Genomic DNA, 61,795 nt, shown 5'->3' with positions numbered 1-61,795 from the left:
GGAGGAGCGACCCCAATAATGGTGAGAACAGAGGCACAGGAGGGGACTGATGAGAGGACGGAGCGGGGAGAGGGGGGGGGGTCTGTGTGTCTGCGATGTGTGTGAGAGAGAGAGGGGAGAGAGAGAGAGAGAGAGAGAGAGAGAGAGAGAGAGAGAGAGAGAGAGAGAGAGAGAGAGAGAGAGAGAGAGAGAGAGAGAGAGAGAGAGAGAGAGAGGGAAAGAATGAGAATGATTGGAGCACAGGCTGAGCTGTTCAGGGAAGCAGTAGACAGTGCTGATGTGGGCTGAGTATTGATTTGAAACTCTGACAAGTTTTACCTGGAAATACTAAAAACAGGATGCTCGAACATCATGCCCAACTAGCCACCAATCAACAACAAGTATTTACCCAAGACCGTTAAGAATAGATAACTAGTAGGCCTACATAAGCTAAACGGTAAAAGGCACATTAAATCACTAGTTGGATTGCAGTGGGTGAAACAAATCAATACAATCCACCAATTTAATGTAATTTGGTAATATGAATATACCCAGGTGTGATATCAGAAGCCGATTTTAAATCACCCGTGTGCAGAATGACCTACACACTAGACCGCATTCTGCACCTTCCTCCTGCAGGAACCTAGCTTGCGCTCCCTTTCCGTTTCTGGAGTGATTAACTAGTTATGCTTGGGCTAACGGATGCATAATGACGTAAGTGAATTAGACTAATTAATCAGCCGTGTGTGTGAATGAGTTATTGACTGCAGGGGTAGGCAGTAAAACATTTCATTCTACTGCTGTAATTTCAGATGGTTGTGAATCACTTTGAAAAAAAGGCTTATGCTTTGGTTGTGACATATGTGACGTATGGTATCATAATAAATACACTACCTACTGTATGATCAATTCGATACTCATGAAACGATCGATCGCTCATAAATAACTGATCACGTAGGATATGGGCCTCGTGCAGGGAGAAATTACTAATGATCGGCCTATAGGCCATGTCTGGTGTAATTGACTTACAACGGTGTAAAAAAACAATTATATTACCATTGAATCACAATTATTTTGTCGATGAGAAAGGACGAGGCTATGAGCGGGCAGTACAATAGAAATGCAATGAGTGTTAATCTATGGCCGATTTGTTCATTTTTACGGGTCATTTGCTCCATAAAAAAATATATTCATCAATGATGCAAACTTTTATTTCAAATATATATATTTTTCGAAAATATTGTTAGAACCTTTCAAAACGATTTGTTATTTCAACTTTTCAAAACATTTTCACACATGAAGTGAAAGGAGAGGATAGGAGAAGAGGTGGATAGGAGGAGAGGGGAGAGGAGAACAGAGAAGCCTAGAGCAGAATACAGTAGAGTATAGCAGATTCCTCATGAAGTACTCATCAATGATGCAAACTTTATTTATTTTTTTCAAAAATAATGTTTTAACCTTTTTTTTTTTTTTTTTTTTTAAACCTTTTTTCGAAATAATTTCAACCTTTCGAAACTTTCGAAAACTTTATTAGAAAATATGTTTTCAACCTTTCAAAAAGGTGGTCTGATAAAGTAATGTTTGTTTTTCTACAGGAATTGTATCAGTTTGAATATACAGCCTATCTGTACAGTGACGTTCTCTAGTGGCGTATCTCTGTAATAACACGGAAGTAGAAAACTCCTACCTTTGAACGCTAAAATTAAATTCGTTAATAAGAAAACTATAAATAACTTTTTAAAATAAAAACCAACGTTAAGCCTACAAAATATTCCTCCCAAATACTATATTTATATAACGTTTGATATAGATTGAAATTGTCAACTTTTCACATCGGTGCTGTGTGGGGGTATAGCTCAGTGGTAGAGCATTTGACTGCAGATCAAGAGGTCCCCGGTTCAAATCCGGGTGCCCCCTCATTTTCCCCCCCATCCGTTGCAGTTTATTTCGGTTTTGATTTTTACATCAAATCCTCTCTATTTACACTACTGTTTAGCCTTCGCTGACATATTTGATAATGCCAACTTCATCAACTCCTTTCCATGTAGCCAACTAAGGCAATGGCTGCTGTTAAGAAGAACACCTTCATATTAAGACCTAGACAGTGATGAATCTGACAGACATCATCAGGATATGCACCTTTTCCAGTTTATTATGAACATCAAGTCTCATGTTTAGTGCTTGTAGCACATGTATTGGTTCTTTAGATTTAATCACTGAGAAAGTAAGTAGCCGGCCAGTTAGTCAGTCAGCCAGTCATCAAAACAGTCAACAAACCAGTCAGTCAGAGAGTGTATTCTTTAAGATGTGTGATTGGCCGAGGCTAACAGGTTCCAATCACAGGTGATGGGCTTGGAGCTCTCTCATTGGATGAGGCTAGAGGCCAGGGGGTGGAGTACGCTGCGGTACGTGCCCATCTGATCGCCCTCATTAGCAGATCCTGAGGATGGGGCCAGTTTAGACTCTGCATCTGTTAAGGTTGGAGGAGGCAAAGAAGCGTGGAGAGAAAGAGGAGAAAGAGAAAACCAATGAGGAAGCAATTGTTATTGCACTACTTGGCCAGTAGGTGGTAGTATTAAACAATGTTCCAGCTGATATGATCTGATGAGTCTGAAGAATGTGATCCACAAAAACATTAGAAATAGTGGTTTACCTTTACTAGAGTATGTACTGGTTCCTTGATCTCTCCACTCTCTTATGTACCTTGAAACATGAACATAGTTTTTAAATGTCAACACATTGCATTTCCAAATATTTCTGGGACAGTATTTAATAATATGTGTTTTGAATCATAAAGTAATTCAACATATATACTCTTAGGGAATACATTTACAGATGCTACTAAATGTCTTCAATTTCTTTAAGCATACTCATCAAAGTTGAGGGCATTGGTCCACTCAATCAGCTCATCCACCTCCCAGTCGACAATGTGATTGGCCCCCAGCGTCTCCATGGCATCCACCATGCCCTGGGCTGAGCATTCCACCAGAGCCGCTGCCTCCGGGTGCTGAGTACGAGCATGGAGGGAGCCCTGCTTGTACCTGGCACACACACAAGTACATGGTTATACACACACATTTAATTAAATGTATGTATATATATATACAAACTGTACAGGTAGAACTAGTCATACCCTGGACACGAGTCAGAAGAAAAGACTCACATCTTTTTGAACCACTCCATCTTCCTCATCCTCCTCTTCCTTTCCACATCCTGTCTCCTCTGCAGCTTGGAGTGGTGGAACTGTATTTTCCTGCTACTGGTCTCTGTCTCAATGATGTCACCCAGGAGCACAATCTGCAGAAAATTTGATTACAGATCTAACATTTAGAGTCAGTTTATTAATTATTTTGTGAAAGTTGGTTAGTTATTAAGCGTTAGTATGGAGACATGACATAGTTTTGGCGCAGCAAACAGCTTCCTCCTGATTTTGGTTCAGACCTTGCCACAAAGAATTCTCCAGCCATTGTTCTCCACCCGGCGGTACCAGCCGCTCTGATCGTCCAGGACCAGGGCCCGGCCATTGTGGACCTGCCGGGGAACGGGCCTCTTGGCGCCTGGATGGGTGTAGTCCTTGGGACTGTTGGCACACATGTCAACAATAGGCCGATGGGTAAAAATCTTGTAGTAGATGCTGGGGGGGAAGGAGATCTGAAGGGGGATACAGAGAGGCTTGTAAAATGAACAATGATTGAGTGATTGGCTGACAATGAGATCTACTGACTTTTTACTAAGAGACATTGATTGACTGACAGTGATATTCATATCAATTGAGCAATTAAGAGTTGTGAGCTGGTATGCCCTCACCCCTCCCAGTCTGAATCTGATGTACGCCCCAGCTGCAGCGTCCAGCATGTTCGCCTACCACAACACAAAACAACAGTCTAAATAAAACCACCCTTTCACACTAATTGGCATGAACAGCCTGTAGGAGTCAGGATCATTCTCACAATGAATAGCATGAACAGCCTTTCTCAAACTCTCAACGGTCATCTTATTTATTGTGTGAACTTTAGAGGATTAGTATTTAAGGAACCAGACGTGTGGTCATTCCAGGATGATGTCTTGGTGTACCATCGGTGTACCTCTCTGGGGTTGATGGACCGGAGCAATAGACGAGGATCGCCTTGGTTACGGAAGCTCACCAGCATCTTAAAGTACTTGAACACTTGTGTGTCCTGCAGACATAGAGAGGACACGTTGAACGATGTTTGCACCCGTGTGTGCGTACAACATACATGTGTGTGTGTGTGTGCCCACCACATGTCTCCTCCAGGTTCTCTGTATGATGCATGCAGAACGCTGGTACAGTTTATCATGACTCTCCAACTCCTCAGAGAAAAAGGGGGATGCTGTGGGAACACTAACAGAGGGGTAGAAAAGAGGATGATGGAAGAGCTGTGGGATATAAACATGGTGTTTGGGGATGAAGAGTTTTTAGATGGACATGAGCAGTTGTGCAAGTTAAAAAGGGGTGCCACATAATTGGGTTAGATTTAATGGGGTTAAGATATGGTAAACATTCATGTATGATATACGTCTTTGAAAATCAATGTCGTAGAATGATGTCAGAAGATGCCTTACGTGTCTATGGTGAACTCTGTTCCTCTTTCCATTTCCTGAAGAAAATCATACAAATTGAACGGTGATAAAGTACGTCGAATAGTATAGTAGTTCCTATTACCATGGACACCACACAACAGTTTGAAAATGCATCAAGGTTTGTTGCGATGAAGGAAATATAGAGTCGTGCCGGTGAGGTCAAGGTCTTGCTCATCCTTGTGTAGGTGATTATAGCTGAACCTGAACTTGACATAAAATTAAAAAGGCTATTTCGATCGTTGAGTCCGGCAGCGCGGAAAACTTACCTGGATTTTCCCACCGGGCATTCATGCGCTAGGGAAATTTCATTTAATCGAAGAATACTAAAATAACAGACGCCTTAAAATCTTTTATTTAATAATGTATCTTTTTTTGTCATCCACAATTAATCTGTAACAATTTATCTTTTGTTACAACAATAGCCCCCTAGCTATAGGCTATCCTAGAGGTGGCTAAGCTACGACATGTTCGGACACAAAACAAAGCAGATCAGTACAGTATCAGGCCACAGGAATGAGGTTACCAGGCAACATGGGGAGATCTAGTGTTTTCAACGCGAGTTGTTCATGTTGATTACATGATGATTACATAACGCTCTTTTGATTACCTTAGATATATGTATATTATGTATAAAAAAGGTTTGGTATCCCATGTGAATTTATTTTTTGTAAGGATCAGAAAACATTTGTTTCATCTTTGCACGCACGCAAGCGCGGGCGCACACACACACACACACACACACACACACATAGTTAGGCACGGAAAGATGAGTTCACCTCGGGGTGTTGTTTCTGAAAGACATCGCCACCACACCCAGCAGACTACAGCCGCTAAATACACATCATTCCTCCCGTAAGTCATGGGAAAACATACAAACGAGGAGTTAGGAGACAGAGAGGGAGGGGTCTCCTTCACTAATTTATTTAGCCTAATTAAAACTTAAAGAAACCTTTCCTCCATCTTGAAAACCACTAATAGGTTCTTAGGCTGTACAATGCCACATAGGCTGATAAGCGTCTTTGTCACCCTCCTATTCATACTATTGTAAGATCGTGAAAACACCCTTTGTATCAGTGCAATGTAAAAAACTGGCCCCACCCAGACTCCCACAGTTTCTACGATCCAGATATTGTCACTAAAGCCTTCTTTATAAAGGCTGGAATGTAGATATGTGGTTCTCTTCAGTGTTGGTAAAGACAGATCATTAGTGAGTTGTGGAGCCAGACTAAACAATAGCTTATTCTGGGTTGTTGTGATGACAAAAGTAATGAACACTTAAGGAGACTTACTGTAGGCTATATGCTTATGTTTATTCTCAAATCGCCTGTAAAACATCCTCAGTAAACCAACTGACTCACTTTTATAAAGCAGTGAAATATGAATTATCACCAATATTGTTTTTCTTTAAGAACAGACATTGCACAATACATATTTCTGGAGCTGCTTCAAAGACAAGAGCTGACAGGAGAAGTGTTTATCCCTGAGAGCCAGAAACCTCAGATCATGTTACCCTACATTAGCATTCAGGGGGAACTACTATTGGATTTTCACTAATATACAGAAACGTTATAGTCAATTACGACATGTCAGCCGATAAAAGTATACTGATGAAGTTGGTGGCACCAAGGTTTTCCATTTAACGTTTAATTTAACCTGTTTAGTAACATTTAACTCACCTAAAGTGTCTCTCAAGAAGGCTCTCTGTATGGATCGGCTAGTTATCATAGTCCCAACTTTTAACCAGTACCACCAGGCATGTTTACTTAAATGGTTGGTTCTGTTACAGTTTTGTGTCGTCTTCCTATTGATATTTTTTCAAGCTTAACAAGCGTGCATCAGTCATTTCTCTTTCTTTACTTTCTAATTTAAGAAAAAGGGACTAGGAAAGGAGACAAGGAGAGCAGTTCACAGTTCTGTCTCCTTCTCAGCGTCCCCGTCTCCTAGGTAGTACTCGTCGTCAGTGGTGGTGTCAGAGCTGGCATCCGAGTCTGCATCCGACTCCTCGAAGGCTGAGAGGCTGGATACATAACCCCTGGAGGGCAGGTGCCCCCTAGAGGCCTGGCTGTCTGGTGACACCCTGCCACCTGCCGAGCAGGGGGGGGAGGAGGGAGAAGTGCTGGGGGAGCGGGACATCCGTCTGGAGGGAGGAGTCAGAGGGGGGGTTGGGGGACCCTCTGAGACCCACAGGAAGTGCGAGGTGTCCAGGCTGGTGGAGCGCACCTGGCCTGGGGAGGTAACCTCTAAGCCCCTGGTGCTGTATCTAGGCAGTGATCGGAACCCACTCCTATTGGACATTAACCAATCCCCTTTGCTGGCGCTGCTGTGATCCACCCAGGCAGCGACCCCTCCAGACGTAGCAGCGGCATCATCAGGGTCAGTGAGGTTGCTGACACTGACCATGCCTGGTCCAGTTGAGATGCGGCCAGGACCGAAGGGTCTGGAGGACAGAACAGAACTCACAGAGATTGAGCGTCCTGCTGCGAGACCGTACTTCAGGTCCGCGTACGACGAGTAGGAGGCCAGAACACCCCCCCGACCCCTGACCTCTAACTCCTGGCCTTTGATCTCCCCGTCCCCTGGCTCACAGAGGGAGGTGGCCTTCTTCCTCCCCCATCTGGGCTGCATTGTGGGGCTGTAGAACACATTGTCACCCCCCCAATCCTTTCTACTGAGGGGGGATGAGGGGGAGTAGAGGGGGCTCCTGTGTGGATCTGGGTGACTGAGGTCTATCATGCTGGACCATTGTCTGTTCTGATCCCCACCCTGACCTCTCAACACACCAACTTGTGGATGTCCAGTCCCGGTTCCCTCTGGGGGAATGTCTGGTCCTGTCCTTTCTCTGTTAGTCTGGACACATTCCCCCCCTCTTCCTCCTTCACCTCCTCCCTCCCCTCTGCTCCCCTGGGCTAAGGAGGGCTGGAGAGAGCTACTGCTGTCTCTCTGTATTTCTCTCCCCTGCCCACGTCCTCTGTTGCTCGTCTCGGAGGCGACCTCGGCGCCAGGGGTAGCGCTGGGGTCAGAGGTCGGAGGGGACGTCCTCTTCCGTCGCGATGGGAGCTCATCGTTTGGCCATTTGATGTTGAACGTCTGTTTGAGTCGCTGGAGGATCAGGTCCATCTTGGTCAGCCCCCTCTTGTCTCTTTCGTTTCCCCTCTCTCCTCTCTCCGCCTCCCCCTCTCTTCTTTGTACATCTCTCTTATCTCTCTCAGTCTGGGCGGTCTCTCTCCCTCTAGCTAGTGTAGCAGCAGGAGTGATACTAGCCGTTCGCTCTCTCTTATTTCTGAACAGTCCTCTTCTGTTGCCCTGGCTGGGGGGCAGGGCTTCAGGGGGACTGTCTCTCTCTCTCCACTCTCTGTCACTCTTCTTCTCAGTAACAGGAATCTCTCTCTCTCTCCATCCTTTGTCAGTATGCTCCAACACGTTACCTTTAATCTGACCAGTGGGAGGGCACTGTTGACCTAATGCATTACTGTCATTTGAAATCTGCTGTGATTGGCAGCTGATTCCTCCAGTCAACTCTCTGCGATGTGCTATCTGTAAGGGGTCAGAGTTGGTGATGACAGTGCATGGAGCCTGCAGACCGGAGTAGGAGTGTTTGAGTTGGACGCCATCTTTGGAGCTGGAGGAACAGGAAGGAATCCTGTAGACCAGTGTCTCCACGACGGTGACACGTGCAGAGGGGGGGAGAGGTTTGTCCACATTGGCAGACAGAAAAGGGGTAGGCGAGGGCCTGGTGATGTCATCAACATGAGTCTCTGTGCGTAATGAGTGGAGAGCCACACAATCTTGGACGGTCTGGGCAGTGTTATTGCTGTGGTTGGCACGATTGTTCTCTGTGACAACGTCCTTTGAAAGGTCCCACAAGCTAGTCCTCTTGTGAGCGAGGATGGGTGAGTAGGGGGAGATTGGGGGAGAGATGGGGAAAGTGTAGTGTGGGGAGGGGGAGAGGGATTTAGAGGGTGATTTAGAGAGGTAAGTGGTTGGTGAGGTTGGGGATGTGCGAGTTGGGGAGTTAGCCTTGAGTGTTTGGTAGGGAGGGGGGCTGAACTTGCTGGACCTGCTGCCAAAGTCTGACTGGAGGGAGAGAGGAGCATTGGAGGGAGAGGAAGAAGTGTTCTCCTTTGAGAACTTTCTCTGTGGTATTGTTCCACTTGCACCATTCCCAGTATGGTCAAACGTGAACTTTAAAGAGCTGCCAGCAGACACTTTCTGTTCCTTCTTCCTCCGCTCTTTCTCTCTTTCCTCCCTTTTTTTCTCTCCCTCCCTCTCTCTCTCCTCTCCCTCCTTCCTCCCTGCTGAGTCAGGAAAGGAGTGGGAGGGGCGCGGTGTTTCTCTGCCCCCCCTCCACACTGGCAGGCTGGAGCTGCGAGCCGCAGGGGGCGACCGAGGAGAAGTGGCCCAAGAGGGACCCCCCGACCGCAGGGAGGCGTAGATGGATGGGCCCTCTACGCTCCGGAGACGTCCGGAGGGGGACAAGGGCCTGGTGAGGCCTGGGGGGCTCCCAGGGGGAAAACGCTGCCCCCTGGTGGTAGTTTCCCCGCCGTGCAGCTCCACTGAGTTCTGCCAGGCGGCCCGCGACGCCACCTCCCTGGGCTCCACTGGGGGGCGCAGTTTCATTCCCTGGGTAAGAGAGCTGTGTGGGGAGAGTGGGAAGCCAGGGGGGCTTGGGGAGTTGGGTGTATGGGAAGTGTTAGGTGAGAGGGAGGGCGTGTGGGAGTTGTTGGGAGAGAAAGGCTGAGAAGTGGTATTAGTGTTTGTGGGCGTGGTGGCAGGTGTTGCTTTTGAGAGCTTGTTAGAGGTGGTATGGTAAGGAAGGAGGGGCTGAGGGGTGGAGGAGGAAGAGTAGCTAGGGGAAGGTGAAGGGTCGGTGGAGCAGAGGGTTGTTGAGACAGGTCCCGAGGAGAAGGGGCTGAAACTGCAGGGTCGGGGGGTGTAGCTGGAGGGGACTGGGGGAGAGGAGGAGGAGGCAGGGGAGGAGGAGAATAAGGATCCAGGGTTGTGTGAGCGGAGCTGAGTGAGATGTTCTCCACTGTGCCCACGGTCCAGGCCTGGTTCTGTTCTGCTCAGGTCCATGGTGGAACTGCTGAATGTGGTGGGTCTCAGAGCACTGCTCATCCTAGTGTTGTAGTAAACACTAGACAGACTGCGAGGCTTCTGGACCTGCGTCTCGCCTGGGTCGTCTGTAGGACTGAGATCCTGGTGACTCTGAAACAGAGTGTGTGTGTGTGAGGGGAGGGTGTCTGTGGGCTGTGTGGGAGAGGTGTGAGTGTGTGAGGCGTGTGTGTGCTGGTCCCCAGGCTCCTGAGGAGTCACAGTTAGGCTGAGCGGTGGGGTGTTAGCACACAAGTCTGGGAACTTACTGAGGTTTCCATGATGACCTAACTGACTCAAGTAGTTGTTGTTTGTGTTGTTGGTGTTTTGAGGTTTCCAGGTTGAGTTGATATTGGCTTGTATTCCTTGCACAGTCTTATTAGAAGAGTCTGAGGAAGGGAACATATTGTTTGTGTTATCTCTTATCTTGTTGTTGAGATTGTTTGTGGGGCGAAGAGGAGAGCTTGAGCTACAAAAACTCTGGTCCTTGGTCACATTCTTGCTCCAGGAAGAGGAGTCAAGCTGGGTGCCCCAGGGAAGGGGTCTCGTCAGGAAGTCTGACACTCTGGAAGAAGTGATGTTATCCTCTTTGGTCAGTTCTAGTTCTGTGGAGGACAGCATCTTCAGGCCGCTGGAAAGAGTGGTGTGTTTAGGGAAGTAGGAAGGGGTGGGGTACACTCTAGAGGTCATGGAGGGGTTGGAGAAGGAGGCAGCCTCAGGTTCCTGGTGATTGGGTGAGGTTGAAAAAAGGTGTGACGTAGATGTGTCTGCTTCTTTCTGATTGGGGGATGTTGATAGATGGTGGGGCCAGGACCTCTCTTTTGTCCTGTAAGGGGTGGAAGATGACGAAAGGAGGGACTTTGACCTCTCTCGTTCGCTGTCATTGGTTGAGGCTGAAGAGGACTGTGGTATAGATGACCCTGCTGCTCTGTCATTGATTGACCTGGACAGAGTGGGAGGGGCTGTCTTTGAGTGGGAGGGGCTAGCAGAATTGACCCTTCTAAGAGAAAGAAGCAGGCTACTAGTTTTCGGTTTAGAGCTCAGAAATGACAGTTGGTCTCCATAACGACCTGCCTGGGATATCCCCTGTTGTGCATGCTGTTCTCGAGAGAGGGGTAAGGCGGCAGTTCGTGATACCATGGAAGAGGAGATGGGAGAGACAGGGCGGGTACTATCACCGTGACCGCTCTGTGTTCCACCGCGACCCAGAGAAGGAGCCCTCCACTGGGATGGGGAACCAGGCGTATCCCCCCTCTCTCCCGCTGGCTCTCTCATAGTTTTAGAGGTTACCTCCCGGGTGTTTCGCAACGACGAAAGCCTTCCCCCCTCAATCACTTCCTGTTGGCTGCCCTGGGCTTCCTGTTCAGCTTTCTTCTGTCGTCGGCGTGTGGCCCAGTTTGGGGCGAGCACCGACACCACGGTGGAGGACAACATGGCTGCCGGGAGGGCTGGAACGCTTGAAGAGTCTAAGTCTGAATAGTTCCGGGTCACAACCCTTACAGATCCTTTACCAAAACACTCATCTACCCCTGGTGAGCTTGTGCATGCGGTCGCTGCTACAGGGGTGTCACTTCCTGTAGGGTCTGGTCTTTCTAAGTTAGTTAGTTCAGAAGAGACACCCAATGTCATTGAGTTGACAGTACTTTTTGTGGCAGTAGGTTGACATCTCTGAGTGTCAGTGGGTTGGAGCTGCTGTGTGTCTGTGGTGGGAGGTTCAAGGCTCTGTGCTTCTACAGCTGCTGGGCCTGTGTCAGTGGTTCCATTGTCTGTAGTCTGTCTCTGCTGTCCGAAGGCAAGGCAAGGAGTGTGTCTCTGGTCTAATGTCAAATATCCACTTCCTGTTGGGGGCGTGGCCACATCGTCTTGGACTGGGTGGGAGGTTTTTTCCAATGATAGTAGGTGGCTCACTGGTTCCACAGAAAGCTCAGGATGAGGGATTCTTCTGTTGACCTGCTGAGAGAGGTTTGAATCAAATTAGTCAAATTTTGACACTAAATAATTGTTCTTGTGTTCTTAAATTTAAACATCACATCAGCAAACGTGATGGTCAAATAAATGAAATTCCAATACCATTGTGTCAGCAGCCATAGCTGCAGTGTATTCAAGCTATTGCTGACTGAGTGAGCCTAATAGTTTCCCTGTGTCAACAAATGGCCTGATCACCTATGTTCGACAGAAAGGTGTCACTTGTAGAGACAGAGATGAGTCCTGAGTTCAGTCTAACTCCAGGGCAGAGGCTGGGGCAGAGGCTGGGGCTGAGGCTAGGGCAGAGGCTGGGGCAGAGGCTGGGGCAGAGGCTGGGGCTGAGTCTAAGGAAGAGGCTGGGGCAGAGGCTGAGGTTGGGACTCAACTCTCCTACCTTCTCACTCCTCCTGATAAACTGGTTATATCAAACGCAAGTACAGTTCCAAAGACAACTACTTCATAACTATAGGAACTGGTGGTAAAAAAATCATTAGAAAATCATTTTGTCTAACGGGGGTTGTCGGGGGTTCAGTCCCCAGCAGGAATTCTCATAACCTGACAGTGATGTCATTTAGTCAGCAGGCATTCTCATAACCTGACAGTGATATCATTTAGTCAGCAGGCATTCTCATAACCTGACAGTGATGTCATTTAGTCAGCAGGCATTCTCATAACCTGACAGTGATGTCATTTAGTCAGCAGGCATTCTCATAACCTGACAGTGATGTCAATTAGTCAGCAGGCATTCTCATAACCTGACAGTGATGTCATTTAGTCAGCAGGCATTCTCATAACCTGACAGTGATGTCATTTAGTCAGCAGGCATTCTCATAACCTGACAGTGATGTCATTTAGTCAGCAGGCATTCTCATAACCTGACAGTGATGTCAATTAGTCAGCAGGCATTCTCATAACCTGACAGTGATGTCATTTAGTCAGCAGGCATTCTCATAACCTGACAGTGATGTCATTTAAATAATGAATGCAGCCTCCAGGTGGTCATGAGGCTACACACAGGTGACTCGTACCTGTGAGACCCCCCTGGGACCTGCTGTGTCTTGGACAGAACACCTGGATGACAGACAGGTGACAGAGAAAGAGGAGGAGGGAGAAAGAGAAAACAGAATATCCTTCTTGTTTAATGTATAATCTAGAATGCAAAACAAACACATACACTAGACAAGCACCTGAAACAACAGTTTCACAACAGCCCTTGTGTAGGAAACGCAAACACAGGTGAAACATACTGAAGGAAATTGGATATACTGACACACACACACCCCTTTAGCTAATGTTTTTCAAGGAAACATTATAGTCCTCAGATGTTCTTCCCCCATCAAGACAACATGGACATACAGGACAAGCAACATTCCTCCACTCTGTTTCTCTCAGTCTGTCTCCATCTACCTTCTCCTCTGTCTGTCTGTCTCTCACTATCTCCTGCCTTTCTCTCACTTTCTCTCTCACTGGCTCCATCTACCTTCTCCTCTGTCTGTCTGTCTGTCACTATCTCCTGCCTTTCTCTCACTTTCTCTCTCACTGTCTCCATCTACCTTCTCCTCTGTCTGCCTGTCTCTCACTGTCTCCTGCCTTTCTCTCACTTTCTCTCTCACTGTCTCCATCTACCTTCTCCTCTGTCTGCCTGTCTCTCACTGTCTCCTGCCTTTCTCTCACTGTCTCCATCTACCTTATCCTCTGTCTGCCTGTCTCTCACTGTCTCCTGCCTTTCCCTCACTTTCTCTCTCACTGTTTCCTTCTACCTGTGAACACACACACAGGATGTGAGAAGTTCCCCTGTCACCACCTCCAATCTGATCAATGTGCTGCTTAAAAAAAAAACATTCACACACACACAGTCTCTCTGTCTTTCTTCATGTTTCACTCTCCTCTTAATGTCTTACCTAAGTTCTCCTGGTGTGTTTTCTTTGAGGTGGGACTTCCTCCTGCGTTTGGGTGGAAATCTTAAGGAGATGTAGGAGGTGAACCTGGTCTGGAGCTGTTTCCTGTTCAGAACCACAGATGGCCCATGTCCGTCCCCCTGCCCCACTCTGGGTGTGAGGCTACCAGATGATCCAACAGTCAAACCTGGATGGAACCAGCACAGACACATAGCAGACCCCTGTGAGTGTGTGTGTGTGTGTTTGAGTGTGTGTGTGTGTGTGTGTGTGTGTGTGTGTGCGTGTGTGTGTGTATCACCTGTGAGTTCTCTTCCTCTCCTATAGTTGTCATGTGACTGGTCGACTTCCTGGCCAGTCCTGGTCTGGTTCCCATGGCGTTCCTCCTTCTGAACAAGGCACCCCGACGCTCCACTCTGACTCACAACCTGTCGTCGCCTAAGCAACCACAAACCAAACACATATACAAATGGCCATTAGCTCCAGGCTTCAGATTCAGATAATCATTTTAAGAATGAATCTGCTTCTGTTAGTTTACATTAGATTCAAATTATGTCATTTTAAGCATTTTGATTAGTACCTGGCTGGCAACATGAACCCAGGAAATACATATGCCTATGAACAATAGAAGTTCTAAAATAATAACTGTATAATGTGTTTCATTGTTATCTAGATATGTCTATCTGCCAATGCATGACAGATGAAATCAGATTACAGAACAATTCCATTCCCTTCTCACACTCTCACGCCCAATCACACACAACCACACACACACACATATTTGACAGGCATCCTCCCTTTTTCTCCAGTGTTCAGACAACTCAGATATGTTCCACAACTACCAGCTGTGACACCTCTCCAACACATTCTCTCTTTCTCACCCTCCAGCTTAACAGACTTATGTTTATCACTCTGTAGTTTGTCAACCGAACCCACAGGAAAACCAAGCAGATGGCTGTCATAACTTACAATTAGCACTGTGTAATTACATGTTTAAGTACAGTGTAATGACGTCTCTGTCTCTCTGTCTCTCTGTCTCTCTCTCTCTCTGTCTCTCTCTCTCTCTGTCTCTCTCTCTCTCTGTCTCTCTCTGTCTCTCTCTGTCTCTCTCTGTCTCTCTCTGTCTCTCTCTGTCTCTCTCTGTCTCTCTCTGTCTCTCTCTGTCTCTCTCTCTCTCAGGGTGCAGCTACACCCTCCCTTCCCCAGAGCAGATTGCTCTTTAAACATAACTGACTTACAAGGTGGGACATGCAATAGAGAGACATATTCTAGATTATCCTTTACCTGCAACACACATACACACACACCAATCACACACAATCTGTTCTTCCCTTCCTCCTTAGGGAAGACTGGGCACAACATCACATTCATGCATCAACGTCTAGAACACAGGCCAGACATCTTGTAGGTGGAGGGCAGCGAGGCTTCGCCTTCCACTTCTTGTCATAAATCAAGGACTGCAGACTTGGTGTTTTATATGTCGACCTCATCAGGTCTACACTCCCAGCTGGCCCGGCCCACTCCCACTGTTGAAAGCAACAAATATTTAGTTTAGACCATTCTGATAGCACTTAATCCCCACAGATAGTGTTGGGAGGACTGATATAGATAAGGGTTGGTTGAAAGAGACAAATCACTGGCTGAGCAGACCTTGCAGTCATGACCATAACCAAGTGACAGGCCAGCTCCGTTGTGACCATAACCAAGTGACAGGCCAGCTCTGTCATGACCATAACCAAGTGACAAGCCAGCTCCGTCGTGACCATAACCAAGTGACAGGCCAGCTCTGTCGTGACCATAACCAAGTGACAGGCCAGCTCTGTCGTGACCATAACCAAGTGACAAGCCAGCTCTGTCGTGACCATAACCAAGTGACAGGCCAGCTCTGTCGTGACCAGGGTCGGCTCCAAAGGGGGGCATTGGGGGGCAATGCCCCCCCAAATGAAATGCTGTGCCCCCTCAAAAAATAATTTTGTTAAAGTATAAATAAGAATTACTGGCATTGGCTATAAATTAAATATCAGAACTTCTCATCATCCCGGCTAAACCCTCCATCTCCCACGATCTCTCAATCACCCTGGGATCTGCGACGGTGACCCCTTCATCCTCTGCCAGGAACCTTGGGGTTACCATGGACGACGAGCTCTCCCTCACGGCCCACATTGCTGCGGTCTCCCGGTCGTGTAGATTCACCCTCTACAACATCCGGAAGATCAGGAGATACCTGTCTGAGCACTCCACCCAGCTGCTAGTCCAAGCACTTGTCCTCTCCAAGTTGGACTATTGCAACTCGCTGCTCGCTGGTCTCCCAGCATGTGCAACCCGCCCCCTTCAGAGGATTCAGAACGCAGCGGCCCGCCTGGTCTACAATCTACCCAGACGCTCCCATGTTACCCCGCTCCTCATCTCTCTCCACTGGCTACCTATCATGGCCCGTATCAGATTCAAGACCCTGGTATTGACCTTCCGAGCAGTGAACGGGACTGCACCCGCCTACATCAAGTCTCTCCTGCAGCCTTACACCCCCACCCGTCACCTACGGTCTTCTTCAGACAACCGCCTGGTGGTCCCACCGCTCAAGACCGCCCGGTCCCAACACAAGCTCTTCTCCTGTCTGGCCCCCCAGTGGTGGAATCAACTCCCCACCTCCATCAGAGACACTGACTGTCTCTCCACCTTCAAGAAAAGGCTCAAGACGCACTTGTTCCGGGAGTACAACGGTACTTAGGAATGGTTCGCTTGACCCGATGTTAGTTTCCTCAAGGATCACAATGACTCTTGCTTAGAGACTTGTTGCTCTTGTGGTTAGTGGTAACTGACTTAAATTTTTGTACTCGCTGTGATATACTGTTTTTATTATTGTTGCTTGCTTTTTTTTTCCACAGGTACACTTGCACTTATAGCAGTTCATGTTGTTTAATTGTAACTTGTTTAACTACATGCTCTTATGGTTCTTCCCTTTGGCACTTATTTTGGTTGTTCACAATGTGTGCTTCATGTTTTGGCTACTCGCAATGTTTTGTGGCTATCTCGTTGTTATGATCAGTGACCTATGCACTTTGTAAAGCTCTCTCTTGGAAGTTGCTTTGGATAAAAGCGTCTGCTAAATGAATAAATGTAAATGTAAGATGGCTACACTTTCCTGCAGAATATGCAGGAATGTGTAATTGTGGCCATCAAAGATCTCACCGTTGAGGGAGTGATGACAACAGAAGAAGAGTATCAGGACCAGTAGTGGTGTGTGTATGAGTGTATAGCCGAGGGGTGAGTGCGCATATATGCCAAAATTCTTACATAATGTGGGTGTGTACACATCAGTGTTCAAACACTAATGTGTATCCCTCACCAAACAACACAGTCTCAAATGATTTACATGCACAACAGATTGAAGACTTTTAAAACAAAGAATTGTTTTACGAAAACTACTTAGCCAACTACTTAGTTCAGAGCTAAGTTCCATAACAGTCTTCCAAACCCCACCTTAAAACCGGAGTTTGTTTGAAGAGGCAGATTTATTGATCTTTAAATTAAGGGATTAGGACGAGGTTTGACTCCATGTGAAGAGACAACTCTAAGCATGCATGAGCACTGTCATCTTGGTAAAATCAGTTTGAGGGGAGCATGTGTGAGCTCGTTACTGGAACCACAGCTGAACTATGTGTAGCGTTACATAAAACTCCTGATGCTCCTGAGAATAATGTATATTTTGTTTTAGACATCACAAGACAAAACATTCTACAAGCTCATATACGGAACTCGGTAACAGTCACCGCAGGAGATACATTTCATTAAAGCTTTCTTAGTTTTACAAACTCCAATCAATTACATCCAACAGCCGCTTGATCGCAAAATATAGCAGCTTACGATATTACCCCCTGAACACAAAGTTCCTACCTTGTGCAGAAGTTCTGCTCCGTTCTGTTTCTCCCTTGGTCTGGAGCCTCTCGCGCTTCTGTCTCCTCCCTGTCCGCGCCTGGAATTCTAGAATCCACCGCGTCACGTGTTGACATTTTACCTGGCTGAGCCAGTTCTGTTTCCATCCGTTAACCCTCCACGACTAAACAAAGAGGCTTGACACCCAGTCGGGAAAAGGGTGGTGAGGGATTTTAACACACATCTTCGGAATTCCAAAACCTCATAGCGAGGTGTCACTGTCTCGTACATTATTTCTTGACCCTCGAGCTCTTCGGTCGGCCCTTCCTTCACGACTGCCATTGCAGGTGCGCAGGTTCCACGTAAAGGCCAAAGGGCAATGGGAGGCGTGTCTGTTGATCATCACAAGATAACGTTACTAAGCGACAGTGATAAGGTGATGGGAAACAAGTCATTTTTCTTCGTTATTGTACGTCCACCGTGGAGCAACAAAACAGAATCCAGAGAGACATTGGGCAAATATTGCGGTCTAACTTTATCCATCTGTCATACTACATCTATAAGCTGGGCTACTAAGGAATCGTCCTAAAAGTTTGTCAGTTTTTGATCATGAACTGTAAACCCCCTCAAGTCCAAATGGCGAAGTTTACTTCTGAGGTCAAATAGGCAGTTAACTAACACAGCGAATAAATCAACCTCATGACAAATATGACTCAAATGTTATGAAGTAGGTCTAATTGAATAAGCCTACATTACAAATACTGTATTCTGAACACATACATCTCCACATATCATCTGAGCCTAAACTAGGCTACTAGTCGATGGCCAAATATTGCACATAACTTGCAGTGCACTTTGTGATCACTAGATGTCAGCGTACATGCTTTGGGAACATGAAACGTCTGTGAGGGTAAATATTGGGCCAGAAATGAATAACATTCGCTGTAAATATTATTATATATAATTATATCATAAAAGATTAGCAGTCGTTTTGTGTTTCTGCAAGCCTAAGAAATGCCTAACATGCTGTCTCTCACCTAACATTCTGTCTCTCACCTGTTTTCTCCCCCCCCTCTCTCTCTCTCTCTCTCTCTCTCTCTCTCTCTCTCTCTCTCTCTCTCTCTCTCTCTCTCTCTCTCTCTCTCTCTCTCTCTCTCTCTCTCTTCCACACACACCATCTCTTTGCACTGTCAATTTTTTCTAAGAGATTTAGAAAGAAATAATCAATGCAAATAAAGTTTTGCTGTGTATGTATGTATGTATGTATGTATGTATGTATGTATGAATGTGTATATAAATGTGTGTGTGACCACACAGAGGAAAGCTAATTATTATTTGTGTTGAATCACTGGAAGCCATAAATTACCAGCTTTTTAGCTCTTCAAGGGAGCCAACACACACACACACACACACACCAACACACACTCATAATTAGCCTTATATTAATCTTATAACCAAGGGAGTAGACTGAAGCTTAGGGACCATCAACCCAGGGTTGTGTTCACACACACACATACACCCATACACAAACATATACACACAAACAAATACACACATTCAAATGGACTTTTAAATTTAATTTACTGTTAATTTAATGTTTTTTTGCAATGATTTATATAGGATTTTGTGTACATATACTGTGTAATATATTATACTGTGTGTAAATACACGTTCAGAGTTTTGAACATGTGTGTGTTTGTCTTTTCTTTCGGAAAAACAGTGAGAGCTTTACATGTGTTTTATAAGCTACTTGTCATCTAAGACATAGTCGGCAACCAGGCCTTCTGATCAGACTCTAATCTCCCATGGTGATTCTGACAACACCAATTCATAACCCAGGATTGATTTTTAAAGAGAACACATTGAGCTGGAGCCATTCAGAGCATGTCGTGTTGTGGTTAGCATAATGGAGTTTATATATAGCCAGACTAAAACAACAATAACGCAGGGTAATCAGACAGACACGATCACTCTGAATGGGTAAACTGGATGTAATGTGTTGTGTGACTGACTGAGGCTGTGAAACAGGTGCACACACATAGGTTAACACACACAGAAAATCACACACACACACACACCAAACACAGTCTTCATTATGTAGGAGTTGTGGTTTTGTTAAAGACCTGTTTGTTTGCTGTTTTGTGGAAGATGTGCTTCATTATGTGGCTTCAATTACTGGTTATTTTGAAGAGTGCATGTGTGTGGGTGCGTTACAATCCTGTTTCCTGTTGTATTATCACCTTTTCTTAGGATCAAAAATTCAGTCCAGATAATACATGAGTATTAAAGCATAAAATATAGTCCTCCGAGTAACATTATCAGTCCCTTAACTGAAGCGTCACCATACTTTTACCCACCTATATGGATAAAGAAAGATGGAGTCAATGGTTATGGTCTTAAGAGCAATTGATGGCTTTTATGACTGTATGAAAATGCAGTGATGTGTTCCTGAGGGATGTCTCAGTGCGGGCCTTTACGGGGGTAAAAGGGGGCAGAAGGTAAAAAAAAAAAAATGTACAGGGAGTGATGAAGAACGGTAATTGAGTTAAAAACAGAAACCAGTAGAAAAAGCAACAGGCTCAATTTAAGTCGTAACATTCATAATCAGTCTCTTCCCCCCTCATGTGTTTGTAAGTTTGTGTGTGTCTCCCAAGCCCCAGGGACCCTGAGTACACTTCTTTCACTGTTAGTCACTTTTACACTCACAAATAAATCTCTCTCTCGCTCCCACCTCCTCTCTCTTACTCAGTTCTTCTTTGCTCCCTTGTGAGCTTTTCTTTCTTGATCTCCTTCGCACTTTTCCTTCTATTCTCTCTATCCATCCATCCCTCTCTTTCCCCTTCCCCATTCCCTTTTCACTTTCCTTCCACTCCTTCTCTTTTTTCTTTGTTCCTCTGTAATAGTCTGTCAATCTCTCTCTTCTTCTCTCTCTTCTTCTCTCTATTCTTCTCTCTCTTTTTCTCTCTCTTCTTCTCTCTCTTCTTCATTCTCTTCCTGCTTCTTGCCTCGGGGGCGATCTATCCAATCGGGCAGGGAGAGGTTAACCTCCTAGCAGCAGTATTGACTTCTGGGTAATTAGGCCTAAGTGGTGACTGGTGGAGGCAGAATGGCAGTAACAGATTATCTGTGCTGGGTAGATGTATGCAGACCAATCAATACGGCTCCATTTGTGGAAATAGAGCAATTTGGGCAGAAATCTCTCCCGCCGCCATAGCCTCACCCCGCCAGCTCACCCAGAGCAACACCAGCAACCCTCCACTCACCCAACGCAGGGAAGATCAACTGCCAGCTTCCTGTCAAACTTTGTATTTTCTCCTTTCTATCGTTTGGAGAGACTTGTCTAGCTGTGTCTCTCAATGTTTGGCCAAATCCCAGCATGTTCTGTTCTTGTCCTCTCTTCCTCATTCTTCTCTCCCTGGACAATCTCTCCGCTTTGGTGTGGGTATTTTATATGGCTGATTCTTTTAACATGCATACCTGTGTGTGTGTTTTTTTGGGCGTGTGTCTATTGGTCTGCTGACCTGACCCCAGTGGTTTGTGGTATAATCACAGATTCCATTATCTCCACAGTGGCGTCTACTCTGCAGCTGATGTCACCCTATAGAACACTACATGGCCCCTCTGGGAACCACTGTGTGTGTGTGTGTGTGTGTGTGTGTGTGTGTGTGTGTGTGTGTGTGAGTGTGTGTGTGTGTGTGTGTGTGTGTGTGTGTGTGTGTGTGTGTGTGTGTGTGTGTGTGAGTGAGTGTGTGTGTGTGTGAGTGTGTGTGTGTGATCAGTGGCTGACCTCTCTAAGTGATGAGCTGAAGGGGAATGAGTTGTCTCTGTCCACAGGGACTCGTAAGGGTTTTAAACAATAGGAATAATCAACTAATACACACACATATACTTTTTTTTCTCTCTCTCTCTCTCTCTCTCTCTCTCTCTCTCTCTCTCTCTCTCTCTCTCTCTCTCTCTCTCTCTCTCTCTCTCTCTCTCTCTCTCTCTCTCTCTCTCTCTCATATTCAGTCAGCTACCTGATGGTGCCTTTTGCATATACCTGTATAAACTATAAGCGAATTGGTTGACTTAAGTTACCCAATATGTATGTCTGTGCGTGTGCATGTGTGCGCGTTCATGTCCATTAGCAGGTGTGCAGAAAACAGATTACCAGACACTGAAACCTATCACATTCTCACGTTCCCATGTTTTCCCATTCTCACCAGAGGAACACGATATTGTGCTGAGTAACAACACAGCTATTTAAGTAGGTTAGCAGGAATATGATAGGACCCATCATCATCACTGGGGCCATGTATAGGAATGAATGATGAAGGTCCTTTCTCTGTTCTTCCCCACCTGCACTCTTCTCCTCCATTCTTTCTCCTTTTCTCCTTTCTGTTCTCCTTCTGCTCTCTCCTTTTCTCTCCCATCATCTCTTTTCTCCTCCTTCTGCATTCTTCTTCTCTATCCTGCTCTCCTTATCTCTCTTCTACCTTTCGTTCCATCTATCTCTATCCTGCTCTCCCCTTCTCTCTTCTTCCTCTTTCCTCCTCTCTCCTTTCCTCTCTTCCTCTCCTCTGTCCATCTAATGAATGTCTGCTTTTTCTTCTGAGTGTTCTTTCCATCCCACATCACCCCGACAACCAGCCTCTAATCCAATCAGAGGAGAGTCACTCAGTCACCCAGAGTTTAGAAGGGTGCTATGAATCTGGGGGGTGGAGGAGGAGATGGGAGAGGGAGCGGACCGGGACAGTGCCCACACACACAAGCACCTCCTTATCCTTCTCCCTCTATCCTTCTTGATCTCTCATAAACAGATTATAGATCATCACAAATGCACAAACATTTAGACATGTTCAGGAGTGCAGGAAGTGGTTACATCATGGAACAGAAGCATATCATGTACTGTACGTACATGCACCACCACAAATACCCCTGACCCCCCTCCATCATTCAGGGTTTGGGGTGGCCCCAACCACCCTTGTCTCTCTGTCTGACTGGGAGGTTTGAGGCAATAAAACTGTCGTAGAAGACAGAGTTGTTCGAAACTTAATTACTGAGAGGGCTGTTCTGTCTGGGGACAAGCTGTAGCAGGATGGTGAGGGACAAGGTTATAGTCTGGTCAAAGAAAGGATGAGGATAAGGGAGTCAGGTGGCTGAGCGGTGAGGGAGTCGGGCTAGTAATCCGAAGGTTGCTAGTTCCCGGCCGTGCCAAATGACGTTGTGTCCTTGGGCAAGGCACTTCACCCTACTTGCCTCGGGGGGGAATGTCCCTGTACTTACTGTAAGTCGCTCTGGATAAGAGCGTCTGCTAAATAACTAAATGTAACTAAATGTAATAAGAGCGTCTGCTAAATTACTAAATGTAAATAGTCTGGTCAAAGAAAGGATGAGGGAAGCAAGGATGAGGGTGAGATTGATGCAGAGGTAGAGAGTTAGGGAGAGAGTGAGTGGAGCCCAGACAAAGGCCTCCTACAGCAACATAACTAGCATGATGAGCGGACATTGAAGACTTTAACGAAGATGATGTTCTGGCGTTTGGCTAATCTTAGCGGGTCCTTTGAAAGTGCCGTTTCAGCAGGACCCCATTCAGCTGCCCTGGACATTGCTCGTTTCGCTCTGCTGTTTCTGCAAGCTAGCCTTTCTTCTGTCCAACGGCACTTAAACACTATCATCCTCGCCCACCTATCCTTTCACCATGACACTACGCTTCTTTCTCTACTCTACCTCTTTTCTCTCTCTTTTCCCTCATCCCTCTTTCTCTCCCTTTCTTCAACTTTCTCTTCCTCTCAGTCTGTCACACTCTTCCCTCTAATTAAAATTCTTACTTATCTTTTCTGGTATTTCGTCTCTGCTCTGCTTACAGTAATATCCTCTCGGAGATAGATAATGATAAAGATGATGGAGACTGTTATGAAGATGATGCTGGTGGAGATAGTAAGGATGTCTTCTGTAATAGCAGGCTGTCTCCATCAATAATGTGTCTGAGAATGTCTCAATGTCTTTATTGAACACAAGACTAACCACCAATGGGCCACAACAGGCTCTTCTGAAGAGAGGGGGGGGAGAGAGAGAGAGTTGAATGAGGGATGAATATGACTAGTAAAGGAGAAAGGGGTGTAATGGAGGGGAAGGTAAGAGGAGAGATAAAAAATGTGCCATGAAAGGAGAGAGGAGAGATGAAGAAGAGAGAGGGGGGTTTAACCGATCGATGGCTAACAGCAAATTAAGTAATAGCAGTTTTTGTGTCGATGCATATTACTGCATGCTTAACAGCAGCTGGCCCAGAACATTCAGGCACCATCGTGTTAGATCGATGGAAGACAGAGAGAGCAAGAAAGAGAGAGAGAAATAATGAATGAAAGATGATGTCTTGGACAGTGTAATTGACTATCATAACGGTAGAAGAGAAAACCATGTATAGTTCCCTTTCAGTGTAGAGGCGTGTGTGTGAAAATTAACTGATGTATACAGAGTTTAAAAACTAGACAGCCATAACTGTGATTTTTTCTGTGAGTCACAAGACATGGTCAAAACATGTTTTATAATAGATTATTATTTGTTTCATGAAGGATGTGCAGCTGGTTTAGGAAAGGCAAACTGATTGACACATGGCTGGTCTATGAGCGAGAGAGATGACCTCTGACCCTTTGACACCCTCTTTCCTACTAGCTGACCACTGTCTGTGATTAACAACTTGTGCCGTGTGTATGTGTGTGTAAGTGTGTGTGTCATAGGCGGAAATCCCGGGGGGGACAGGGGGGACACAACCCCCCCATCCTGGGAAAAATACGATTTTTCCCCCCAATAAATCACTGTAAACATAAATATGTCATTTAAATAATATTAATTATACGCAATGAAAGCGCTTAGCTGATTATGGACACACTGGCGCTTTTTTTTTTTTTTTTTACTGTGCTATGTGTTACAGCAGTAATGTTGGTGTCCCCCTCAGGAATTGCTCTTGAGAAAATGTCATATAATTGTCCCCCCCCCCCCAAAGTTGATAGCAGATTTTCGCCACTGGTGTGTGTGTTTGGATTCTAATCTTCATCACAAAATATAGTAAGTGAATAGGATGATGAGGGTATGCTCTATGCGATTTGAACATAATGTTTAGGGTTGAGATCTGTCTGTGAGAGCCTGTTGGTTCAAATCTCTGCAAATAGTTAAATAATAGAGTTTTTAAAATGAGTTACATGCTGGTCCAATTCAATAATTTTTTCAGCGAAATTGGTTTACAAGCTTGTAAAGCTTGTTGGCTTTGAACGTTATGATCCACCCATCCCATTTTAAATTCGCCATAATTGGACTTCTCGCTTATGGATCTCAATTAGAGGGGGGGCGAAGCTTAATGAAATAGTCCGTGTGGGGCGCGAGGTTACAGCTGTGGCCCTGTATGTAGGCAGGCAGCGTATGAGGGACCCTGCCAGTCGCGAGAGAGGAACGTGTGGGAAGAAAGATCAATAACAGAGCGCGTGGGGTCCACTTTCCACTCTAGTCTCTGGAGGGCTGCCTGCGCAAGTCCTTCCTCTTTTCCCCAGTCATTAAAGCAACGAGCGCGGTGGAGAGAGAGCGTCTCCAGCATAGTCACAAGAGTTTATTCTTTGCGCACACAATTATATCGTTCTTGAAGAAACCATGACAACCACAGAAGCGGGAGAGTGAGTTCATAGTCGACGTTAGCAGGTTAGTAGACTGGGATACGCCGATCTAAGGAAGAGTTATTTAATGCCGGCTGAAAAGTTATTTTTAAACTCAAGAATGACATCTCCGAAGACGCGCGCAGAACAGAACATCCTGACATATCTGTGGGGAGTATTGGTGATAGCCTCGAGCTGCCACGGCGCGCGAGTTGTAAGTGGTAAGTTTTTTTTCTTTAGATTTTCAAAAGACTGGACGTTGTTTTGATATAGGTTGGCACATTACCTTCAGAAGATTATTCACGGGGTTGCTTTAAGAAATCGACTAAATACATTTTATTATCCAGGCAGCATGGTTTTAGTGCGAAAACAACCACGATATTAGCATACGGTTAAATTCAGAAGCCACAATTTTGGCTCTGGATGTCTGTTTGTGCCAGTATGTGTGTATTAGTTTTTTTTTATTATTGGTTTTACTGTAATGACTAGCGGTTATTGTGGTTGTAAAATAGAGTGTACATACTATTTACCGTTTCTGAGAGAGAGCGAGAGAGAGAGAGAGAGGGGGGGGGGGGGGAGGAGAGGAGGAAGATCGCATAGCACTGACGGTGGATGCTTGAGTTTGGAGAACATTGGTGATGTATCCAAATCAAGTTTGCTTCATCTGTCATCCTAGGAAGGAGTGGAAGGAGTAACTGGAAAAACGAAGGAAAGAGATTGACTGATGAGTCAGGGGGAGGTATAGAAAAGGAGATAACTAACAGCAAGAGAAAATAAAAATACATGGATGAATGACGTTCCTTGTCAGAAGAGGACAGGATGTAGGGGGAGTGAGGAGACGGTGGAGAGAACGAGAGAAAAGAAAGCAGAAAGCAGATAAGAGAGAAAGAGGGAGAGAGAGAGGGAGGGAGGGAGGGGACCACTGGGATGAAAAACTGTGTTTTCTTTTGAGGAATCACAGGAAGAGGAGAAAGGATGAAAGGAGGGAGAGAAAGAGGGAGAGGGAGAAGAGATCAGAGGGGGATATGGAGGAAGGTGAAAGTGCTGAGTGTGTGTGTAGTCTGTGATACTGGCTGCATTACAGGAGAACCAAAGTGATGATGGTGCAGAACAGACACAGTCCAGCCAATCATTTAAAGTACCTTTGGTTCTGGCCTAATGTTATTATTAAAGCCCCTTTAACTGGTCATGTATTAATCACTGGTGTTATTCACTGAGAATCCCTGTCCACACACAGACACAGACAGAAACCTGGACACACACACAGACAGAAACCTGGACACACACACAGACACGCAGACACAGACACACACAGTAGAAACACACACACACCAACTAACAGGCACAAACATGGAAATGTAAATACTCATGTGAGGCAGCACCAATGAGAGACCACAGTAAATGCACACACATTCACACACACACACACACACACACACACACACACACACACACACACACACACACACACACACACACACACACACACACACACACACACACACACACACACACATACACACATGCACAAACACATACACACTGAATATTGCTTAATGGTTCTGGCCTCTCTAGTCTTTGTAGGTCACTCCCGAACATGGTCCAAATCTCCCACTTTACACAAATCTATAGAGACAGGTTTATGGGTGCTGCATAACGCTGGTGTGTGTGTGTGTGTGTGTGTGCGTGTGTGTGTGTGTGTGTGTGTAGTAAAAACAGTGTATGTACTGTAGATAGACAGAGACACCATATCCAATGGTGACTTCCCAGGTATAGACTATAATCATGTTTAACATCAACATGTTGATGTTACACACTAACATGAACTGAGGTTTGTGGTTGATTGTTCATGGTTGATTGTTCATGTTATATAGTATACATCCTTGGGCACTGGGCAGTAGTTCATCTGTTGGGTGAGGTGGTTCATATGTTCTATATGGTGGGTGGGGTAGTATTAAAAGTTTAACGGTAAATTGGACTGACGGAAAGGGAATGGGAAGACGATGACCACATCATCCTGGGAGGAAGCCAAGTCGTTAAGGGTGTGTCCCGCTGTCAGTCACAGTGACTGATCGACTGATCTGTACTGTTTCTGATGCTGTTGACGTTACAGGGGCATATTGATCAGTATTGTTTTCAGTAAACAAACTCAATGACTGTAGGATAATGTTATTGCTGGGTTACATCACTCTCTGAACTGTTGACTGACTGACTGACTGGTTGATGGACATATTGATCACATGCAGGTCTGATTGGCTGCATATTCAGTAGTCAGATGGATTTCCCTCTCACTGATTGGTTAATGAGAGGCTGGTCTAATGGCTGGATGAATTGATGGAGGGATGGATGAAGAAAAGGTAAACAAGCCAGATAGTATGAATGAGTAGAAGAATGAGATAAAGGTAGAGGTGGAAGACAATCAAACATCACATCAACTTGCTCTCCCCCCCCCTCCCCCCTCCCCCCCTCCCACCTCTCCCCCCCAGGTCAGACGGTGTGTGAGGGGGGGGCAGAGCAGCCCTGCTACAAGATCGCCTACTTCCGGGACGTGACGAGCCGTGTTGCATTCCTGGAGGCTCGGCAAGCGTGCGAGATGGATGGAGGATCACTGCTGAGCATCGAGAGCCTTGCAGAACAGAAACACATAGAGCACCTGCTGCAGGTGTGTGTGTTTGTGTGTGTGTGTGTGTGTGTGCGTGACAGCAAGAGAGACAGAAACAAGCACAGCTACACCTCCTCTTCTCCTCCTCTCTCCTCCAGGAGCTGTGTACCTCTTCTACAGGGGCCGGTAACAGCATAGAGGATGGTGACTTCTGGATTGGTCTGACGCGGGTGGATGGAGAGACCAACCAAGAACACAACGGCTTCACTTCCTGTCCAGACCTCTACCGCTGGACAGATGGAAGCGTCTCCCAGTTTAGGTACTAGTGTGTGTTTTTGTGTGATAAAGAACAATGGAAGAGAAGGAAATTCATTTTATGTGTATTTAAACAGATGATGTGACGTCCAGGTAGGACAATGTAGCTTATCATATCACCTGTGTGTGTTATGTTACACGTGCGCCAGGAACTGGTACTTTGATGAGCCGTCATGCGGCGGGGAGGCGTGTGTGGTCATGTACCACCAGCCCACGGCACTCCAGGGTCTGGGCGGAGCTTACCTGTTCCAATGGAACGATGACAGATGCAACATGAAGCACAACTTCATCTGCAAGTACGAGCCAGGTATGCCAGCACCTGTACACCTGACTAGTACTTCATAGTAGCAGACTACCTCTCCTCTCATCTCAACCTTCTCCTTATCCTCTCCTGTCCTGTGTTCTGTGCAGAGAGCCACCTGGTAAAGGAGCAGGGAGACCGGCCTGGGCTTCGTGACCCAGGTAAGGAGGTGTATCCCGGGGCTTTGCACAGCTACAGCAGCCTCTCTCTCTGGAGTGTACCATTCTGTCTTGCTACTGACGGTCAACAACAGTTACCCAGTATTACAACGATGTTTGTGTGTGTGTGTGTCGTAGAGATTTCCTCTGACCACACAGAGGGGGTGAAACAGCCGGTTCCCAGCGAAGACAACACCCCTCAGGTGGTTCTGGCCGGGCCCACAGGTGAGTCCGATGGGGGTAGACAGGGGAGACAAGTAGGGGAAAGGGGATAGGCTCTACAGGGTTCTGGTGATTGAGCGATGGGAGTTGTAGTTCTATATGTCATGTGTTTTCATCAGGTATGCTGCTGGTGTATGTGATCATTCCCACCATCCCACTCCTGCTCCTCATCCTGGTGGCAACTGGGACTTGCTGTTTCCAGATGTTCAGCAAGAGGTAGGAGGCTGTGTGTCACATAAAGATTATATTACAACGCCCCTTCTACAATTCATCACTCTCTGAACTCACCCACACTGCAATCCATCTCTGTTGGTTCTGACTGGCAACAGTAAGAGAGAGTTGGGCCTTTTTTAATGGCTAAGCAGTCATCCTGAAGCGGCCCAATTTGCTTTGAGAATATAGCTGATTCAGTCATATTGGCAGCCAGAGCACACAGAGGCCATGTTAGCACAAAGCTAATTTAAAATAATGGTTGTTGGACCTGTGTGTGTGTTTGTTCTGAGTGTGCCGGTGTGTTTATGTGGGTGTGTACAGCATGTGTGTGTGTGTGTTTGTGTCTGTTCTGGGGCTATGGAGGTCTCTGGGTCGATATCTGGACCCTACTATGGTATACTTACACCAGAGAAACTACTGAATCAAGCATTTCTATTATATTAAACTACTGTAACCATCTCTACACACATGCACACACACACACACACACACACACATGCAGAACTTACACACCCTCGTGTACACACAAACACACACCCATCAACACAAACTAACAAAACAAAATCAACTGCCACTCTAAGTGATAGCTTTTTAACATATTTCTGATGGCTTGGAGGCTGGGTTGGACCTTGTGTGTGGTTGTGTGTGTTAAAAACACATACTTTAAAAACACTCCCTGGACTGCATTCAAAGCATTCTGGGTGATTGCTGTTGACTCCTGGCCAAGCGAGGCATCATCGTTACACCAGTATTTATAACACTCTGACAGAATATGAATTAAGATGAGCTAGGAAAAGCCTAGGAAGAGCCTAGAAGGAGCATCACTTTTTATGTAAAATGTTTCTTCCTGTCTTCCATTTATTGTAGTCAACCTCGGACCAAAACAAGCGTGGACCAATCAACCCTATGGATCTCCAAGTCTGCCAAATCAGATAGCATAGAAGTATGAGGCAGAAGAGACATCACACCATATGAGACACCACAGAACACACCGAAAGATCATACTCATCAATTCTCTCCAATACTCTCCAATATTATCCCCTTCTCTTTCTATGTCTGTGTCTTCTTTTTCCTGCCTCTGCTCTTTATCAGTGTCTATGCGTGTCAGACCTAGCATGAGTTCTGTGTGTGTGTGTGTGTGGTTGGATAGTTAATAGTCACAGTTAATTGGCAGCAAGTAGAGCTGAGGTAATTAAGTTTTGATTAAGAGAGGGAGAGAGAGTGAGCAAGAAGAAGCTAACAGAGAGGCAAAGATGGAGGAGAGACAGATAGAGAGGGGCTTATTGGGGGACCCAGATAAACCAAGGCTTTTAACTGGTCCTCCTGAGAAACAGAACCAGGTCAGAACCACTTAACTCCAACACCTGGGGGCAGGTTTACTACTAATGAACTGCACACTCTGGGGAGACATGGGGGAGTGGAAAGGAGAAGAACATTTTAGATTAAATAGAGAAATAAAAATAGATAAAAAATAAGGGGTTGAGTGAAGGGGATATGAAGAGAAAGAAAAGCAAAGAAGAGAGAGAGAGGATGCTATTGGATGAGATGAGTGCAGTATGTTTTTAAGGGAACCAGCATTTCCTGGCAACCCATCTGGTAGTTTCTACAGCCACTGTGTAGTACTGTATGTGCAGTGTGGTGCATGTTAGTGTGGTCTGCTAGTTCACCTTGGTCTCTGCTTTGTGATGTCGTTTACAGTGTGTTGCATAAATATGAAAGAGGTTACCAACATGCATAACCCTGGCATCTACAGTTTATATTCCTGTCATTATTGTTTTATTTGTTATGGAATATTTAACTTACTGTACTGTACATGGGTTGCCACAGCAGCTGGATTTAAATCAGTTGAAGGTATTTGTAAAAGTTGGTACATAAATGTGTGTATGTGTCAGATCGAGGCTGTTCTATCAAGCAGGTACAAAGGCTGTGTAGTGCTTGAGACAGGGTGAGACTTACAGTGTAGTGTGTGTGTGTGTGTGTGTGTGTGTGTGTGTGTGTGTGTGTATGAGGAGAGGAGATGTTTGTTTTTGTAACTGTTGTGATCTAAAGCCAATTTCCTTCTAGCATGTGTTCAGACAGGCAGACCTGTGAGACTGTGAAATTAGCATAACAGATGGTTCTGTTATGACTTGTTTTGTGAGCACTCAATAAATAACTTAATGTGATTTTGGGTCGAACTGTTAAATTTATTATGTGGCCCCACGAGGGGGGCGGGGGTGGGAGTGGGGGTGGGGACAGGCTCTGGTAATTAGTGATATGAGTAATTAATGGTTTTGAAGCTCACAGCTTCTACATCTGAGTCTCTCATTTAATTAGACACACACACACACAATTTTACATACTCACTTTCTCTCTCTCTCTCTCTGTTTAAATAAGCGTTTAAATACGTTTTTAACGATAAACAATATTAAAGTACAGCTCTCTTCTTGATCAGACAACCAAAATCTTAAATGAGTCTGTCTGAAGTCTCTGAGCTGGGTTGTTTGTAGACAGATGAAATAGCTGAACACACCAAGGGTCCTGACGTCTGGAGTTTGTGAATAGACCGTGCAGCAAACAGGGAGGCTCGCTGATGAATCACTTAGCAGCTCGGGAAGATCTGCATAGATTTATATAACTACTGAAACATGAAGAGACAGGAAGTGAAGAAGAGTGGGAGAGAGACATAGAGAGGAGGGGGGGAGGGGGGATAGAGGGATTGAAAGGCTTGGCGTGTAGATTTATGGACAGGAAAGGGTTGGGATGGGGGTGGGAGGGTGGGGTTGGGTAAATAGACACAATACAAAGTGATAGAGGGGGAAAGAGATAAATAGAGAGAGAGAGAGAGAGAGAGAGAGAGAGAGAGAGAGAGAGAGAGAGAGACAGTGTCAGGTTCACGGCGAAATAGTGATGCATCAGCTGTCAGAACCAATTAATTCTTCGTCATCGTCTTCATCACCATGTTATTCACCATCGTCTTCATCCTGTCCATCCTCCTCAGCCCCTTCTCCCTGCGGCTCCAGCAGTGTGTGTGTGTGTGTGTGTGTGTGGGGGGGGGGGTGCAAGATGGTGCTTTCTCAGGGCTCTTCCTCCCTGGCTGGGCCAGTCTGCGTCTCAGAGAGCAGGCGAGAGAACAACGCCCCCCTCAGGTGGAGGGTGGTAGGGGAGTCAAACTCTACAACACGGCCCTCCTGCAACACCAGCACCCTGTATGTGGGTGTGGAGGACGACATGTTGTTAGGTCAAGCAATCAATCGCTAATTAATCAATCAAATCATCTGTCTGTCTGTCTGTCCATCGGTCCACCAACATATATACATATCCCCAGACAGAACCTTGCAGTGGAACCCTCCTCACCTGTCTGTGTGCATGGCGTTCCAGGGGTTCCGTGTGAGGGTGAGAACAGTGCAGTTGGAGAACTCTGTGTGGAGCAGGTTCTGTAGCAGCCTGTCTGTGGGTGAGTCTGTTGGGGGAACCGGTTCCTCGTAGACCAGAACTGCAGAACCTCGCAGTAAAGCTCTGGCCACACACAAGAGCCTCCTCTCACTGGAGCTAGGGAGAGGGAGAGGGATAGGGGAAGGGAGAGGGGGAGGAAGAGGAGGGGGAGGGAGAGAGGAAGGGAGAGGAGGGGGAGGAAGAGGAGGAAAGGATAAGAGGGAAAAGGGATGTGGTTCAGATGATGTAGACATCAGGGAAACCTCCACCCTCCTCCTCTAACACACACCCTCTCTCCTCTTCCTGCTCAGGCTTGCACACACACCCTTACCTTAAGCCTGCCCCTCCGTGGATTAGAGGGTGGAGCAGTTGTCTTGGCAGCCTGCTCACCCTCTCCTTCAGGTGGCATTTCTCCAGAGCGTGCCACACCTGGGCATCACCATGGCAACCCCATGGGTCCAAGTTGGAGCGCAGGGAGCCCGAGAACAGAACAGGAGACTAAAAAGGAGGAGATGAAAAAGGAGGAGGAGGAGAAGGAGGAGTAGGAACAGGAGGAGCGAAAGGAAGAAGTGGTAAGCTTGGTTCACTGAACATGATGAGATCTGACGAAGTGTGAACAGGTTCGCCCAGATGTCCCTCCCACCTGAGGGATGACGGCCAATCGGCTACGGAGGTCATGAAGTCCCAAACTTGCTAGGTCCACTCCGTCTATCGTGACCACACCCTCTCTGCCCTCAACCAATCGGAACAGAGAAGTGGTGATGGCTTCAAGGTCGGTTGCAGATTTGCTGACCACACCCACCTAAGGATGAAAACAGGAATCAATCAGGAAACAGGACTCAAGCACACAAAAACACACACGCACGTACAATGACAAAAACATCCACTGACAAAAACACATACGCAGGCAGACACACACACCTTCTCCTTGGGCCTAGTGCAGAAGGAGAGTCTGGCACACGAGGGGTTCATCTCCGTCTCGTAGTTCCGGAGCTCCAGCACTCCCTCCTCTGGCCAGGTAGGGGGCGTTCCACAGGACACTGACCAGGACGACTGAGAGACAGGGAGAGGGGGAGAGAGAAAATGTGGGAGGGAGAGTGAAATTGATATCTGTATTGCATATGTGTATATGTTTGTTCACCTCTCTCTACATTTGTGTGTGAGTGTGTGTGGGGTCACTACTCTCTCCGTGTGTGTTTGTGTCCACCTCTCTCTCGGTGTTTGGGTGCTCCACCAAACTCTGCAGGACCCCAGCACTCCTCTCTACCTCACAAGACGACCGAACCAACACAGGAAGGATCCCTCTCAGCTGGAATCATCATCACCATCATCATCACCATCATCTTCATTACAATCATCATGAGCAACAATCTCTAGTGTGTGTGTGTGTGTGTATGTGTATGTGTATGTGTATGAGTGAAAGCATGTGTGAGAGAGTGTGTGTGTGTGTGTACTCACACTCAGAGCGTAGGTAAGGCACAGGCCCACAGTGGAGGGGTCTAGTTCAGAGTCTAGCAGAGCCAAAGACACCAGGAGCAACACCACACCTACATACACATCTAGCCACACAGCCAGCCACCTACACACACACAGACACACACACAGACACGCAAGCACACACACACATACGCACACACACATACGCATACAGGAACAAACATGCACAGGTAGGGAAGTTGTCAATGAAGGTATTCCCAGTGTGTGTGTGTACGTACGTGCGTGTGTGTGTGTATGTTATCTCACCTGTCTAAAAGGATGCTGTTGTATCGACACAACAGGTGCTCATCAAGAACACCATGGAAGCGGGAAAGATCGCTTCCATAGTCACAGTGGTCTGTAGTGGCAGTGACATCATCACAGTGCGACTCAGAAAAGAGGGTGGAGAGAAAGGTGGTGGAGTCTGCAGCCATTTGCTTGACCTGACTGGAGGCTCGCTGGTAATAAGACTGAGACCCAACAGAGAAGCAAACATATTAGATCAATACTCCCTCTGGTGGCAGAATAGCAGAATGCACATTTTCAGTGAAGCACCACACTCCTGTTCGACTCTGTAATGCAAAAACAAGTGCTTACCTGTAGAGTGAGGAAGAGGAGGGTGAGGGCGGGAACAGCTATGCTGAACATCATGGAGTTGTAGCCTATCAGGAGTGCTATAACACATACCTGCAGCCAACCAAAGAGCCAGGAGTGCAAGAGGGCGGGGAATGCCTCCTCAATCATATATAAGGACTACAGAGAGAACATGAGGCTTAATATCACTAAATGTTTCGAAAAAGAACAATAGAACAAACCAAAAAATTTCAACCAATGACTCGTCTAGAGGTAATGTGTTCGGAACTCTGACCTGTGATAAGTTCCGGAGCACCCAGGAAGTAGGCGTGGTCTTGAAGAAGCTGAGGGGAAGACTGAGTTTGGAGGTGAGCAGGTTGTCATGGAGACGAGACGATGCTCTGACAGAACCCTGATTCATAGCCAACGCTACGCAACACACTGACACACCTTGACACACACACCCACATAAGTCAGCAACACACACAGACAGAAACATGATAGACAGACAGCAAAGGCCACAAAATAGGAGGAAGACAGACAGGAAGACTGTGCACTACGAGCATCATGTTGGGCAAACGCAAACACACACAAGGCCTACCCTGCAGCATCCCCAGCAGGGCGTAGAGAGACAGACGAGAGTTCCTCAGGTCTCTCCACTCCTCCAGGCCCTGCACCTCCTTGGCCTCTGCCGTCCACAGCGCCAACACGCCAGCCTGACACACACACCACACACATACACACACCTGGGCCAGTACCACTAGCCCTGCCCAGCCCCAGCCACACACACACAGGTACCGCCTCACACACGTCACCTGACCAGGGGAGAGTAAGACATGCGTTAACACACAGATGGACAAAGACTCTCACACACACACACAGACACACACTCACTCTCAGAGCTGCAATGGACTCACTGTGTTTGGGGGTGGCGCTGAGGTCACCTCTGTGTTCAGTGGGCCCTTCAGGGCCTGGCTGTCATCACTACAGAGAGGGTGGCGGAGAAGAAAAAGCAAGAGAGAGGTTGAGGGACAGACAGGTTTTATGGAACCTGTGCGTGTGTATGTAAACACACACACACTCCCATAAAACCTGAAAAGTTAAGTCTACTCAAACGGTTTGATGAAATGAATTGCCTAAAGCCATTTGAGTTGAAGAACTGCATCAATTGTGTGAACTACACCTCAATTAATCCAGTTCTTCAAGTCAAATGGCTCTGGACAATTCATTTCATCACACCTTTTGAGTTCACTTAATTTTTGATGTTTACAGTGCAGTGTATGAACAGATCAGTGCAATGTAGCCCGATGTAGCACTAATATTCTATCAGGGGGATTAGAGGGCATTGTTATTCTGCCTCATGACACATACCGGTATGACAGATCTTTAAGTACACAAGTCTTCGTGATCCAGTTCGCTGAGAGAACGTGGTCTTCTGTACATATAACAAATATCAACAACATTAAGACACAGTCACATGTGCACACACGTTTATACCTAGTAAACTATAAAGGTGTACCTGAGTAACCTCTACAGCTGACTTCCTGGGAACACAGGAAGATGTTCAGAAAATGCAGGGAATTCCATGCCTGTCAATAAAAGATTATAAAGATGACAGTACATTACCGATGTGCGGATGTGTCTGTCTTCCCTGTGTGCACGTGTGTTACTTCTGTGTGCATGTTGTCTGTTTGATGTGTGTGTGTTAGTGTCAGAGTGTGTGCGTGCGTGTGAGCACTGCGTTTCCTGTGTGTGTGTGTGTGTCACCTGTGTGAACCTCAGAGGGAGGGAAGGCAGCAGGCGGACAGGTGCGTGCAGAAGTGGAAACACACACATACATGTGAAGACCTGCGAGGCCGTCAGAACATTCCCATCATCCACCAGGACATAGGATCCGAAGCTACACACACACACCTGTGGATGAGGGGACGAGGAAAACACAGAGATCACACACATGCACACAAAACCTAAACTCCCTGTCAGGCCTAAATTGCCACTCTCAAAGCAGTCCCCCACTCCTAACCCATGGCCCTAATCTGTCATCTGGTCAGATTATAGGTTGTAATCTCCCCTGTTTTAATGCCCTGCTGTCAGGTTCTGTGATGTTTGTCCTTCTGGGACTCAGGTAGAGTAACATGCTGCATAGAACATGACGCACCAAACACTCACACGAGAAGCTGATTGGATGCTGTTGAGTTGGCAGAGTTATATGGCAGATAACAGACTATAATCCTGCATGAGGAAAGGGCTACGCTAACCTGAATAATATCTAGTATCACGGGATGTAGCACAGAAGGGATGCATCAGGGTTACTGCTGGACCAATCAGAATGCTCATACCAGAAAAGGCACACAGACACGATCCAATAGAGAGAAGGCTGTCAGGTATCCCAGAATCCTTAATGTTTCAAGCTCTTTCTCTCTGGTCACGCCCACTCTGCAATGAAACCACTCCTCCAAGACCAAAAGCTTCACCGTCTATATGAGAGAGAGATGAAGAAGATAAGAGAGACAGACAGTCAACGGGTGACAAGGAGGAGCTAGAGTTGGTAGTGTGTGTAGAACGTGACATCATCAAGAAGACTGGAGCAGAAGCGTTCAGTGAGAGAAACATACCCTGATTCCATTCAACATCTCCCGTAGAATATGTTCTCTCTCTGCTCTCACTCTCTGCTGGTCTTTCTGAGGGGTACCAGAAAGTGTTACACACACAACCACACAGAGGCACATGTTCTGACACACACACACTCCCTGACCTGTATGGCCGAGGCTCTGTGTTGTACAGTGGAGGCGAGGGGGACCAGGAGGAGAAGCACCGTCAGGCCTGCCAGAGCAGAGGGGCCCAGCTCCCTCCACAGCAGACACACACACAGCGCCCCCTGTAGCACGGAGGAGAACAACACAGGCAGGGACAACACGGACAGTGCTGCTACCTGCTCAGCATCCCCCAGAAGAGAGGAGATTGCAGGGGAGGACTGAGATAGGGCCTGGGGGAGGAACAGGAAGGGGAGAAGGGGGAGGAGGAAGAAGAAAAGAGTCAGAGATAGAGGTGGAGGGAAACCAAAACAAACTATAAATAGACAGCCATGTCTAGAGAGAGAGAGAGAGAGAGAGAGAGAGAGAGAGAGAGAGAGAGAGAGAGAGAGAGAGAGAGAGAGAGAGAGAGAGAGAGAGAGAGAGAGAGAGAGAGAGGGGGGGGGGAGAGAGAGAGAGAGAGAGAGGGAGAGAGAGATCAGTTTACCTGTTTATACAGAGCAGCTGTCAGAGCAGTGTGAGCTCTGAGCTTGGTCATCTGACTGTGAGACTCACACACCTGTAGAACCAGGGTATGGCACACCACCACAGCCAATAACACTACAGCATACGTATGGCCTGACCAATCAAACGCTGGCTGGCTTTCACAGAAGAGGATTGTCCACCTGAGGAGACGAGAGGTGAGGGTGGAAGGATTCAGCCTAGTGTACGTGAGAAAGTGTGTGTGTGGGTTGCATTTACCTGAGGGCCTGAGAGGGTAAGAGGGCCAGCAGGTCGGAGGTCATCCTGAGCAGGGTCACTTGGACCAGTGACGGGCGAAGCCACACCCAAAGGTGTCGCAGCAGGGCGGGACCAACTAGGGTGGGCTTTTGTCCAATCAGAGCTTCCTCCTCCTCTCCACTTGACTCCTGGCTGCTCCTCTGCTTAGAGTTTTGCAGGGGGGCGAGAAAGAAAGGAGAGAGGGAGAGGGAGAGAGAGGGAGAGAGAGGGAGAGAGGAAGGGAGAGAGAGCTTGACATTGTCATGTTTATATCCCAGAAGGAGAAATGTACAAGATACACAAAAAGAAAACCTAGACATAGAGGGACAATTGTCATGTCGCCATGGTTACCTCTTTGCTCCGCCCATCGCCTCTCCAATGCTGCTCCAGTTCGGAGCACAGGCTTTTGGCGGAATCCTCATTGCCAGGACAACACAGGTCAGAAAGCTGTAATCTTCGCCTGTAACCAGCCGCCACCAGTCTGAGGAGATGGAGAGGAGAGGTGAGGAGAGGAGGGGAGGGGAGGGGAGGGGAGAAGAAGGGAGGGGAGGGGAGGGGAGAAGAGGGGAGAGGATAAGAGGGGAGGGGAGAGGAGAGGAGAGGAGAGGAGGAGAGGAGAGGAGGGGAGAGGAGAAGGGGGAGAGGAGAGGAGAAGAGAAGAGAAGAGAGGGGAGGGGAGGGGAGGGGAGGGGAGAGGAGAGGAGAAGAGGGGAGGGGAGGGGAGGGAGAGGAGAGGAGAGGAGAGGAGAGGAGAGGAGAGGAGAAGAGAGGAGAGGAGAAGAGAAGAGAGGAGGGGAGGGTAGAGGAGGGGAGGGAGGAGTGGAAGGGAGGGGAGGGGAGGGGAGCGGAGAGTAGCGGAGAGGAAGGGAGCGGAGAAGAGAGGAGAGGAGAGAGACTCATTGACAGAAACAGAATAATGTCTGAAATCAGAGTGGAGACAGGGATGAGCTCACCTGTTCACTGGCCAGTAAGATACCCGGTTAAAGAATGACGCCCCCCACTCCTTGGTTTGGCTTTGCTCAGGGTTCCACTGCGTGCGCTTTGGACACTTAAATGTCATTTCCCTAAAGAGGAGCCTAAATTATACGTTGCACTTTTCTCAAGTAAAGACAACTTTTTTCCAGTTTTGAAAGCGATTGCAGAATGGTACAAATATTTAAAACAACTTTTGGCTATTTATTTTCAATTTCAACTTTATAGACTGAAAGGGACAGAGATTTAACATAGACTCTATTGCGTCTACTACATGAAATAAGAAAGTCATAACTCTCACCTTTCGGTTGCCTGTGCTTCCGGATGGACCACGAGCGCAAAGGTGGAGAGAAGCAGTGGAACAATGGGTTGCGGGGGGGAGTGCGGAGAGGAGGTGGCTCTGGATCGACAGTCCTTGCACATCTGGACAAGCCAAGCTGCAGGAGAGTGCACGCGATATTTATCCTTTAAACCGCCAACAAGCGTTCATTTGAGGCCAGGCATGATATAACAAAATTACCCTGGAAATACAAATTTACGCAACGTGTTTTTCCTTCGTTTCCTTTGTGTCTTCATCCGTCGATCGTAATATCAGCGCCCTGAATGAGCGAGAAAAATATGCTGACCGCGTGGGCCAATGACATAGGCGCGCGCTCGGGGGCGTGTTTTGCTGTCAGAATTCTGACAAAGTGCTCCTCGAGGACTGGGTCAAGAGGGGGTCAGAGATGCAGACATAAAGGCAAGGCATCACAATTCGAAATTAAAGTTGACTTAAAAGTTGAAAAAAAAGGTTTTGTTTAGTCTAATTTACATTTATTAACTAATCCATTATTCCATTAATTTGAGTCAGGTAGGCTGTTACCATGTTAACATATTTTATCTCTTTATTAAAGTGAAGATTTCCCTGTTCTGGGCCCTGCCCCTAATGAGAGTCACATGTCTGACCTACAATCGGCTATACCTGGCTCGTTAGCTGCCCCAGACCATGGTGGCTTGCCAGTTTGTCAGTCTGCTGCCAAGGAAGGCCCCTGCCAACATACAGGAGGAAGAAAGGAAGAATAAAGAATAGCGTCCCGTGACAGCTGTTGCAGTCTTTACCCTGGCTTAATATTGTCTTTACCCTGGCTTAATATTGTCTTTACTCTGGCTTAATATTGTATTTTAAGATGATTAAATCCATGTAATTACAGGCCTACTTAAGTCCATAGACTTAAATGTGAATGAACGGTTCAACGTGAATGAATGATTCTAAAAGAACAAAGTCCGAAACAAATAATATGTTTTCTACTGGAGGCTTTGTTTATGAAATTGTGTAGTCAGTAAATTAATGATGTGTCATCTATAGCCTACTGACCAGAATTTGTTTGTGCTTGCGCTGGTGTGCGCTGAGCTTGGACGACTCTCCCTGCTAATCTTTTTAAGACAAAGATCAGATTCCAGCGCGGTGTCCAGATGTTTGCTAGGATCTGAAGATTATATAATGCGAAAACCAGGCTGGAACGCAGCCCAGCTTGACATAACCATCTGACCCTCTCAACCAAGAAGGTTGCATTACCCCAACTGAAGTCCGCTTCAAGAACCAACCCGTCCTCATACAGCGCTGGAGCAACATCGTCCGCATAACGATTTTACTAGCGTACTAAAAATATATTGCAATTACGAATGCATTCCGTTGACAAACTCATTTTTAAGACTTCTCAAAAAAAGGCCTAAATTTGACAAAGTTACTTTATGTGTTTTGGGAGCACTATCCCTTTAGTAATGGGTGGGACTTCATAATGTCCTTAGCAAATGGCGAAGGATAACAGAGGACGGGGGCGGGACTTGATTGTAAATAGCGAATTTTCTTCATATGTGGTGGTTGGATCAGAACCTCTGGGTTGGAGTAATCCGTTTGAATAACCAAGTATCTAGCTGCTGAACTTTGTACCTCCCTGTCATGGCAGGAGCTTTTAACTTACTTGCACCGTGGCGTTTTGTCAGGTTTGCCAGGTAAGTTTGACAACATTGCTAGCACTAGCTATCACAGACTAGCAACATGAAGGCTAATGCTCACCAATCATTTTAGATTAGCTAGTTTTAGCTCGCTTGTTGTCAACATTGTCATAATAATGTGCTTGGCGTTTGCTGTCGAGAGTCTGCTAATGGCCAAAGTTGCTAGTCTAGGCTAATTTGAGCTAGCATGCTGCAGTTCGCAATTGACAGGTCTGACAGGTCGTTCGCAATTGTGAGTAAATGAAGGTGATAGCTATGAAGGTGATAGCTATCAGTTGTGAGCTTGCTAATTATAAAGCACTGTCTTTTACACAAATAGTTTTCAATTTCTAGCCAAAAACATACAGACAACAGTTTCCTTTAATGTTACACAAAGCAACAACATAAACTTTATGAATTAGACCGCTACAGTAACGTAGCAAGCTAGCTCTAGCTAACGCTACAGTACTAATAACATCGACGGTGACCTTTGGTCTACATTCATTCTGACTGAGTGAGAAAGGCATTCGTTTATACATAAATACCTAGTAGCTAACCAGAGAAAAGTTTATGCAAAAGGCATTGGCATAGATGTGACAATCATGATATCAGCAGTAACCTTTTGTACAAATGAATCCAGACACTGTTTGGTCAGATTAACTGTCTGATATTCTACCAGTCCAGTCCAATTTAAATACCATATTTCATTAAACTATAGTTTTGTTGTACGTATTCACTAAGATTACACAGGCTTTGTAGTTTGCTGTTATGACCCAACCTAACTAATGTTAGTCTTCCATAGTACTGAAGTACCAGTGTCTATAGTACCTGTCTACCTGTTTCTGCAGGACTGTCCAGATCTCTCAGCTACCCAGGCTGAAGCTCCACACCACATCAGCCATGTCAGCCACAGTAGAACAGTTCAACCTGGCCAAGACCCAGCTGGGCACCCTGAAAGAGGACCCAGGGAACCAGGTCAAACTGCAGATCTACGCTCTCTTCAAACAGGTACTGTGACTGGTTTCTCAACGGGGTTGCGATTGTTTTCTCACCAATTGATCTATGTCGTCAGTTATTATTCAGAATGTTGATTCACTTTCCACAACCAACTGGTTATAAACATGCCCTCTCTCTTTTCCCCCCCATGTATTTCTCACTCCCTCGTCCTCGTCCGTTCTGCCCAGGCAACCCAGGGACCCTGTAACACCCCTAAACCAGGAATGTTAGACTTTGTTAACAAGGTCAAATGGGATGCCTGGAAGTCTTTAGGATCAATTTCAGCGGTAACTACAGTCCACACGCACACACACTCCCATGCTTTGATTAGCCAAACCAGCATTGTGTTATGGACATCCTCCTCTGCTCCAATCAGGAAGAAGCCAGGAAGCAGTACGTGGATCTGATTGGCTCGCTGGTGGCAGCCGAGGCCCCTGCCGAGGTTGCCGCACAGCCTGCTGGGAGCTCGGTGACCTACAACACGCTGCTTGTCTCCACCCAGGATGGCGTTACCACCATCCAACTCAACAGACCAGAGAAGAAGAACGCCATCACCGTAGAGGTAACGGCATGGCACAAGGCTGTATATGTGTACGAGTGTGTGTGTGTGTGTGTGTCTGTATGTGTGTGTGTGTCTGTATGTGTGCAACCAGCTATACTGCCCTCTGTTGCTCTTTTCAGATGTACAATGAGCAGATCAAGGCCCTGGAACAGGCAGGCAAAGATGATTCTGTCCTCACAGTCATCACAGGTAAAGCTCTAAAACCTCAACTACATCCCTCCCTCCTTCCCACACACAAACGCACTCGTCATGGCTCCTGGTTAACCCTTGCCCCTCCTCTGTGGTCCAGGAAGTGGAGACTACTTCTGCAGTGGTAACGACCTGTCCAACTTCACCAAAATCCCAGATGGAGGCATGGAGCAGATGGCTAAAGATGCTGGAGAACTGCTCAGGTGAGGTAGGGAGGAGGAGGGAGGCCAGCAGGGCTGGAGCCATGGATTTGACTTCATCAACTGATTCATGGACAATTGATGTATTTAAGTGTGGATGAACCCGTTTCAGACTAATTCAGACAGAGCTTAAAATGGCATGTGTGTCCCAGGTCATACGTGAAGGCCTACATTGACTTCCCCAAGCCCCTGATAGCTGTGATCAACGGACCGGCGGTAGGCGTGTCAGTCACGTTACTGGGGCTGTTCGATATCGTCTACGCCACGGAGAGGGTGAGACTCTTCCCTTTCCCTCCCACACTCTGACAGGAAGAAACCGTCCCACTGGCTAAGAACAGACCTTAGAATCACAGCCAATGACCATGACTCTTTATCTCTGACCCCCACCCCTCCCTATCCCAGGCCACCTTCCACACCCCGTTTAGCCAGCTGGGACAGAGTCCAGAGGGCTGCTCCTCCTACACCTTCCCCAAGATGATGGGAGTTGCCAAGGTAACACTTCAGTTCAGTACACCAATCATTTCATGAGGAATGTTGTTTTACATTCACGTGCAAATATTTGATGTTTTTCTCTCAAAACTGTGTGTCCAGGCCAGTGAAATGCTGCTATTCAATAAGAAGCTGTCAGCCCACCATGCTTGTGTCCAGGGCCTGGTCACTGAGGTGTTCCCTGACAGCAGCTTCAACAACGAGGTCTGGACCAGGATCAAGGCCTACGCCAAGCTGCCCAGAAACGTACGACACAAGCCCACAAACACACACGAACACACACAAACACACATGAACACACGCATATTTATTTCCTGTCCCCTGTTCCGCCCCTCCAGTCTCTGGCCCTGTCCAAGCAGCTGATTCGTCAGACGGAGAAGGAGAGACTCTACGACGTCAACAACCAGGAAGTGGAGCGTCTGGTGGAGCGGTGGCTGTCTGACGAGTGCATGCAGGCCATCATGAGCTTCTTCCAGACCAAGGCCAAGCTCTGAGAACCGGCCACACAGCCAGCCTAACGAACAACCAGCCTGCAAACAGCACATCAGCTGTCTAATTCAGACCTGGAGTGAATGTCAACAGTCTGTCCTCGATGTCGCTGGTCCTCTTTCCTTGATTCCTTCCTCTAAAAAGCCTTTTTACATAGTTATTTCTTTCTGGCCATGCAGTGAAGGAGATGGAAACTGAGGACACAAGGGAACGTGGATAGACTGTTGAGATGCATCCATGAATAAACAGTTTATCTATCCGTCCCATATGAATTCACCCACCTGCGACTCCCTTACTCCTACCCCCTAATCCCTACTTCCTACTTCCTGCTCCCTCCCGCCTACGGTAAATGACCACTAACATATCGCCTAACATATCGCAGGTTCCAATCAAGTGACTGGTCAAACTAATGCCTTTTTTTCTACTACATTTCTTAGATATCTTGTGAATGAATGTAGTATGAATACTTTCCAGCCGCACACATTATCTGTACCTGCTGTAGAACTGGAAAGAAACGGGGGATTTTGTTATCAGTTTTAACTGTTTGTTGATGTTTTCATAGGCTCTGTGAAATGTGTGTGTGACGTGCACATGTGCACAGTGCCTGAAGGGGAGTTGAGCAGAGGTGTGTTCAGTAAATTACAGATGAACAGTGCCTTCTCTTGACTGAGACGTAATCATGCTATGTTCTCCCTTCTAATCAGTGCCGATGCAGTAAATTAAATCATATTTTGAAGGCTCATTGGTGTCTCAAGTATTTCTGGTGGTGTCAGGATATTTTGGGGTTTACAATGGTGGGGCTGGAAATCTGTTAAGTTGTTGTTTCACCAAGCATCCAACAGAGGGAGCACAGCACCCATAAATCAGAACACACTGGTTATTAGATCAACAGTTGTGTTGGAGCTGTGAGTTTTGTTGGCAGCGAAGACTGAAGAGTGTGTGTGTGTCTGTCCTTGGAGAAGAGACTGCTCTATGCTGCTGTCTGTGAGGCTCATTATGGAGAATGTATTATCACTGGGAGACACCTGAGATCCACACACACACACACGGAGAAATGCATCATCACCAGCAGACACCCAGGCAGGAAATGACCTAATCACCATGCACCTGTGAGACCCCAGGTGGTCTTTACTCAGCCATCATCAAAGAAACAACTAGAAGTGACGTGCTCTTTCTTGACCAGAGGAAGCCTGTCTTAACATGGACCACCAACTCAATGACTTCTGCTTGTATGTCACCATGTTACATCTCAGACCAACCAGCCAGGAGCTGACTGTGTATCTAATCTAGGGGCATCAGTCTGTCTGTCCTGTCCTCCCCCCCACCCCCCCCCTCCCACAGCTGACGAAGACACATGCAAATGCTTCGTTTTTTGTCACACCAACCTGGCTGGTCTCACCTTTACCTGACCGATAACAGACACAGCTAAACCAGAATCTGCCTCGCACCCCTTCACCCCTACCCTGTAGATAACGAGCAGTTACATCATAATACATCATAACACCCCCACCTAACAACCCCCCTCGTTCAACCAAGGAAAACATTCATACTGATAAAACAGGCAGACATAAAGGTTAGGTTTGGCTGAGCATTCAAATTGATTCCTAATTCAAGTACACCCTGTGTATGTGGCAGTATTTGCCCAGGTCTGGTGGAATGGACAGAGGAATACATCACTCACAAACCAGGAAGTAGGTGCTGATTTGTTTATTCAAACTATTTGACACCTGAGCTACCCTATCTAGGAGAGATACAAGAGAAACCTCGGCTGGAAACAGTGTAATGTGGAATAATTGAAGTAATGCACAGACTTGCGCACTCGTGCAAACACACTCACTTTGTCAGACACACACACACACACATTCCCTAATACATTAGATAGGCCCACCCACCAGAGAAGCTGATAGGACAGGACACTCACATGCTGGGATGGAACCTGTGTAATGGTGATCTCATGAAACAATTAAATACTAGAAACCATCTCAGATTGTGGTGCTCTACAGGCCAAATTACCAGCCAATCAGTCAGCCAGCATGTCGGCCAACCAGTGAGTCAGCCAGCCAGAGAGTCAGTCAGCGTATCAGTCAGTCGGCTAGCCCCCCCAGCCAGTCCTTTAGTCAGTCAGGTTGGTGACACTAGGTAGTACCCCTGGTATAGGAGGAGGAGGTGAAGAGGGAGAGAGGAAGGGACTGGGATAGGAGGAGGAGGAGAAGAGGGAGAGAGGAGGAGGAGGTGAAGAGGGAGAGAGGAGGAGGAGGTGAAGAGGGAGAGAGGAAGAGACTGGGATAGGAGGAGGAGGAGAAGAGGGACAGAGAAAGGGACTGGGATAGGAGGAGGAGGAGAAGAAGGAGAGAGGAGGAGGAGGTGAACAGGGAGAGAGGAAGGGACTGGGATAGGAGGAGGAGGAGAAGAGGGAGAGAGGAAGAGGAGAAGAGGGAGAGAGGAAGGGACTGCATCAGACATCCCAGTGGGTCTTCTTTCTTCTTTTTTTTCTTTCCTTCTCTCTTTCTTACGCCCATCAATGGAAAGGACTGAAAGCAAAGTTATAAGAAGTGACAGAGAGAAAGGTAGGAGAAGGAGAGAGAGAGAGAGAGACAGGAAAGCACCCCGGAGAGAAAGGGAAGAAAAGAGGAAATGACTGTGTGAGAATCAGGGCGGGGGGACAGAGAGGGATGGACGAAAGAGGAGAGGGAGGGAGAGCCCTCCCAGGTGTTTGTGCAGTGCTGTGTTCTACCGAGAGTACACGTTGACAGATGGCAGGAAGACAGACAGCCAGCCATTACTTTCACACAACTTTATTTGTCAGTTTATGTGTGTCAAATGTTGAGTCGTATTTCTCTGAGCTGGCCTGATAGAACCAGACTGCATGGTCTGGTTCAGCTTTCCCTCTGCTCAGTTGTTCAGTCACCATGCATGTGTGAGCGCGCACACATGTGGAGCTTTCCATACACTTCCATAAAGTGTGATGTCAAAAGTATTTTCTTGTATAAGGACTCCCTGTTGTTGTGTCCGGCCGTATGTTAAACATGCTGCTATCTCCGAAGGGTGAAAACACCCATATGTCACCCTGCTATAGTCAGGAGAGGGATGCTCCTGGGTGTCCAGTTAAAGATACAGTCCATATCCTCTGTCCCCCCCAGGGGACAGAGGAGTCATAAATAACCTGTGTCTCCTAAGACTGCGACTGAGAATCTACAGCACAAACTAAGATGGAGAGGAGAGGAGAGAGGAGGGGAGATGAGAGGAAGGATGGCACTAGATGGGTCCCAGGACTCCTGGTAGACACGTCTCTCCTTCCTTCTCTCTCTCGCTCTCTCCCTCTCTCTTTGTCTCTCTCTTTCTCTCTCTCTATCCCACTGACCATGTGTTTTGTGCAAAGGCCTTGTGTAAATTTGTTTTCCTGTCAATCTGTCTCTCTCTTGCTTCTGAGTGTATGCTTAACAAGGTGTCTCTGAATGTTTGGGCATGGTAGAAAGAGAGAGAGAGGGGAGGGATAAAGGTTGTGTGTGTTTGACAGATCCCACATGTGATGTGACATTTATGAGCTGACAGCTGATGAGGGAAGCTGTTACTGCGCAAACACACACACACACACACACACAGATGCAGACACATTGTGGTCAGCAGAGGACATAGATGATTGATGAGAACCCTGAGGACTTAGAACTTAGACCTGGAAAAGCAAGAAAAGGGGAGCAGAAGGAGAAAGGAAGGAAGAGAGATGTGGGTGGAGAATACACGCCTCAGCAATAGGCAGGGGGGAGCAAGCGAATCTGGGCCAGAAGATTGCTTCCGATTCACATCACCCTCTGTGGTCTGAGTATGAACTCTTACCTTCAGGACGCAGGTACATGATGCCACGGGATGCCAAGAGAGGCATCACATCTTTTGTTCCAAGAGGTATTCAGCTGCTCAATCAAATCAGATAGTGTTTTTATCCCTTTTTTTTTATCCTTTTATCCTTTTTTATCCTTCTTGGCACTATGCACTATACAGTGTACTGGACCTGCTGACATTCTTGAGTTATTTCTTAAGTTATTTCTGTGATGCCTTCAGTTGTATTTTGTATTATTTTATTCTTGCATTTATTGTCTCGCTGTGCTTTATAATAATTATGTTATGTCCACTGTACTGTCCTGTCTGCAGTGTTGAATGTATCTGTTTTCAAGCTGTTGGTGCAAAACAAATTCCCCTCAGGGCAATACATTTACATTACATTAACATTTAGTCATTTAGCAGACGCTCTTATCCAGAGCGACTTACAGTAAGTACAGGGACATTCCCCCCGAGGCAAGTAGGGTGAAGTGCCTTGCCCAAGGACACAACATCATTTGGCAGAGCCGGGGATCGAACCAGCAACCTTCTGATTACTAGCCCGATTCCTTCACCGCTCAGCCACCTGACTCCGGGCAATTAAGGTTTCATTCATTCAAGAGGAGAGAAAAAAGGAAAGAAGAATGGTGATCAGTATTGGGGTACAAGAGACAGGTGAAGTACTGAGGGGGAGAGGAGAAGGAAAGGAGGAAAGAAAGCAGAGTCCCTGGATGATCCTGCCCAGAGCTGTGATGCTGTGTGCCAGTGATGCTGGCCTGGAGAGACTCGCTGTCTGACCCCTGAACCTGGGCCCAGGGGTGGAGCTTGGATGAGGAGGAAAAGTACCTACATGTTCACCTCTCATACGCACATGCAGCATGTTGACCTGGCATACATACAGCATGTACACTTATCATACACACAAACAGTACATATAATCTGTACACATACACCTCCCATACACTGTGACAAAAGTAGAGATACACTGGAAAGTTACAGAGAGGTGAGGAACTAGCAGGGTTGTTTAAGGACTGTGACCTCAGACAGACTGTGATGCACAGCACATGCACAGCCTGGCGGGTTCTGTCGTAAAAGAAACCTGACGATTCATCTCACTGCAATGAACTGGTGAACCTCAATTACTGTAAGCGTGTAGCGTTGACAAGAACATTCTCTTCCCTCTCTGTCTTCCTCCATCACTCTCTCCCTTTCTCCCCCCCCTCTCTCTCTGTCTCTCTCTCTCAGTCAGACGTGATTATAAGTTTCAACAGATTTTCTGGTTTTTAATTTTGTAGACTGTTCTGACCTCCTTGTTCAGAGTCCAACATTGGTCCACTGTCAGCTGGTTTGGTGCGTGGAATGTTTAAGAAAGCTGGGCTTGAGCTGAACATGTCGTCTTTCTCCAAACCCCCCGAGCCCCCACAGTCCTCTAACCTTCCCTCCGTCCCACCATCCCTTCATCCCCCCACACAGACGCACATTCAACTCCAGGAAGTATTGCACATTATTCTCACACACGCTGACTATTGGGATATTTCCATTTGTGTGTGCTTGTGTGCGTGTGTGTGATTAATTTTCTATCATCATAGCAGGAAACAGGCTGCCCAGAAAACAAACAGCCAGAACCATCGTCCTACTGTAGGTCTCACAGCACAGTCCCACACCCAGATCTGGCTTCTCCACCTTCAACCCTCTATGAACTAGTTATTTGCAGTTGTTATTGCTATTTTTGGTCGGCCTTGAAGGTACACAGTGAGCTTGTCTAATGACCTGAGCAACCGCTCCTACAGTAACTAACAGGCTTAATAGAATCAATTAAACCATTTGTGTGTGTGTAGGGTTGTGTGTGTATGTGCTTCTGTGTGTTTGTTTCTGTTTGTGCGTGCATGTGTGGGTGTACATGTTTGTGTGTGTGTTTATGGGCTTTTAATGTCTCATTCAGCAAATGTTTATTGGAACTAGAGTATTTGTGTTAGAGTTGCCAGCCCAACGCCTTTATCTGGTTCATAAAACAAGCCCACCCAACGTAGTCAGTGTTTCTGCTGATTCATCTCCTGCTGTAGGCCGTTGGGTGTTTACGGTGGCAACGGTTTGCATTCAAACCCCCACACACACACAAATGCAAACACACAACGCATACACACACACAGCCAGAGGGCAGGCCAGGACAGGAGTCTGTGAGGTCAGACTCTGACTCTGGAACTGAAGTGGTATTGCTGAGTGATCAGCATTGCGATGCTCCACAGGTGGTGAGGCCCACCTTCCTAACTAACATGCTGACCACTCCTTAAATGGGCATCATTAAACCAGGACGACACCTGCTTTGTGACGTCATCCTTTCATCCTCCACAGCAGTTCAACCGTCAGCACTGATTTCTGACTAAGCCATCTTTAATGGTGTGTGTGTGTGTGTGTGGTGAGCTGTTAGAAGGGCGTTCTTCATCAAGTCTTACTGTTTGATGTGTAGAACTCATCAAAGTAGGGATTAGAGAACATTCTGTGTTGTGGTTGAATGGGCGCTGACACAAACACACACTCAAACACACACACACGAGAAGCAGATGTGAGAATGATTGCGTCTGGGTGTGTGTGAGTGCTTGTCCTGGCATCCATGCGACCTGGTGTCCTGTACTGCATGGCTGGGTAGTGGAGAGAAAGGTTACATCCGACACAGTAGCCATTGTTCCCTCACCTTACACCTCGGGTCTCTTTCTAGAACCGTAACATTCTGTAGAGCACCTTAGACATGAGTTTTCCTCGGACGACCAAGCCCAGAGGAAGGTAGAGAGGAGGAGGGACATGCAGGTGTCTTTGCTGCCAGATGTGTCATTAGAGCCGTCCAGCCTCCTGAGTGGTTGTCTGCACACAGTCCCTTTCCCCTACCCTTGAACCACAAACCAATGAACTCTCTTGGGTTTTGAGACGTCGCTCACCATGGTGACACGACTCTTGTTATGGGATGCCAGGCTCATGTTAGTCGGCACCGAAAGAGAGACTAAGGAAGAGGAATGAAATGAGAGAGTAACGAGTTGGCAGGAAGGATTGCACAGCTAAGCCCCTCATTGGGTTGAGGCCCACGTCTGTGCGTCAGCAGACGTAGAGCGAAGGACTGACAGAGATCAACCACAGGGCTTACCCCTCAACCCCCCCCCCCCGACAAAAAACCTGCTTCTTTAGGTTGACAGGTGAGCTTCGTGTCAGGGGTTTTGAAAGGGGGCAGGGGCGACATCATTGGCGTCTCTGAGTCAATCATGTGAGATGATCTCTGTGACATCAGTGTTTGAAGGTAGAGATGGATCGTGCAGCATTCTGCTGCACAGCCACATGAAGGAGGTGAGGCTGAACCAGGGCTGTACCTGGGGAACAGCCTCCCTGCATGACTCATATGCAGCTACACCACCACAAACTCCTTTGAACTTTTTATGTGTTTTGTTGTTTGTCTCCCAGCCCCTCCCGAAGTGGAAAGAAAAGAAAGGAGACGACAAATTGAAAATTAAACCGAAAGAGACGTGAGAAATCTGAAAGACCAAAAGAGAGAATGACTGTGAGAGAAAGGGAGGGAGAGAGAGAGACAAGGAGAGATGGAGGGAAGGCGAGAGAGAGGGGGAGGTAGATTGAGGCATCATGCCAGGATGGATAATGTGATCCGACAGTCTGGCTCTACTCTACCTGCTACATGCTAGAATGACTCCACACTGCCTGGAGTATGTGTGTGTATCTAACCCTAAGTGAAGTGGAGAGGTTTGGGGGGGGAGGGGGGAGAGAGAGAGAGAGAGACAGAGAGAGAGAGCGAGAGAGAGAGAGAGAGAGAGAGAGAGAGAGAGAGAGAGAGAGAGAGAGAGAGAGAGAGAGAGAGAGAGAGAGAGAAGGGGCGGGGGTGTCCTCACGACTCCCTTCCAGCTAAATGAGAAGGCAAGGGAAACCACCCTCTTCTTTTTCTCTGCTACTTTACCCCCCCCCCCCCCCCCCCCCCCACATTCGTCCTCTGCCTCTGAGGAAAGACATCAGACAGGCCTGATCGGTCACGACCGAAGGCCCAGCTCCTCCCCTCACTTCTTCTGCTCTTTCTCGCTTTCACTCGCCATCACTTACTCAAAGGCCCTTTCATTCGCTCCCTCTCTTTCCTCTCCTTTGTCTCCCATCCTCATGGATGGTGAAATGGGTCTTGGTGTGGTCAGCTCTCCACGTCACACGCCTGAGTCATGGTCTGGCAGGCAATGAGAGTGAGGAGGTCCTGATTCAAACTTCCGTCCACCCGGTAGCTGAATCAGCCTGAGACCTGTCATAGAGCTGGGTCTGGGACATGTCTGGCCTGTGTGTGCGTGTGTGTGTGTTCTGGGGGGTCAGCATGTGTCCTTGGGGTAGAGTGTGTACGTGTGTGTTCAGGTCAGTCAGACGCTGCATGAATGCTGTCACACAAGGAAAACAAGGATGTTACCAGTAGTTTTCCAATGTGTGTGTTGTGGTCAATAGATGATTTAGTCATGAGGAATAATAATGCTAAAAGACATACGCACATCCTGACACAACACACACTCACACATGCATATCCAAACAAAAGGCAGCTTATTGCGAACATGTGGACCATAGAAATCTCTGGGTTTGTGTGTGTATGTGGAAGCAGTTTGTCACATAGACACCAATGCTTTTGGAAACCGTTTTTCAGTCTGGGATCCCCCTCGATATACACACACACACACACACACACACACACACAGCTGTGGAGCAGAAAACTACCTCGGCCAACACACCCCGCTCCCTTAGTCTCTCTCTTTCCCTTCTCCTCTCTCCATCCCTGTCTTCCTTCTCTCACTATCCTGACCGTTGTCTATCTCCTCTAACTCCACCTTAGTCCTTAATCTTTTTAATTTTTCTCTCCTCCTTTCCTTCTCTTCCTCTCTCTTCGTCTGGTCTATTCCATCAGGAAGCATTGCTTCTGCTCCAGAGACTTCTTCTTCTCTGATGTTTCCATTGCATCTCTTCTGGATAGTCATGTGCGTGAGGTCATCACAGCTAGAAGGTCAGAGAGATTAACCAGTTTAGAATTATTCTCAGGATTCTATCCACTCTATCTCTCTCCATGTCTCTCTCCAAGTCCTAAACTGGACCGCTGTGAAGGTGTGTGTATGCGGTTTTGTGTGTGTCAACGTGGTAGGCCAGTAACACATTAGGCATGGTTTTCCTCTCTTCTGCTGAGTAGAAGCCTGGTAAAACAACATTTCCTTGTCTACACGCACGCACACACACACACACACACACACACACATACACACACACACACACACACACACACACACACACACACACACACACACACACACAGTGTGTGTGTAAACACTCTGAGAGACTGAGGAGCAGAACAAAGTGTGTTGGCTCAAAGAGTAATTTATGGTGCTGTGTTTATGGAGAAAGCTTTACAGACACATACAGGGACCTCTACACTTCGAGGGTGGCTGGGCCTGAGCCTACAGCTGGTGTGTGTGTGTGCGGCTAGTGTGTGTGTGTGTGTGTGTGTGTTTGTGTGTGTGTGTGTGTGTGGGAGGAACAGAACCGGGTCTGTATAGACGAATGATAAAGCAGGCAATCCAGAGGATGTTCTGCTGGAACCAGAAAGATCCTGCTCTCTGGACTCTCAGTAGAACCCACTGACTTGGAGAACCACAGTGCCTCAGCTCAGTCTGTCTATCTGTCAAAGAGTGAGAGACAGACAGACAGACTGGCAGACATGACAGTGGAGAGGGGATGCAGGGTAGACATGTTGCTGATAGAGAAAGGGAAACATAGGATCAGTAAGGGAGAGATGAACGTACAGATTGTGAGGAAGTGAGAGACCATGACGCCTCCATGAAACTCACATCTGGAGAAAGACTTAGTCATCCTCTCCATCCCTCCATCCCATCCTCTCCTCCTCCTCTCCTTACATTCTCACCCTTTACCTCTCTACAGCCCCTCTCGCCCTGTCACTGTCCTGTGTGGGAGATTTGGTTTTAATGGGCTTCTCTTTACTCCCTACCGTGACACACACACACACACACACACAGAGACGCACACACACACACACACACGCAGAGACACTTACGCACACACTCCCTACCGTGACACACACACACACACACACGCAAACACTCCCTACCGTGACACACACACACACACACACAGAGATACACACGCACACACTCCCTACCGTGACACACACACACACACACAGAGACACACACGCACACACTCCCTACCGTGACACACACACACACACAGAGACACACACGCACACACTCCCTACCGTGACAAGGAGGAATGGTGAGGCTCAAGTGTCGCTGGACTCCCATCAGCCCATGCTCTCTTATGTCTCCCTCGACGACCAGACGAAGAGCAGCAATCCATCACACACACACACACACTCACACACAGTCTCACATTCATCACACACAAATACCTAAACCCCACTGAGTCCAAGACACATGGCTAGTCATAATAATAATAGTAAACATCATCATTAGACAGACACATTCACACAGCTCACACACTATTTCAAGACACAGAAGTGTGTGTGTGTGTGTGTGTGTGTGTGTGTGTGTGTGTGTGTGTGTGTGTGTGGATGCAGGACATGAATCTGAGGAGCAACAGTTGCCCTCCCTCTTTCATAGAGAACCCCTCCCTCAGAGATGTCTTGCTGAGAACAACAGTGTAGCAGGAAGTCACCTTTGATCTCCACAATGAGAGGGAGATCAGGGAAGTGAACTTTAAAAGAAAAATAAATATATTATGGATTATTTGAATGAAAGCAAGATCAAAATATTGGGATTTTGAGAGAGAAGAGTGCAAGAAGGAAAGAGACAGAGAGATAAAAAGAGAGAGAGGGAGAGAAAAGGAGAGAAAGAGAGCTTATTATTACTATATATCTGTAACAAATATTTTGATGATGTGAAGTTACACCAAATGTTCAGCAGAGGGAGGAATGGAGCAATGATCCTTCCAGTGACAGCCCTGTACACGTCCGAACAGGGGAAACACACAGAACAATCAACTCTATATTAGAACCTTATTTGCAGTATACATATGAGGTATAACCATCAACAACACCAACAACATTCACAACATGATGGTGAGTCAGACCCTCAAGTTGCTTTGGTAACCAGTAGGTTACCATGGTTGAGTTGTTTGCACCATCATGACTTTGCATGACATGTCTTGGTCCAACAGACAGACACACAAACGACTCACACACACCGTCATACACACCTCATATGCACACCATCAGAGTTCCCTGTGATGATGTCACACAAGTGATGTCATGGCCAATGCCAGATGTCTGACCCATTAAAATAGAAAGTTTATTTTGTGGCCACTTCCTGGTGAATCGTCCAAGGAAAAATATTCACGTCATTAGAGAGAGGAAAACCCCACATGACTGGCTGACTGACTGACTGACTGGCTGGCTGACTGGCTGACTGGCTGACTGGCATGCTAGCTGGCTGGCTGGCATGCTAGCTGGCTGGCATTGTAACTCACTGACTGACTGACAAGCTGACTGACTGTCTGGCTGGCTGGCAGATTGACTGGTTGGCAGGCTGACTGGCTATGTGACTGACTGACTGACTGACAAGCTGGCTGACTGGTTGGCAAGTTGGCTGGATGGCTGACTGGCTGGCATGCTAGCTGGCTGGCATTGCAACTGACTGACTGGCTGGCTGGTTGGCAGATTGACTGGTTGGCAGGCTGACTGGCTATGTGACTGACTGACTGACTAACTGACTGACTTGCTGGCTTGCTGATTGGCTGGAAAAAGGACAGATATTCCAATAAAGTCAATAAAATCAAGGCTGCCTTATATGGTGGTGTTTTACCTCAAACAAGCTTTACACTCTGAGCCAATCATGAGAGAGCTTATGACCATCTCAAAACTATGCGTTGAGTAACTGTCCCCCACATTTCTCCTCACCTCCATGCATGTATACACTTGTTACACTCCAGCAGACAGAAACGTCACTGCTATTAAAAGCTCAACAATACAGCCCAATCATCAGTGATGTTTAGATGAAGTTTACTAGTATGATTGAGAAAATAACTGGGGTCTAGAGGGGGGGGCAAGGAAGTGGGTGGGGGGCAAGAGAAACCAGACTAAATAGAATGAAAGAGGCAGACAGACACTCAGGCACTCAGAAATACACCAGACAGACAGACAGACAGACAGGCAGGCAGGCAGGCAGGCAGGCAGGCAGGCAGGCAGGCAGGCAGATATGGAGACATAGAGACTGACAGTCAAATACACAGATAGAGACAGGCAGACAGACAGACATACCGACATACCGACATACAGACATACAGTCATACAGACATACAGACATACAGACATACAGACATACAGACATACAGACATACAGACATACATACATACATACAGACAGACAGACAGACAGACAGACATATGGACACACAGAAACACAGACAGACAGACAGGCAGGCTGGCAGGCAGGGTAGTGCATGAATAAAGAAGCTAGGTAAAAGTTAGACAGAGGGAGTGAGTCAGACAGAGGGGAAAAGTAAAGGGTGGGATCCTGACGAGGAGAGAGGGAGGAGGAGGGAGGCCAGTATAATTACCGTTAGACACAGAGAGAGAAGTACAGACTGAGAGAGAAGAGAAGAGAGAGAGAGGAGAGAGAGAGAGCCCTGCCCACTCCAACAAACCCATTCAACGTGTTCAGAGAGAGAGCTGCCAGAGATCTACTGAGAGAGAGCAAGAAAAAAAGGACAGGAAGAGACAGGAAGAGATAGGAAGAAGGGAAGAGAGCAAGAGAACAACTCTGTTATCCTGTGCTGACACAGACAGAAAGCTGCCCTGATCGTTCACTCACACATACTCTTACACACGCAACTCCTCAACTTCCTAAGGACCAGCCTGCTTCTCTCCACAAACTCAGACAACACAGAGAACACCTTCTCCGCAAGGATTACACTCCTTTTCCTCTCCTTTTTCCTCCACGTTCCAGGGGACACTTGGGACTTTTTCCTCCAACTTCAGCACTAGTCTCCTCAGGGCTGCGTCTCCTTCCAGCTCTCTCCCAGAGGAGCAGATCCACACTCTCCACCCTGCGACCGGGAGAAGCATTTCAAGACTCCTGGCAGACGGAGGAACCTAGACTTCAAAGTTTGGAGCATCTGTTCTTTTTTTTCTTTCTCCAGACAGTATTTTTTTCTCCCTGCTCTCTGTCTCCTCTCGTGGTTCCAGCCGACTAACTAACTAACTGTAGCTCTCCAGGATGTCAGCGTTGCTGCTGTGTGGGATGTTGCTGCTGGGTTTCCTCCAGGGCTGCTCCACCTCCCTCCCCGCCTCCGGCACCTCTTCGGCAGGCACGTTTCTGGCCCAGACCCCCTCCCAGCTCCAGCCCCAGGGTCAGGGTGTGGAGGAAGAGGGGGCGCTCTGCCCCTCCTGTGCCCTGGCCCACCTGAGGACTCTCCAGCAGGGTCAGGGAGGAGCGCAGCAGCGGGGGGAGGAGGAGGTGGTGGAGGAGGAGGAGGGGGCAGCCCAACCTGAGGTGGTGGAAGCGGTAAAACGCCACATCTTGAACATGCTGCACCTGCAAGCTCGACCCAACATCACGCACCCGGTGCCGCGCGCAGCCCTGCTCAACGCCATACGCAAGCTGCACGTGGGGCGCGTGGGCGAGGACGGGAGCGTGCAGATCGAGGACGAGGGACACGGACGCTCGGACACCAGCGAGTCGGCGGAACAGACGGAGATCATCACGTTCGCCGAGGCTGGTGAGTCTCACCTGCGTGTGTTTGTGGGTGTGTGGATAGATATTTGTGTTTGGGAGGTATTTTTAGTTGATCCTGTGTGCGTATGTATCTGCTTGTGATGCTGTGTGTATGGGTGTCCCTGTGTGTGATGTTTTGTGTCTGTGAAAGGTGTCTTGGATGGATTCCAGAATGTGTGTGTGAAGGGGCTGGACACACCATGGGTCATAAAAAAGCGGTTTTGTTAGATCCAGCTCTGTAAAATTCTCTGGTCGGTCAGCCAGTCAGGCAGTTTAGTGGATTCATAAATCTCTTTAACAACTGTGAGCTCTCAAAATACTCTGAAGGGTTTGTGTGTGTGTGTGTGTGTGTAAGGGGGGGAGGGGTAATTCCACCTGCTTAATTCCACCTGTATGATTCAGTTCAGATGTTCACCCTGTTAACAGCACCCCCCTGCTTCCCCCCCGTCCCACAATCTCCTTTTAGCATTCCAGCACCCCCACACCCTCCCTGGACACACATGTACACACACACACACACACGAACACACACACACACCTCCTTCAGGTCATTCAGGACCTCCCGCTGTTTTAGCAATTATGTCATTATCTGCTTACAGACCCCCAAGGTGTGTCCGCTCTGTTGATCTGTGTTTGTGTATATGTGTGTGTGTGTGTGTGTGTGTGAAGTTGTTCAGATAACTGCAGTGGCTGTTACCTAGAAACAGAGTGTTTTCTCCAGACGCAGCAGAGAGGAGAGAGAAATGGGGGGGAGTAAAGAGAGAGAAGATAGGGAGAAAAAAGGGAGGTGAGACGTAAAGGAATCTTTTCTCCGTTTCTCTTGGTTTCAAAGAAGGCTGCGTTCAAATGTTCAAAGGTGCTGCCAAGCGGCTGATGATTGTGTGCGAGATCAGAGCGCTAACAGTGTTTTAGGGGGGGGTAACAGTGTTTTAGGGGGGGTAACAGTGTTTTAGGGGGGGGGGTAACAGTGTTTTAGGGGGGGGGGTAACAGTGTTTTAGGGGGGGGGCTCTCCGACTGAAACGGGAGAGAGAACCACAGAGAGAGAGAGCGAGAGAGAGACAAGGTCCCTCTCCCCAGAGAAGGGAAATGTTTGACAGTACTGGATTTAGCACTGGAGCAGTTTTACTGAAACAGGTTTGTGTGTACAACGGTGTATATGAAGGTGAATCTGTGTGATTGTGTGTGTGTGAGGGTGCATCTCAGTAAGGCACAAAGGGATGGTATTAGGGATGTTGTGGATGTGCACTCCATGAATGACATTTATAGTGAGTTCAAGAGCCACTTCACAGGGTCCCCTTCTGTCCGAGTTACACTTCCTGCTTGCCCTCCCTTCACCCCCCGGCTTCCCATACTCTTCTCTTAACTGTCCACCTCCTCTCCTCTCCTCACTGCCTCATCCCTCTCCTCCCTACCTCCAACCTGCCTCCCCCTATCCACCTTCTCTCCTCACTGCCTCATCCCTCTTCTCCCTGCTCTCCTCCTTACATCCCCCTCTTCTCCCTACCTCCACCCTGCCTCCCCCTATCCTCTCTGTCTCCCTCTGTCCTCCTTACCTCCCCCTTCCTCCCCATCTCCTCCCTACTCTCTGCCAGTGCTGTGCAGGTGCTTGTCAAGCATTACTGGAAGCCCTCTGGCAGTTGTGATGTTAGGAGCTATAGAGCATCAGAATAAAGGTTAGGGACATGAAGGACACCTGTGTTCCATGTGCTACAGACTTGTGGTGAGGACAGATGCACTTTCAAGTTCTTTAGTCAGGAGATCAACTGTTTTTCATGGTCCACAATCTGAAAATGTGCTTTTTATTTAACGTGATGCTGTGCAGTGCTAATGAATGTGTGTGTGTGTTTTATGAGGTAGTAAATGTGCCTATAAAAAGGGACAACTTTCTAAAATAATTCTTCGACGGTATGCTATCTGTTGCGGAGATGCAGTGAGTCATACCACGGGCTCGGGAGCCAGAAGTAAAGAGAGAAAAACAAATTCAAGTACGAGTGCTCTCTCCACACCTAGCGTACTTTTGCGAACTCAGAATTTACTGGTAGGCTATTTATTGATGACAGACCATGCGCCAGAGTGCCACCGCAATATCCCATTATGTTAGCAGTTTGAGGTATCTGTTTCTGAGTAACGACAATTATAAAATCCACTGGTAGGCTATACCGCGATGTTAACGTCAGATAGGGCAGTTATCGGATGTGTCTGATTTCTTAGAACTGTTGAGCGTTGCCACGTATGACTCGATAGTCAGTTTAAGCAGTAGCCTACGAGCGTGCACTAAATCGCGGTTACGGTTACTTTTTACATCAACTATCCAGCGTGCATACCCTCACAGCGCGCAATCAGCTGAGCTGTCAGAAGCTCCGCGCTCCGCCGAGTCCTAAATCCTAACCTTTCTATAATCAGAAGGCCGTTGATAACACGTCCACTGGGCTGATCGCGCAGGAATGTTGAGCTCGTTTTTATGAAATTGAGGTTCGAGTGCAACTCGTAGTTGTTGTCTGCCTCGAGATGTTCGCAGTTTGAATTCCGTTGATGAAGTGCGCAGCGTTGGAGGCTCGCGCTGCTCTTCATCACCATAACTGTCTGCGGTAATAAACTCCAACCGACTATGTCAAACAAAAACTTGAGCAACAGCGAAACGCTTCATGGCCGAAATTATCCTTAACCATTTGGCCGGTTTAGCGGAAAACAGGTTTTTTTAAATGCAAAAAAAGTATTTTCCGTACTAGTAGAACCACTTTCATGTATTTTTTTTATGTAATTCCTTTGTTCGCCACACGTTGCATTAGTCTATATTAGTGATCAAGAGACAATGAAGATGAGGTGAACATAATGAGTTCCAAATCCGTTAGTAGCCTAATAACCCGTTTGCCCAGTGTGAATCAGTAGTCTTTGCTGCTCATATCATTAGTTGATAAAGCCATCAGACATTCCGTGATAGCAAGGATGCTGCAGGAGGATGTGGTGGTGGTGGGGGGGGTCACACCTGACCGTCTCCTTGATCACCACAGATTAATGACCAAGGTCAAAGCTATAAACAGAAAAAAGTTTCAACAAGACTTCAAAGGCTTTTAAGTGGAACCCTTTTTCAGAGAGCTCTGCTTTGTAATGATAGACCCCCTCTCTCTCTCACCCCACTTCACCCAACCCACACCTCCCTCCCACACCCTCTACCTCAGCATGAAGTGCCCCAGCAAGAATGCCCCTCCCCCACCACCCAAATGCTTGTGTGCATGTAGCTTCCATGAGGGGCTGCTGCCTGTGGACCATAAATAACCAGAGTGAACTGTAGATTGAAAGAGACTGGGCAGGAGATGTGGGATGTGGGTCCCTGTGCTCCTGAAGATTGAAGATGAAGGGGGCGGGGGCGGGGCATAATTAAGATACAACAGCAGGGCTGCCAACTTTTCCAAAAACCTTGGCGTGAGATTTGGTAGCAACCCCCCCCCCCCCCCAGAATTCTCTCTTCTCTTCCTCTCTTTTTCATTCTCTTGTTTTCCTTCTTTTTCTCTCTGTCTCTGCCCTGGTCTGAGGTCAGATACCTCTGTAGACCAGTGACTTAGTCTCGGGATCAGACAGTCTGGTAGATGCTAGCTGTGGGCGTGTGGGTTTGAATCCATGTTAAAGCCGACAGCTGACAGCTGAATCTGTTTGTGACTGACAAGGATGCGTTGTGAGGTGTGTCTCGTCCACCTGAGCACTGCTGACATCAGTCATTGGGAGGTGGCAACCATTTCTTTCAATTGTGCCCTTTACCAAGACACTATCCCCACATGTGAGTTGCCACAAGCAGCCTAAATTGGTGTGGAGCTGTACTGTTCAGGTCTTTATCAGCTTGTCAAGGACCTGCAGAGACACAAGGACGCTGATGAGACACTGGCATTGAACTAGGACACATCCTCAGCTGTTACAAAAGACTGGGGCCGCTCCTCAATCCTCTCACCACACGTCCTTTCTCTTACATTTGACCTCAACTGTGTGGTGAGCTGCACTCTGGCTAGGCTAGAGGATTGTAAATGTCCTCTCATAGAAACACAGTGAACCTGGGTTTGTGGACAGTGACAGGAGAGCAGACACACATTATATAAAGTGACTTCAGCATAAAGACCTGTTTCTCTCTCTCCTTCTCTCTCTCTCTCTCTCTCTCTCTCTCTCTCTCTCTCTCTCTCTCTCTCTCTCTCGCATTAGAAGGGGTAACAGACTGCAGCTGAAGTGTCTATTCATGTGGTCAGAAAGCAGACAGGACCACACTAAAGATATGGAGCCTTCACGAATAAAGGCTCTGTTTCAGAGTTGTGTTATTCCACTAAATACCTGATTGTGAAGTTGCAAGGTTAGGATGCTGGGTAAGGATGCCAGGGGAGGATGGAAAGTTAGGAAGCAAAATGTCCACGTGACAAAGGAGAAGGTTCTAGTCTTGTTTGTCATCATGTCGCTGCATTGCGACATTTAAACAAAATAGTGACTGGAACATGGTTGTGATATGATCAGAACCTGTATAAGCCTGTAGAAAAATAGTACATCTTCTTCTCAACTGTT

The 61,795-nt window shown here is 47.2% G+C and overlaps 6 protein-coding genes and 1 non-coding gene across 14 annotated transcripts; 4 read left to right on the top strand and 3 right to left on the bottom strand.

Annotated features, from left to right (window-relative positions):
* Nucleotides 1–1,824: 1,824 nt before the first annotated feature.
* On the top strand, nucleotides 1,825–1,896 carry trnac-gca (transfer RNA cysteine (anticodon GCA)). Its single transcript has one exon. It is a non-coding gene; the product is annotated as a tRNA-Cys (tRNA).
* A 224-nt stretch (nucleotides 1,897–2,120) lies between these two features.
* c15h11orf65 (chromosome 15 C11orf65 homolog) lies at nucleotides 2,121–5,096 on the bottom strand. 4 transcript variants are annotated; one of them, XM_062479764.1, is made up of 10 exons: nucleotides 4,848–5,096; nucleotides 4,564–4,598; nucleotides 4,240–4,342; nucleotides 4,065–4,157; nucleotides 3,787–3,840; nucleotides 3,421–3,630; nucleotides 3,143–3,276; nucleotides 2,850–3,020; nucleotides 2,633–2,682; nucleotides 2,121–2,449 (listed from the first exon to the last, which is right to left on the bottom strand). In XM_062479764.1, exons 1-10 carry the CDS (start codon nucleotides 4,866–4,868, stop codon nucleotides 2,343–2,345), a joined length of 978 nt encoding a protein of 325 aa, XP_062335748.1. In that variant the 5' UTR covers nucleotides 4,869–5,096; the 3' UTR covers nucleotides 2,121–2,342. The 4 variants fall into 4 exon arrangements, 2 of the variants coding, with proteins under 2 accessions (XP_062335748.1, XP_062335750.1); XM_062479766.1 differs by having other exon boundaries at nucleotides 2,121–2,443; XR_009932292.1 differs by having other exon boundaries at nucleotides 2,398–2,443; nucleotides 2,813–3,020; nucleotides 4,848–5,095.
* A 774-nt stretch (nucleotides 5,097–5,870) lies between these two features.
* zmp:0000000991 (mucin-2) lies at nucleotides 5,871–17,731 on the bottom strand. 3 transcript variants are annotated; one of them, XM_062479598.1, is made up of 5 exons: nucleotides 17,427–17,731; nucleotides 13,834–13,970; nucleotides 13,539–13,722; nucleotides 12,666–12,708; nucleotides 5,871–11,625 (listed from the first exon to the last, which is right to left on the bottom strand). In XM_062479598.1, the coding sequence occupies exons 1-5, from the start codon at nucleotides 17,570–17,572 to the stop codon at nucleotides 6,487–6,489; spliced, it is 5,649 nt and encodes a 1,882-aa protein (XP_062335582.1). In that variant the 5' UTR covers nucleotides 17,573–17,731; the 3' UTR covers nucleotides 5,871–6,486. The 3 variants fall into 3 exon arrangements, with proteins under 3 accessions (XP_062335582.1, XP_062335584.1, XP_062335585.1); XM_062479600.1 differs by having other exon boundaries at nucleotides 5,871–11,622; XM_062479601.1 differs by lacking the exon at nucleotides 12,666–12,708.
* Nucleotides 17,732–24,836: 7,105 nt separating this feature from the next.
* Nucleotides 24,837–30,826, top strand: chodl (chondrolectin). The gene is made up of 8 exons (XM_062479620.1): nucleotides 24,837–25,251; nucleotides 27,517–27,692; nucleotides 27,791–27,951; nucleotides 28,097–28,254; nucleotides 28,359–28,409; nucleotides 28,545–28,631; nucleotides 28,748–28,844; nucleotides 29,709–30,826. The coding sequence occupies exons 1-8, from the start codon at nucleotides 25,119–25,121 to the stop codon at nucleotides 29,788–29,790; spliced, it is 945 nt and encodes a 314-aa protein (XP_062335604.1). The 5' UTR covers nucleotides 24,837–25,118; the 3' UTR covers nucleotides 29,791–30,826.
* Nucleotides 30,827–31,016: 190 nt separating this feature from the next.
* Nucleotides 31,017–39,364, bottom strand: abcc13 (ATP-binding cassette, sub-family C (CFTR/MRP), member 13). 3 transcript variants are annotated; one of them, XM_062479616.1, is made up of 24 exons: nucleotides 39,090–39,364; nucleotides 38,770–38,880; nucleotides 38,168–38,297; nucleotides 37,799–37,977; nucleotides 37,545–37,722; nucleotides 37,060–37,290; nucleotides 36,920–36,985; nucleotides 36,644–36,781; nucleotides 36,072–36,218; nucleotides 35,824–35,893; nucleotides 35,676–35,739; nucleotides 35,222–35,288; nucleotides 34,906–35,119; nucleotides 34,600–34,754; nucleotides 34,329–34,484; nucleotides 33,999–34,201; nucleotides 33,714–33,834; nucleotides 33,463–33,564; nucleotides 33,177–33,308; nucleotides 32,899–33,057; nucleotides 32,587–32,753; nucleotides 32,178–32,372; nucleotides 31,780–32,027; nucleotides 31,017–31,461 (listed from the first exon to the last, which is right to left on the bottom strand). In XM_062479616.1, exons 1-23 carry the CDS (start codon nucleotides 39,209–39,211, stop codon nucleotides 31,898–31,900), a joined length of 3,237 nt encoding a protein of 1,078 aa, XP_062335600.1. In that variant the 5' UTR covers nucleotides 39,212–39,364; the 3' UTR covers nucleotides 31,017–31,461; nucleotides 31,780–31,897. The 3 variants fall into 3 exon arrangements, with proteins under 3 accessions (XP_062335600.1, XP_062335601.1, XP_062335602.1); XM_062479617.1 differs by having other exon boundaries at nucleotides 34,329–34,418; XM_062479618.1 differs by lacking the exon at nucleotides 38,770–38,880 and having other exon boundaries at nucleotides 39,090–39,363.
* Nucleotides 39,365–40,515: 1,151 nt separating this feature from the next.
* eci2 (enoyl-CoA delta isomerase 2) lies at nucleotides 40,516–44,429 on the top strand. The gene is made up of 10 exons (XM_062479619.1): nucleotides 40,516–40,780; nucleotides 41,611–41,770; nucleotides 41,947–42,045; nucleotides 42,135–42,320; nucleotides 42,440–42,509; nucleotides 42,610–42,712; nucleotides 42,862–42,982; nucleotides 43,112–43,201; nucleotides 43,301–43,444; nucleotides 43,537–44,429. Exons 1-10 carry the CDS (start codon nucleotides 40,728–40,730, stop codon nucleotides 43,690–43,692), a joined length of 1,182 nt encoding a protein of 393 aa, XP_062335603.1. The 5' UTR covers nucleotides 40,516–40,727; the 3' UTR covers nucleotides 43,693–44,429.
* An 11,673-nt stretch (nucleotides 44,430–56,102) lies between these two features.
* On the top strand, nucleotides 56,103–57,876 carry LOC134034948 (inhibin beta A chain-like). The gene has a single exon (XM_062479675.1). It carries the CDS (start codon nucleotides 56,758–56,760, stop codon nucleotides 57,355–57,357), a length of 600 nt encoding a protein of 199 aa, XP_062335659.1. The 5' UTR covers nucleotides 56,103–56,757; the 3' UTR covers nucleotides 57,358–57,876.
* Nucleotides 57,877–61,795: the final 3,919 nt, after the last annotated feature.

This window comes from Osmerus eperlanus, chromosome 15, assembly GCF_963692335.1.
Source record: "Osmerus eperlanus chromosome 15, fOsmEpe2.1, whole genome shotgun sequence".
NCBI classification, from domain to species: Eukaryota; Metazoa; Chordata; class Actinopteri; order Osmeriformes; family Osmeridae; genus Osmerus; species Osmerus eperlanus.
This window is presented reverse-complemented; position numbering and strand designations above follow the sequence as displayed.

Bases quoted from the DNA above. Each gene is read 5' to 3' on its own strand.
- chodl (XM_062479620.1), top strand. From the start codon at position 25,119: ATGCCGGCTGAAAAGTTATTTTTAAACTCAAGAATGACATCTCCGAAG. The intron at 27,693-27,790 runs GTGTGTGTGTTT...TCTCTCCTCCAG, and splicing joins ACATAGAGCACCTGCTGCAG to GAGCTGTGTACCTCTTCTAC. The intron at 28,632-28,747 runs GTGAGTCCGATG...TGTTTTCATCAG, and splicing joins GGTTCTGGCCGGGCCCACAG to GTATGCTGCTGGTGTATGTG.
- zmp:0000000991 (XM_062479598.1), bottom strand. From the start codon at position 17,572: ATGGAAACAGAACTGGCTCAGCCAGGTAAAATGTCAACACGTGACGCG. The intron at 13,971-17,426 runs GTAGGAACTTTG...GTGGTTGCTTAG, and splicing joins GAGCAGAACTTCTGCACAAG to GCGACGACAGGTTGTGAGTC. The intron at 11,626-12,665 runs GTACGAGTCACC...AACCTCTCTCAG, and splicing joins GTCCCAGGGGGGTCTCACAG to CAGGTCAACAGAAGAATCCC.
- c15h11orf65 (XM_062479764.1), bottom strand. From the start codon at position 4,868: ATGCCCGGTGGGAAAATCCAG. The intron at 3,277-3,420 runs GTCTGAACCAAA...AATTTTCTGCAG, and splicing joins GGAGAATTCTTTGTGGCAAG to ATTGTGCTCCTGGGTGACAT. The intron at 3,021-3,142 runs GTGAGTCTTTTC...TGTGTGTGCCAG, and splicing joins ATGGAGTGGTTCAAAAAGAT to GTACAAGCAGGGCTCCCTCC.
- eci2 (XM_062479619.1), top strand. From the start codon at position 40,728: ATGGCAGGAGCTTTTAACTTACTTGCACCGTGGCGTTTTGTCAGGTTT. The intron at 42,046-42,134 runs GTAACTACAGTC...TGCTCCAATCAG, and splicing joins CTTTAGGATCAATTTCAGCG to GAAGAAGCCAGGAAGCAGTA. The intron at 42,321-42,439 runs GTAACGGCATGG...TGCTCTTTTCAG, and splicing joins AGAACGCCATCACCGTAGAG to ATGTACAATGAGCAGATCAA.
- abcc13 (XM_062479616.1), bottom strand. From the start codon at position 39,211: ATGTGCAAGGACTGTCGATCCAGAGCCACCTCCTCTCCGCACTCCCCC. The intron at 34,755-34,905 runs GTAGGCCTTGTG...GTGTGTGTCAAG, and splicing joins CCTGCTGGGGATGCTGCAGG to GTGTGTCAGTGTGTTGCGTA. The intron at 33,835-33,998 runs GTGAGATAACAT...GTGTGTGTGTAG, and splicing joins AACAGCATCCTTTTAGACAG to GTGGCTGGCTGTGTGGCTAG.
- LOC134034948 (XM_062479675.1), top strand. From the start codon at position 56,758: ATGTCAGCGTTGCTGCTGTGTGGGATGTTGCTGCTGGGTTTCCTCCAG.